Below are 72,089 nucleotides of genomic sequence, written 5' to 3'. Positions count from 1 at the left end.
ATATTCTTGTTATACTACACATTAGTATACCATGATTATTGTTGAATTATGGTTTTCTCAGCATTCTTGGTATACTATGTATTGATATATCATGATTAGTATAGTCTACCAAATTCTACTATTCACTGATTTAACTAGAAAGAACTGAGAAAAGATGAAAAAGAGTGACAATTTTTTATTTTAAAAAGCCTAAAATTTCTTAGAAAATTATATTAGAAAAATCATCAACAAATATAAAATAACACAAATCAAATACTTTCCATAATTATAATCAATTAGTGATTGTGCAGAAAGTATACCAATATAAATGTTAGGACTCGGCTATTTAGCTAGAAAGAACAAAAATAAAACAAAAGTGAAAGAAAGTGATAAAAGTTTTGGAATGTTTTTTTACTAAAAAAGTAAGAAAAAAACAAGGTGAAAAAGCTATATATCTATACTATATTAAAAGCACGAAGGCTCATAGCGAAATATTGTTCGCCTTTTTTGCCATTTAAAAGTAAAATTTGTATTGGACAAAATAGTAATTATATTAATTTCCTAATATTTAATACTTCAAAAATAATTAAAATATTTTATTATTAAATCTTTCCTGGTTTAAACTATGTAAGAATTCCTAATATTTAGCACTTTAATTTTCACTATAACTTTACCTTGTATAAATCATTTTCTTAACTGAATACTGAACAATAACATGACCATAATACTTTTTCATGATAAATTTTCTAATATTTAGGATTTTGAAATATGAAATGTTACTTACGTCTTCAATAGTAAAAAGAAAATCAAATTTTGGCTCTTTTTCAATAGTTGTTTAATGAAACGTCTTTTCTTTTTAGACTCTTATTATGGTTTTGAAAATTGAAATGCAAGAATTATGCATCTTACATCTCTAATAGTTTAAACAAAAACCATCCTATATTTAGCAGTTAGGTTAGCCAAAGTTTATTGGCAATTAAATATTTCCAATTATTTTATTTAGGTAAAAATTCTTATTATTTAAAAATTTAAAATTTAAAATTGTTGGCTTAATATTTAAAATTTTAAAATTATCTAAGATTTGGACAATTTTACAAAGGCATGTAATTGTAGATTCCGTGTTTGCAAAGGTAACGAAGTGTGCTAATATTGTCATCTACTATTAATTAATACTCTTTAACTTTACATCGAATTTTAGAAATACTTTTGAAATGACATTTAACAATTGCACGTGTATACATAGCTTAAAAATATTTATATAGTTTTATAAATTTTATACTTATTGATATAGGATACATGGCAAAGTGTGTATCCTAAAACTAGCACTATATTAAAAATATAAAGTCTCTTAGCGAAATATCATTTGCGTTTTTTACCCTTTTAATAAGTTTAACTCTAAACAAAATAGTCATTTAATCATTTTTCTAAGAATATTTAATTATTTTCCTAATTATTTGTAATGACCCGACCGGTCGTTCTGAGCTCTAGTGCGTCGTTCGGCAGTTTGAGGCCATGAACAGTTTCACTTAAGGTATTATGACTTGTACGCGTGGTTAGGATTGAATTTCGGGAAGTTCGGAGTTGAATTGGAAAGGAAACCCTAATTTCGAAAGCTTTAAGTTGGAAGATTTGACTAAGATTGGATTTTAGAGTAAACGGCCTCGGAATCGGGATTTGAAGGTTCCAGTATGTTCGTATGATAATTTCGGACTTGGGCATATGTTCGGATCGGGTTTTGGATGCCCCGGAAGTATCTCGGCACCTATTGTGGAAGCTAGCATTTTGGAAGAATTCCATAAATTTGGGTTGAAGTGCATTTCAATGTTATCGATGTCCATTTGGAATTCCGAGTCTGAGAATAGCTCTGCATGGTAATTTCGATTTTGGAAGCGCGTCCGGAAGTGGATTTGGAGGTCCATAGGTCATTTTTGAGTCGTTTGGCGAAAGTTGGGAAATTGAAGGTTTTTGAGAAGTTTAACCGGAAGTGGACTTTTTTAGATTGGGGTCGGATTCCGATTCCGAAAGTTGGAGTGTGTCCGTAATGTCAATTATGACTTGTGTGTAAAATTTGAGGTCAATCGGGCGTGATTTGATAGGTTTCGACATCGAATGTAGAAGTTGAAATTGCTAAATTTTATTAAGCTTGGAATGTGGTGCGATTCATGAATTCGACATTGTTTGGTGTGATTTGAAGGCTCGACTAAGTTCGTAACGTATTTTGGGACGTGTTGGTATATTTGGTTGAGATCCCGAGGGCCTCGGGTAGATTCCGGAAGGTTAACGGATCAATTTTTGGACTTAAGAAATTCTGAAGCTTAATGCTTCTGGTGTAATCGCACCTGCACGACTTTGGCCGTAGGTGCGAGATCGTGGGTGAGGCAGATTTGCTCGCAGAAGCGAGAAAGGACTGGAGCTGGGGGAGCCGCAGAAGCTAACTCGAGAAGCACACATATGAGTGCGCAAGCGCGAGGCAGCTACCGCTGGTGCGTAAATTTGCGCAGATGCACATAGCAGGTCGCACCTACGATGCTCACAGAAGCGAAGAAACTTCCGCAGGTGCGAGGTCTTGTCTAGGTAGTGAGGACCGCACCTGCGGAGTCGCAGGAGCGGCTATTGGACCGCATATGCGAAGGTCGGGCTGGGCAGAATGCTTTTAAGCGGGGTATTGGCCATTTTTCTCCCATTTTCATTTGGTTTGGGCAATTGTGAAGAGCTTCAAGGAGAGAGTTTCAGTAAGTAACTCAGGGTAAGTGATCCCCCTTATTATAAGTTAAATACATTTTATGTATAAGGATTTAAACATGAAAATTAATATAATTTGTAGGGTTTTTGGTTGAAGATCTAGAATTTGGTATTTTTAGATTTTAACTACGAAATTGGGCATGGAATTGAGAATAAACTATATATTTGAGTTCGTGTGGTTATGGGTAAAGTTTATCTTTAAAAAATTTTGGAATCCGGGCACGTGGGCCCAAGGGTGATTTTTATCGACTTTTCGACCGGGGTTAGAAATTGTTATAAATTTGATTATATTGAGTATTTGAGTATATATTAATGGGTTTGCATAATTATTGGCTAGCTTTGGAGTGTTGTGCATCAATTCAAGTTGTTTGAAGGGCTCGGAAGCCGGTTATGGAACTTCAGAGTGAGGTAAGTCTCCTTTCTAACCTTGTAAGAGGGAATTAACCCCATAGGTGAACTAAATTATTGTGTGCTTCTAAATTGTGGGGGCTACGTACGCACGAAGTAACGAGAGTCCGTACGTAGCTACTAGTTATGCCTATGTTCGAGTAGTTTTAGGCTCACATCATGCCTTGTTGATATTGTTATTGATTTATGTTTATTGAAGAACTTAAGATTTAAAAGGTTTCATTTGAACTTCAGAATTTCGAAAAGGATTGAGTAATGCTATAATAGCTTAAGAAATCTATGTGTAACCGCGTAGCACGTATGTTTCGCGAGCGGGCTATTTCCTTAAATGTATATTTGACCGCGTCGCATGTATGATTCGCGAGCGGGGACCGCGTCGCATGTATGATTCACGAGGGAGAAATTTATAGATGCATCTATGGTTCGCGTCGTTCCACCCTCGGCAGTGCACAGTTTATTTTATTGTTGGATCGGGCCGTACGACCTCGGCATGACTTGCGCATGATTGTATTAATTGCTTCGGAAATTATAATAATTGATATTGCCTCATTGGCCTGAGATATAAACTGTTAAAATGATGAAAATGAATTTGGAAAATTTCTTGTTAACAAAAGAATTGTTTACTTATTTCATGATATCGGGATTACAGCCGTTCTACGTGATCCATGCTTAATCATATCATTGGTATAATAATTATAGCCCGTAGTAAGTATCCGAGTCGACCTTCGTCACTACTTCTTCGAGGTTAGGCGGGATACTTACTAGGTATGCGTTGATTTACGTACTCATGTTACACTTGCTGCACATTTTTTGTATGCAGGTACACATATATTTAGCGGCCTTGTGGGCGCAGAGGCGCGATTATGGCGGAGACTTAGGTGAGTTGCATTCTATACGGCGTTCCGCATCCAACAGAGTCTCCCTCATAGTACTTAGGTGAGCTGCATTCTATGATTTTGAAGAAAACTATGCCTGTCATGCTACTGAAAAACTTAAATATGCCGAATAGCTTATGTAATAGCACACGGATGGTATATAGAAGTTTTGACAATAATGCCATACATGCAAAAAATATGATAATGATCAATGTACTTCTAAGTATATTCTTATCCCTGAATTCAACTTTCGTCTTATGAAACTAAGGAATATCCTTTTAAATTTGTGTGAAGATAATTTTTAGTATGTTTATGTTTTGCAAATATATCACGACCCAAAATCTCATCATAAACGTTGTGATGGCACTTAGTCTCTAAGACTAGGTAAGCCGATTACAATTACAATTCAAGCATTTTTTTAAACATATAATTTTATGCACGTGTTGAAACCAACAACGGAAATAATTATAACAACCTCCCAAGACTGGTAGTACAGAGTCACGAATTCTAACTGAATACATGTAATAATCTCAAGGATCGAATATACAATATTGTTCGAATAAGAGATGATAGTACAATATAATGTAAAGACTTCAAGGGACTGCGACGACCAAGCAGTCCTACCTTGAATCCTTGCGATCACACTCTAATCTATGTCTGGATCCGATATCTCCAACACCTGGCTCTGTACAAAAATGTGCAGAAGTATAATATGAGTACACCACAGTCAGTACCTAGTAAGTATCAAAACTAACCTCGGTAGAGTAGTAACGAGGTATAGTTGAGACACTCACTAGTCATACAACTTGTGTAATATAACAGTATACAATAGTACTGGAAAAATAACTAGCAATGATAGCAACAATAATCAACTAGTGATATAAACAGCAAGGCAACAAGAACACCATAAAATTGCCCAAACGAATAATGAACACAACACAATCAATTAATCAAGTCCTTCAAAATATACATATTTTATCTATAAGTCTTTCGAATATAATTCCCTCAAATAAAACCTTTCGAATATAATTCTTTCAAATAAATATCTCTGAATATAGTTCTTCAAATAAAATCTTTCGAACATAATTCTTTCAAATAAATATCTCCGAATATAATTCTTCAAATAAAATCTTTCGAACATAATTCTTTCAAATAAATATCTCCGAATATAGTTCTTCAAATAAAACCTTTCGAACATAATTCTTTCAAATAAATATCTCTGAATATAATTCTTCAAATAAAATCTTTCGAATATAATTCTTTCAAATAAATATCTCTGAATATAATTCTTCAAAAAAAAAAATCGAATATAATTCTTTCAAATAAATATCTCCAAATATGATTCTTCAAATAAAATCTTTCGAATATAATTCTTTCAAATAAATATCTCAGAATATAATTCTTTCAAATAAATATCTCAGAATATAATTATCCAAATAAAATATTTCGAATATAATTCTTTCAAATAAATCTCCCTGAATATAATTCTTCAAATAAAATCTTTCGAATATAATTCTTTCAAATGAATAACCTTCGAATAAAATTCTTCAAATAAAAATCTTTCGAATATAATTCTTTCAAATAAATAACCTTCGAATAAAATTCTTCAGATAAAATCTTTCGAATATAATTCTTTCAAATGAATAACTTTCGAATAAAATTCATTTCAAGTAAAAGTCATCACGCGACACCTCATTTCATAATCATAAAAATTACGGGTCTTAATCCACTTTCATATTTTCACGGCACCTCGTGCCCAAACCTCTATCGCAACCGCACGAACAATTCACAAGGCAGAAGACAAAATGATATAATGAAATGACTGATAAGTGAACAAATGAGAATTTACAGAAAGACAACAACACAACAAATAGAGGTACCGCCTCATAGTCCCAAAAGTAAATACGCAACAGGGGATCTCCCGAGGAACCGTCTCATAGTGCCAAAAGTAAATATGCCAACAGGGGTTCTCACGAGGAACCGCCTTGTAGTCCCAAAAGTAAATATGCAAGACAGAAGATATCCCGAGGTAACGCCTCGTAGTCCCAAAGTAAATATACAAACAACAAAGACGGAAGAATAACTCAGCAAGAACAACCTCTTCTTAAATCCAAATTTCTGATAAATATATTAACGCCTCTTTTTAAACTTATTTAATTAATTATTTGCAGATGAAAAATCCATAATGTAATTATTTCCAGGAAATGTCAACTCAACAAGCACATGGAATTCACATAAAAAATTAAAATAGCAATCACACCAAATTATCATATAAAATAAATTCGACAACCAAAGAATGAGGCATGACAAATAAGGATTAATAAGTGCCATCAATTTCCAATGTAATACATAAAAATGCCTAAGACTTTAAAGCAATAAAATTTACACATATAAGTCTGAGTACGTACTCGTCACCTCATGTACACGGATTTCACATTACACAAATGGCACATACGACTCAATACCTAAGGGGTAATTCCCTCACTCAAGATTAGGCAAGATACTTGCCTTTTTGAAGTTAGACCGATACTCCAAAATTACCTTCTTGCTTGAATTGACCTCTGGACAGCTCAAAACTTTGTTTTAAATATGAACTTTTGAGTTTTACAACAACAGTTATTTGATGGTAACGGAGACCGGAATCGATGCTGGAACACTCGAAGACAACCTCGACTGTTTTTACGGTGGTTTAAAGTCTGATCCGCGTTGATTTTTGGACTGATTTACAGCTGAGTTTGAGCTGTTTTCAAGTGGAAAAGAATTGGCCGGAGATGGCAGAACTCTGGCGAAACGATCGGCGAGGCATGGAGCTAACATAGAATGGTTTGCATGGCTGATTTTTGCTGCGTTTTTCAGGGTGATTTCAGCTGTGATTTTGGGGTTGTTACGGGTAGTTTTATGGCGATTTTCAGCTTGATTTTGAGGTGTTTTGGACCTGGTTTTTAGCTGAATTTTGCTGCAAAAATAGTGTTGTTTCGTTGATGTTTGTGGCTGGATTTTGGACGTGTTTGGGACTGTTTTTAGCTCGTTTTTAAGCTGTTTTGAGGGAGTTTTGGGGTAAAATTGGAGCTGGATTTGCAGCAACTTTAGGATGTGTTTTTTTTAGGAAGATCAGGTGGTTTAGGGTGGATCTAGGGAGGAAGAAAGGGTTGTCAAAGATTAATTATGAAGAAAACGACCTTGCAGATCTGTTTCGTCCTCCCCCCTGTTTCTCTCTCATTTTCTCTTTTTTTTCAGATCTCATTTTTCGTGTCCTCCTGTCTTTTTTATTTCTATGTGGGAATGGGAATGGGGTCCGTCCCAAAATATAATACGAATTTAGTCGAGGCTTCAAATCATGTCAAACAAAACTGAAATTGTGAATCGCGCATCGAATCGATTTATGAGTTTTTAAATCTTTCAACTTTTATATTTTGCACAGAAACATATCAAATCAATTCGGAATGACTTTAAATTTTGCACACAAGTCATAAATTACGTAATAGAGTTGTTCCAATTTCCGAAATTGAAATCCGACCTCGTTATCAACCAATCAACTTACGGTCAAATTTATGAATATTTCAAGAACTTTATTTTCCAACTTTTCACCGAAATGTGCCGAATTATTCTACGGACTTTCAAATCCAAATTCGGACATACGCCTAAATCCGAAATCACCCTATGAAGCTATTGATATCATCAAAACTCCATTCCAGAGTCGTTTGCTCAAAAGTCAAATTGCGATCAACTCTTTTCATTTAAGCTTCATAAATAAGAATTGTTCTTTCAATTAAATTCTGAATCTTCCGAAAACCAAACTCGACCACACACGCAGATCGTAATACATATTATGAAGTTGCTCGGGACCTTAAGTCGCTGAACAGAACGTAAATTCTTAAAACGACAAGTCGGGTCGTTACAAAGTATAATAAAATAAAGCACAAGGACAAACATGCTAAATATTGGAGTATATTTACTGCAATATATTTTCTTGCACGAAGAACTATATGTTGCACTTTCAAGAGGGATATCAAGATCGACAACAAGAGTTCTGGTTAAGGCAGAGCAACCAAAGCATTATGAAGAAATGTACACGAAAAAATATTGTCCACAAAGAAGTGTTCGTTAAGATACCATCACATTAAATACTTTTAAACTATAATACATAATTATCTAACTAATATGACAACATTGATCATTTGTGTAAGTTTTGATGATGTACTTATATTTTAAATTCATGTATTATGCTAATGTAATAATATTTTTCGGCATTTAGGTAATTATTGTATTATTATACATAATAAAATTCTTATTAATTAAATTTCATTGTTCCTCCATATAAATAAATGTTTAAATCATCACGTGTCATTATTAATGTGCAACGCACGTTCATAGATACTAGTACTATATTAAAAGCACGAAAGCCCTTAGCGAAATGTCATTCGCCTTTTTTACCCCTTTAAAATAGAGTTCATACTGGACAAAATAGTCATTTTATTATCTTCCTAATATTTAGGAATTCTAACTCAACTAAAATTTTGCTAATTAAATCTTTCCTTATTTGAACTATGTGAGAAATTCTAATATTTTTGGGCTTTATATTCCATTATTATTTTAGCTTATATAAAAATTAAAGAACATGGACAATCAAACACGATATAATATAAAAAGTTTGAATTATCACCAAAAAACTTTTATCTCCCTCATGGACTAGATTTTATAGGTAAAGACTTACTTTTTACCAAGAAAATTTCACAACATTAATATTAATATATTCACAATTTCAAGGACAAAATCAAATATGACCCCTCTACTTAACCGTAATAATATTTCTACTGTCAATTTAGTAGTAGGAAAAAAACTAACGTTTAACAATTATGATGACTATATAACATAATTATAACTTCTTTATGTTACTTTTCCTTATATTTGGTGTGCTTTAAATTAACTAAAGTTATTTATTAAATTTGCTATTATTTATAAGAGCTATAAATCCCACACGAAGTTAGAAAAAGCAACAAAATCGTGTCAATTTTGATACGAAGTACTCTTACAAAAGTGTACTTGTTTACAGTGGCGTACACACAACTTTTCGCAAGCGGTGTTATATTTAAATAAATGACCACATAAATAAATTATTATAATATTATATAAATAAAAAGGAATTTAAATGCATTGATGTCATTTTAATGTTCAAAAAAGTGAAAAAATATTTCAGAAAAAAGACTAAACAAAAAGTTACCTTTGTCTCAAATAAGTAAAGATGAACTTAGCACGATATGTTCATTTTCAGAAATATTCGACCATATATACTTGATAGTAAAAAACAATCAATTTATTGTTTTTACCGCATAAATATTAAAAAGATATTTATTAGAAGGCAAAGATACAATATATTATGAACATTAATATTATTTTAGTGATCACGAAGTATGGCTACATGACTGATTGGCCCCCCTCGATAATGAAAATTTCTATACCTAAAAATCATTATGAAGTTGAAAGCTATCAAAATGACCTCGTATTCTTTCAGGTAAAATAATAAACTTATTGTAGTCTAATTAAACAACCAAAAAAGAGATTCATTCACACATAAGAGAATCGTTTAAACTTTTTATATGAGTCATGCAGCGTTCATTATTTTCATTAACGAGCCATCAAATTCTTTGGCTTCAGAATTGAATTGAGATAGTGAAAATAAAAGAGGTGTACTCCAATATTATGTTATGTTGTTATTAAAAAATTTATTCTTATTAATATTAGGTACACGCGCAACGCACGTACACTGGTACTAGTATAAGAGAAACGGCCAATGAAAACTTAAAAAACGAGTACAAAAGCTCTTTGTGGCTATATTAGCAAGTTTTCACAGACCTTACCCCTACCATGTGGTAGAGAGACTGTTTCCGATATATCCTCGGCTCCCTCCCTCCGAGAACTCCCACCTTGCTCTTGGGGTGACTCGAACTTACAACCTCTTGGTTGGAAGTGGAGGGTGTTCACCACTAAAGCAACTCACTCTTGTCAATTAGCAAGTTTTTTAAGCGTTTTGTTTAAATCGCTTTTGTTGTTTTTTCTTTCTCTTTCTATCATGTAATTTTTCTGCACTCCTCTTATGTTGTGTATTAATAACAGAATTTTATGACTCAATTTATTAATAATCTCATCCAGTATTATCTGAATCAGTTTTTTCATGTGTTAACGACTTTAAAATTATATCCCATATCAGTTAAAATCTGTGGAAAATCAAATATGACCCCCCAAAAAAAAAAAAAAACATAGGGAAAACATGTGTAAATTTTGAAGAATTAAGAATCATTATTTACCAGAAATAAATTTTAAAATTCAAGTGTCCTTTTAGAAACCAATCATTCTTTGCAGTGAGGAAACCTACTTTTATTCAGCTAGATTCATCCTTGCTTCGATAAGTTGAAAGTTTTAGTTCACTTATCTTATCAGAATTTTATTAAATGCGGCTAACAAAATATATTACGAAATTTTATTTTTTGAATTAGCAAGTTCACACAAAACACAAAGTTTTGAATTTAGTATTAGATCACTAAAATAACAATTATATTTCATAAGATATTTTAAAGAATATGCTCTTTAAATTCACATGAAGTAGATGTGCAACGTATATTTACTATATGTATCTATCTATATATATATATATATATATATAAGATCATCAAGAATTCGATCATAAACGTAAATCAATAAGGCACTTGAGAACTTTTGTGAGATAGAATTTTTTCTTTTATTGAGCTAGCTAATGTGATCAAACACATTTCTTCGTGCTCTTATTTCATATTGTTATCAAATAAACTAAATAGGTTGGCTTTACATAATTTAGTTATTGTATCATTGATATCAGTGTTGATATATTTTAATGTCCAAGCGAACATTATCGGACAAAGCATCCTTTTTTTATATAAGGACCTTTTGATTTCTATTATATCTCTCTTAATTTTTTTTATCTATAATAACTAAAATATAATATTTATATAATTTTTTAAAATACTTTTTACTCTTTTAGATTAGATACACGCACAATGTGCGTACTCTAATCTAATAATAATAAAAGGGGGTAAAAATGACAAATATTTTGGACGAATAGATTTTACTGAAAAGATAAAAATTAATAAAAATAAAGACAAGAAAAAGAAAGTGCTAGAGTAAGGGAATGTTACTATAGAGAACAAAAAATAATTAAAAAACTACAAAAAATAAAATAAAATAAAAAACTAAAAAAGGGTGCAAATTTATTAAAAAGAAAAAATAAAGTAAAAAAATAACAATAAAACAGGAAAAGGATAAAAAAAAGTAAAAAAGAGTGACAATTATTTTGGATGAAAGAGATTTTACTGTAAAGAACAAAGTTTAAAAAATTAAAAAAATATAGTAAAAATTAAGACAACAAAGTAAAGTAACAAAAAGTAGGGGTGTTCGCCGGTCCGTACGATAATGTATTTAGATATTTCAGTTCGGTATTTTTGATATTCGGTTTCTTAAAATATTATACCTATATCATACCTAATTTGGTATGGTTCGGCTTTTCTCCTTTCGGTTTATTCGGTTTGGTAACTTCAGTTCGTTTGGCTCGAATATTAACTAGTACATAAAGTCGTAGACTGTAATATTCTTAAGCAAGGTATTCAGAAATACGAAAATAAAAATATTATAATATAATGAAAAAAAATATGAAAACTAAAATGTTAAACCAAGACGGGAGAAAGGTTTAAACGTAAGTAGGCATACCAAAGAAAAGGGGGAAAGGCAAGTATAGTGGGGAAAAGGTGGTAAAGACAAAAGAAAACTATAAAATAACGGAAAGTAAATTTAGATCTTTAATATTTTTGTTATACTAGATCATATGTATATTGTGTAACTTAATATATGTTTCGGTACAGTGTCAATATTTCAGTATTTTATTCTTAAATACTGAATACCATACCTAATACTAATTTCTCTTAAAAACTTAAACCGAATACCAAATACTAAATTTTTTTATTTCGGTACGGTAATTCGATATTTACCAAATTATGCACAATCCTAACAAAAAGTGAGGGATTGTTACTAGAAAGAATAAAAAAGAAAATAAAAGAAGAAAAAATAACTACAAAAAAAAAAAAAAATCACCACCACAATACACTAGTATAATCCCACAAGTTGGGTCTGGGGAGGGTAGTGTGTACGCCGATATTACCCTTATCTTGTGCAGTTACAAAGTCTATTTTCGAAGACCCTCGGCTAAAGGACAAATGAAAACAAATAGCAACAACAAACAGTAACAACACCGATATAATAAGATAACCGAAACAAAAGAAATAATAAATAGAAATATAACTCTATGAACAAAAATACAAGACTAATACTAATACAATTGGTATGGCAAAGCAATACACTAAACTTTCCACTAACCTTCTACCTTAATCCTCGACCTCTACACCCTCCTATCAAGGGTCATGTCCTGCCTAATCACCTCATCTAGTACTTTGTAGGCCTACCTCAACCTCTCTTCATGCCACCAAGGCCAATTTCTCACACCTTGTTACCATCTACGCCTCTCCTCTTCACATGCCTATACCATCTTAACCTCACTTCTCGTATCTTGTCCTCCACTGGAACCACTCCCGCCTTGTCCCGAATAACTTTATTCTTAATCTTATCTCTCCTTATATGGCCGCACATCTATCTCATAATTCTCATTTCTACTACGTTCATCTTATGGACATGGGAGTTCTTAACTAGCAAATACTCTGTCCCACATAACATAATCTGCCCAACCACCACTTTGTACAACTTACTTTTAAGTCTAAGCAACACATTCTTATCACACAGAACACTAGATGCGAGCCTCCATTTCATCCACCTCGCTCCACGATATGTGACATTCTCGTCAATCTCCTCATTATATTGAACTACTGATCTGAGATATTTGAAACTTCCTTTCTTGGGGAGGACTTGAGTGTCAAGCGTCTCTAACACGTCTGCATCATGATTCTCGTTGCTGAACTTGCACTCAAAGTATTCTATTTTGGTCTTACTCAACTTGAAACCTTTTGACTCCAATGCTTGTCTCCAAACCACCAACATCCAGTTAACACCGTCTCGCGTCTCGTCAATCAAAACAAAAATAAATAAATTAACAAAATAAAAATAAAAATATGTGCAAAATTATACTAGAAATAAAAAAAGCGTGAAAACAACAATAAAATAGATAAAAATAAAAGGAAGTGAACAAGACAAAAAATGAAAAAAAAGGAGAAGGACTTAGATGGAGCTTAGGCATAAGAAGGGGGATAAAATCTTCAAAATGAGCATATTCTGTCATTTGTCAAAAAAAAAAATATTTTGGACATAATGCCTTTTAAAATCTTAGTGCCTTTTTTCCATTTAACTTTTGGTATAAGTTTGGAGATCTAAATTTTATTATTAAAAAATAAAATGTACATATTCTGCAGTTACATAACAAGGAATAATCATAATTATTTTATTTAATATATATAAGTAAATTATATTTAATGAAAAATATTTGACTTGCAAAATGCTCCTTTTGGTGTGTAGCGAAAACAAGTATCTTGAATTTAACTATTATCTATTTCTGTAAGTTATTTTATTTTTGTTAATAATTTTTAAATAATTTATATTAATTACACTATTTGTGTGAATTAACTTGTATACAATCTGTATGTCCCAAGCTACAAAATCCACTGATTAAGAGTAGTTACTTTTAATTACGTTTAAAGTGAGTGTACAGTCTTGTTTACATAATTTGTGTTTAGAAGTTAGATTTTAAAAGTAAATTATAGTAGTTGAATATATATTCTTTTGACGGTCAAGAATATTCTATACTCGAAGAAGAGAAAATTATTACGTAAAATTTGTAATTTAACAAGATATTAGTGGTAAGACTAAACTAGACGTCTAGACGATAACGTTTGATTTGTCATTTATAGAACATAAGATTATTTTGCTCATGGAAAAAATATATATTCCTGGACTTCTTCACTATATATATATATATAATATTGCACGAAAATCCTTAGCGAAATGTCGTTCTCCTTTTTTACCCTTTAAAAACAGATTTCATATTGGACAAGATTGTAATTTAAATTATTTTCCTAATATTTAGGACCTCAAAATCGATTAAAATCTTAGTTATTAATTTTTTTCTTTTTTGAAACATTTATAGAATCCTAATATTTAGGACTTTAAAATCAATTAAGATTTACCTTACATAATTTCTTTTCCTAATTAAAGTGTGTAACACATTTATAATTAGTAGTACCAAAATTAGAATTTTTTTAAGGCTAAACATTAACTACCACTACTTGTCAAGAAGACACGTAGAAGGAGTTCTTGAGCATAAAGTTTTTGAAAATTAAGTATAATTTGCTTATGTTGTTTTCCTAATATTTAGTATCTTGAGATCAACTAAAATTTTGTTTATTAAATTTATCCTTTTTATTTGAACTAAGTCCTTATATTTAGGATTTTAATATCAATTAAAATTTAATCAAAATTAATTAATTTTTTTAATATAAATTATCTATATCTATATCTGTTTATATATTATATACTACATTAAAAGCACGAAACCCCTTAGAATGTCGTTCGCATTTTTTACTCTTTAAAAAATAATTTCACATTAGATAAAAGTGTAGATTAATATTTTTTCGAATATTTAAGTGAAATATATTAAAATTTTGGTATTAAATCTTTTCTTATTTGAACTATGTAGAAACTCCTAATATTTCAGCTATATAAATTTATTTCTTAAATTTCTAAACATTAAAGTTTACTATTGTAAACTACACATAAGCACATTAGGACGAGTAAGAAAATATCTTTAAATAAACGACATGATTACATTTAAAATTAATAATAATTCATAGTAATAATATATAACATACTTTAATTTTTTATTTATATATTGTAATATATGGCCATATTAAATCACATACCCAATTACAATATTTGACAAGATAAACATACATAAGATACTTAAATTTATATATTGAAATTAGCAGTAAACTATACTCTAATTTAAAAGAAATGTAAGATCGTTTAAATTATAACTTTCTACATATTTTGTTTTTAAAATTATGCTTATTTAAGTAATATAGTAAGTCAAATAATATTATTGATATGATTTTTAAAATTTATTCACTATAAGACTAGTTTAAGTAATAGGAAACGCATATTTATACTTTTTCTTCCACGGATTTTATAACAAGAATTGAGCCTAAATGTCAATAAAACATTTATTTAACACAGATAATAAATTTATCCGTTTTAACTTTTTTTTTTGGGTATAATTAAAACCCTAAGAACTCATTCTTTTCTCTCAACGAATTGAAACCCACTTCAGCCGTTAATACTTTTCACATACTTTGTGGGAAAGAAAAAACAGAGCATTTCAGAAGCTGATGGCCGGAAAAACAGGGTCTACGCCAGCGACATATTCGCCGTCTCCGGCAACGCGGAAGAAGAAGAGAACTCCCATTGGTGATGCTGATTGGGTTCGCCCCGATAATCGTAGCTTCTACCAGTGCCGTCCTGCTTGTACTCCTCTTTCTCTCTCTCTCTCTCTTTCACACACACGCTCTTATCTCTGTGAATATTTTTTTTCGTGGGTCTCCTTTTTTGGATGATCTGTTAGTAGAATGTTAAATGAGTTTTAAGTTTTAGAGGAAATATCTAATGACGAAATATGCACTTTCTATGTGTAACTTGTAATTTCTACATTATGAATTATATTCCATAGAGCATTCAAGGGTGTGGACTAGTGGTCAATAGAGTGGGTGGAGAACTATGACTCAAGTTCAAACCTCGCTTGAGGCAAAAAAAAAAGCACCGGGTTATTTCTTCTCACCTACCTACGGCTTGGTGGGTAGAGTTGGTGGGTACCTCTACTGTACTGTTGGGTGGTAGCAGGTACCTGGTGGAATAGTCGAGATGCATTTAAGATGGCCTGGACACCACCGTCCTAAAGAAAATGCTCCATGATTATCCAAAAAATACTCCATGGTTATAGGGAGAGTTTTGCTGGGTTTCTGTTTATTTTGGGGGTTTGGGGGGGGGGGATTGGGCAGATGTGCACAGGTGTAAAATCATAGGAAGAGGAGTGATGAATAAGGCTGTCCATACCAGTCTAAGTCCATTGGTGCTAATTCTAGTATTTTGACATGATCACAATCTTCTGCTTTATTTTAATTTATTGCTTGCATTTTTTCCATTTGTGTTGGGGCTGCATTACACACATCTCAGCTAGTTCACTCCATAGTCTGTCCAGCCTACAAACATAGGTTGCCAAGGTAATCCTGCCCATCAAGACTTGAGCAGACGGGCTCAACCAAGTGTTATCGAACTTGTGATCTCCTGGTTGTTACTCCTCCTACGAGCTATCCCCTTTCGACACATTTTCTTGTATTATATGTTTTTGTTAGTTTTTTTGCGTGAAATGCTGTGATGAACACTTCGCTAGTTGGCATTTTGAAAAGGTGTTATGTATTAATGCTTTCAATGTGCTCTGAGCTAACTCTCTTGTTTTGCACTGCCTGCCATTTCTATGGACTCTAAGTTCTTTCTCATATCCATTTTCATTTACATATTCCATCCTATTTCTACTCCTATTCCTGAGTTTTTGTGGCACGACATGATCGATTTTTAGGCCACTCATTAGATGCAATTTTGATATAACTTTGCAGATCTGAGGACTGGTGCTGTGAGTACAGCTGCAGGATCAGCATATGCAGAGTTTGGAAACACCAAGGTCATCGTATCTGTGTGAGTGTGTGATCTATCTACAGTTTTTTTTTGAAACTTGAGAGCAGGTGAACGAATCAATCTCTGGTGGAAATTCTGCAGGAGAAGTGCTTTTTATTTTTTTCCTCACTTTTGTAGCAAATACCTTTATTCTGTCCCTAGTTGGGCAGAACAACTTAAGGGAAAATGAGAAAAGATGAAACATTCTCTCTTCTCTCTTACCAGTGAAGGGCCAAGAAAGATTTGGTATAGAAGCACAATTTGGAGAAATTGTAATTATGTATTATCCTTTTCCCTCTTTATTTGCTTCCCGTCTATTAATTCGTAGCACCTAATTTCGTTACTGCCTCGGTGCCTCCAACCTTCCACTTTCTCTTCATTGTTTGTCACCTTTTTCCCTTTATTTCTCATCCCCTTTTTTGTTCAAAGTTTTCATTGCTTTGTAGATATATATATATATATATATATATATATATATCAGATTGTGCGTGCAGTACATGTGGTGTATTTTCTGATCTGTTTTGCATTTTCTAAATAAAGTTCCACCGTGCATTTATCAGCAAATTGATCTCTAGACTGGTTTTCAAGGTGTGAACGTGAGTATTTGTGAGGTGTAGGAATGTATGAATGCCAATGAGCAGGGTAGCTTCAACTACATAGATGTTGAGAAAACAAATACTTGCATATAAAACTAGAATAAAATATGCATATTTATGCTTGTTATCAGATGGACATACAAATACAACTGAAGACACTCTAGCACATGTATTATCTTGGTTTCACGAGCCATATGCACATGAACAACCAAGTTTTCTTCTATCCTTTGATAGAATATTCATATAGCGTCTTTAAATCCTTTTGAGGAAATTTGAATTGTTATCATTCAGAGAGCGAGAGGTGTATAACATACATGAGTTGGATAATGTAGATTGTAGAGTGGTGGATCTAATAACAAAATGCTTGAACTAGCTTTTGGAGGAACTAAGGATGATGATCTTTGGCAGCTTGATACAAAAGTTTGAGAGAAGATTGAAGGGATGGAAAGAGCTACATTTTTCAGGAGAGAATTACTTTGATATAATCAACAATGTCAGCCATTCCTATTCTCTTGCTGTCCATGTTCCCTATCCCTACTTAAGTTAGCAAAAAGAAAGTTGTTCATTGGTCGGCAGCGAGACTCAAATATAAGACCTTTATCTGCTCTATTACCTTGTTGGATTGTGTATACCAGCTCATTTACAAGTTAAACTGTTAAAAATGGGGATTCAATTTTTATTTTGCGTCATAAGTTAAAGTCCCGGCATGTATAGATGGTTAGATTTCTGGCTGGCTGATGCACACTTGTATTTGTAAGAATAAAACTGCTGATTTATCCCCCAAAAAATAAAATTTCCTGCTTTTTGTGTATGTAAAAAGTCAGCGGAAGCAAACAGTGTAGACTTTTATCTTCCAGTATGGAGGGAGAGAAAAAGAACTAAACATAAATGTGAGAGTTTGCTGTCAACATTAATCAACAATTTGCTGTTAATGTTGTCCTATTGTATGGCAATTCATCCAGGAAGGGTGTTATTTGCACTGCTGTATATGGTTTACACAATTTTGTTAGGTGGAAAATCTCTAACCATCTAATTGTCTTCTTTTTTAGGTTTGGGCCAAGGGAAAGTAAGAAGGCAATGATGTACAGTGATACAGGACGCTTAAATTGTAACATTAGTTACACAACTTTTGCCACCCCTGATCATGGACAGGTATATCAAGGATGGAACAGAGTTCCCCTTTTATCATTCCATCTCCTTGTCATTGATGCTCTGTGATTAACTTCCATGTTTTTAACTGAAGTTTCACTTATGTTAGGGATCAGACAACACGGAGCTTTCCTCAATGCTACATAAAGCTTTAGAGGGTGCTATAGTTCTGGAATCCTTCCCAAAGACTACTGTGGATGTTTTTGCTTTGGTATTGGAATCTGGTGGAAGTAAGTTTTGAATCCTAGCTTTATCTTTACCTTTGTGGTTTATTTGCAATCCTCTATAGTACAGGTATTTGACTTGAAACTGGGAGAAGATTATTCTTGAATATCTCAAGAAATGGAAAAAAGGATCTTGTATAATAAAAGATTAGAGGAATGAGCACGGAAAATTGTCAACTTTGTTTTTGTTCATTCATCAAAGAAGTACTTGTAGGGTTGCAAAGGGGTATAACTTTTATCCTAATCAACTAGCTTGTTTCAGAATCAGTACTTCTTTCTTAATGAAGAATGGGTACCTTTTTCAGAATTAGTACCTTTACTTAGGCCAAGAGGTTTGAGCAAGATCCTGAATTTACCGGTTTTATGATATGTGTCAATATTTAGGATAGATAAAAGAATTCAATTAGTTGAATTAGATTGTGATCTCAGTTTGCTATACTGTATATTTTGCCTTCTGGTAAGTATACTTGCATTTGGCTTCCAATTTTGTGCATTTTCCATAAATAGGTTATTGGTATTAGATTGGCGTTGTGAGATTACTTCTGAGTACTGATGACTTTTGAACTAACTTAATAAATGTTTTGCCATTACAAACTCTTTGTTTTGCTTGCAGGTGATCTCCCTGTGGTCATATCATGTGCTAGTCTAGCTTTAGCAGATGCAGGAATTTTGCTGTATGACTTGGTTGCCTCAGTTTCTGTGGTATGTATCAGACTATTGCTTGTTAATTCTTTATTATCTGAGTTTACTTAGGAGGAATAGAAGCCCAGACAGTTGCTGTTGTTTTCATTTAATTGCAGTAGAAACTCCACTTTTGATATGATAAAAAAAAATACATTACCTCGCCTTAAGCTACAAGCTCATCCTTACTTGGTATGCTCCCAAAAAGATTTTGACTAATCCTTTGAAATATGTATTTGTGCAGCCTTAGGAAACTTGTTGTTGAGGAATAGTTCAAAGTGTGAAAGTTTTGGTGTATACTATACTGTGTGAATTTGATAACTCTTTCAGATGTGTTTCCTTTTAACTGGCCCTGAGCATATAGAGGAGATAGGCAGTGCATTCAAAGAAAACATGAGAAATAATCAGTTACCTGCCCAATAACTCTGTTTTGAGCTCTTCTGGTCCTTAAACTTCTACTGATATGGTGACAGGTTCTGACCAGGTTGAGGCTGATGACTAGTGTTGTGCTTCCATAACACATTCATCAGTTGAAATTGAGCATGTAGTTGTATTAGAAGCTCAGCATATGCATTTTTCATCTGTCCAAGTGTGTTTTCACTCAAATGTAATCTATTGCAGTTGGGGGTGGTAAACTGAATTGCAAGGAGAGCATGATCCAAACACACTTGTTTTTTAACTGATTCCTGCTTTTTTTAGTAGTTGGTTGAATCAGGGTAAATGCGCACTAAAACAATGTCTAGGCAACTGCCACACTATGGCGATTGAAGTACTTCAGTTATATAATCATCTTTTGGGCTGACAGCTCAAAATGCATCCTCTGAAGTGTCTGCAAAATTTCATTATCTATACAAGAGTTTCCTATGTTAAAGGGTGAAGAGAATGAAAGAGATGGAAGAACTTGTGAGTCAGGATTTGGATAAAGATGAACACAACTTTCTAAAGTAGTGTAGTACCAGCAACTGGGAAAGTGAATGCACCTTCTAAGAAATGCCGTAGCAGTTTCACTTCCAGAATATGAGTCAACTTAGATCCAGCTGTTAGCTTTTCCTGTATCTCATTGGAAATGCACTCTTAACTCGTGTCTTTGCCTTGTGACCATAAGTCGGCAATAATGGCAATGATTTCATGTTGTTCTTAGTCGAAGTTTACCTAGAAGTATAAGTATATTTGTATAGGAATTTGGTAATAAGTGTTTGTCAGCTAATCATCATCGAGGCTGGAAGAAACATTGTTATCGGCAGGTCAAGCTAGTTTTAAAGCACTTGAAGAATTGGTTATTGAAGCCTGAATTAGACTCGGTTATGGTTCACTAATGGAACTAAGGTTTAGAAGCCTTTATGGATGTGTACTCTTAAGGCATAATATCATGCCATCTTTATTACAAATAGCATGGCAACTTTCAAATGTTGGGACATGTATTCATATGATTTTTTTTTTGATAAGGTAAAATTGTATTAATCAAAAGGGAGAGAACTCCCGTGTACACAAAGTATACCAAAGACGTAGAGAATTTATATCAGAACATGATTCTCTACAAAAGACGCCCAATCTTCTATACAAGTAGGGGCTAAGTGAGTGCACCAAAAAGCGATCAAAGATAAAAGGCTATTCTTAAGATGTGAAAAAGGAGACTCAATCTCCTCAAAAGCTCTCCTATTTCTCTCCCCCCATACTACCCACATGAGAGCTAACGGAGCGAATTTCCACGCCTTTTGCTTTCTTCTTCTACGGAAACCGCCCCAGCTATATAACATTTCCTTTACAGTGCTTGGCATCACCCATTGAACACCAAAGAGATTCAGGATTGCCCTCCACAAAGCTGAGGACACAGGGCAATGCAACATAAGGTGATCAACTTCTTCTCCTGAGCTTTTACACATGTAGCACCAACTAACAAGTGTAATTCCCCTCTTTCGGAGATTTTCAGCAGTCAAAATCACTCCCCTTGCAGCTAGCCATGCAAAAAAGCACACCTTCGTGGGCGCCCTAGGAATCCAGATCGAGGAGTATGGAAAAGTGGTCTCCTCTCTCACCAACATACTCTGGTAAAATGACTTTACGGTGAACAAACCATCGCCACGCAAGCCCCATCTCCAAGAGTCGCAGGATGGCTGGAGCATGTCTTGCCCGTATAGCAGTGCCAACAAAACTTGAAGCTCCGCAATCTCCCAATCTTGCATGTTCCTCCTGAATGAGAGGTCCCATACTACCCCTCCTTCATGCTCCTTGCGAATCTGTTGGACCATCAGTTCCTTCTGGTTTGAAACTCTGAAGACGTGGGGGAAGGAGACCCTCAAAGGATCCTCTCCACACCACCTATGATTCCAAAAGCTGATTCTCCTTCCGTCCCCCACCCTGTAAGTGATGTTGCCACTGAATGCTTCCCAATTCTTCATGATACTCCTCCACATGCCACATCCGAAAGGTGTTGTGATCGCCCTGGTCCTCCAACCCCCTCCCGTTGAATCATACTTTTCTACTATGACCTCCCTCCATAGAGCATGCTCTTCTACCCCGAATCTCCATAGCCACTTTCCCATTAAAGCTATGTTAAATACCCTTAGATCTTTCACTCCAAGTCCACCCCACTTCTTTGGGGAAGTGACTGTTTGCCAATTCACTAGATGAAACTTTCTAGTTCCATCCGCCGCATCCCATAGAAAGTTCCTTTGGAGTCGCTCCAGTTTTTCTGTGATGCTCACCGGTGCTTGCAACAGGGATAAGTAATAGGTTGGCATACTCGATAAAGTGCTTTTGATAAGCACTTCCTTACCTCCTTTTGACAAATACCGTTTCTGCCACCCTGCTAATCTTTTTTCAACCCGCTCGATCACTGGATTCCAAACCGTAGTATCCTTATATGAAGCTCCCAAAGGGAGGCCCAGGTAAGTAGTGGGAAGGGAGCCCACCTTGCATATGAGAACACCAGACAAGGCATCAAAATTAGTAACCTCACCTACCGGGAAAATCTCACACTTGCCGATGTTGATTTTGCGTCCTGATACTAACTGGAACCACTGTAGGACCTGCTTCAGGTAGGTCAACTGATCCATATCGGCATCACAGAAAACCAGTGTGTCATCCACAAAAAGCAAGTGTGAGACTCTTCGGGCACTGAGCACCCCAATCGGAGCTGAGAATCCTCTCAAGAAGCCTCCGCCAGCCGCACGATCCATCATTTTGCTCAGAGCGTCCATCACTAGAATGAATAACATGGGGGATAAGGGGTCACCTTGCCTGAGACCCCTGGAGCTGCCAAAGAAACCACACGGGCTACCATTAACCAGGACAGAGAATCTGACTGAGGAAATGCAAAACTTTATCCATCCACTCCATCTTTCCCCAAACCCCATCCGCATCATAATGAAGTCCAGGAACTCCCAATTGACATGGTCGAAAGCCTTCTCAAGATCTAACTTGCATAGTAAGCCAGGTTCTCTATTTTTCCTTCTGGAGTCTACAAGTTCATTTGCCACCAAGGCAGCATCCAGGATCTGCCTACCTTCCACAAACGCATTCTGGGAGGACGAAGTTAAGCATGTTAGGCTAAACCTATTATACTGTCTTTAGGGTTCGTCGAAATCCTGTTATCATGTTATAACTCTTAGATATTTTTATACTGTTCATTTCTGCATAGGTTTACTGTTCATCTTCTTTAAAGCTTCTGATCTTGCTAGGTTACTGTTCTATGTTCATAGTGTGAGGGATCCTTGTAGGATGTCGATTAAACCTTATTAAACTGCCGTCAGTTGCCGTCGTCCATAGGCTAGGGTCTGCCGCGAGAGACAGGACACAACAGGACACAGTTAACACGTTTAAGCCCCAACCCCCAAGATAACTTAGAACTAAGAACATAACCAAGAAAGATCTGTAGTTAAAAGAAGATAAGCAGTAAACACTATACGGTTAAGAACACTATAGAATTATTTAAAAGACTATTACTTGAGTAGATAACAGAGATAGTAGACTTACGCCTTAAAGATAATATACCTCTTTAATACTGATAATTTTGAAAAACCTTTTTCAAATGAAACGCCATCCTATTTTTCATAAAATAAGAATTTTAAATGAAGGTAGATGGATAGGCCGAAAAAGATTAAGAAAAATTAATAAGAAAATCTTTCGGGCTGAAAACAATATTGAAAAATATAAAGAACTTGTTTTTGTTGAACCAAGAAAACAAAGTTTAGAACAAATTTCCGAAGTTTTAAAAACTTTAGTACAAAAATTGTATGTTTATAAAAATAGAAGATTTTATATTCTTCTGAATTTAAAAGCAATAAATACTTGCATTAGTAGAACTACTTTATTATGAACAATTCAGATAAAAACAAAATCTTGAATGATATAAACCAATCCCTGGCAGTAACAAATATTGCCAAAATAGAAAATGATTTACAAAATTGGAGTATTCCTAGAGAATCTTACAGTACTATTTATCATACTGGTAAGTTTGATTTTATAAAAAATTATAACATCAAAACTTGTGAATCTACTATTGCCATCAATAACTCGATAGAAACAATCAAGTTATTAGCTGCACAAGACATTCAACATTACAGAAAGAAATTCAATTTCCTTCACATCGGATTAGTACAAGTGGCTGTCAAACCTTTATACAGATTAGGTTTAGACACCCCTCTCTGTCTCTTACTAAGAGATGACAGGCTTCTTAACTTTGATGATTCTTTGTTAGGAGTTTTACAAAGTAACTTAGCCCAAGGCCCAGTATACTTTAATTGTTATCCAAACTTCTCTGTTGACATAAATGATCAGAATATTTTGGATACATTAACTCTTAATATAAAAACAAAAAATATGAACATCAAAGTTAATACAAGAGAAATAGCTGTAATATATAGAGTTTATTACAGACTAATGAAAACAACTTTAGCCCCAAAGGCTAAGATCGAAAGTAACAAAGGAGTTACTATGCTCATGGAAGCAAACCAAGAACACAGTAATACCTTCGTTCCTAGAATGATTCAATGGGATGAAATTCTTTCGAAAGACGAATGGAGTTTTAACTCCATTACCCAACTAATTTATGAACCTGAGAGTTCATACATTGAACAAGTCATTCAACATCCTTCTGGAGCAATAGACTTAAAGTTCTTAAGTCTAAATTCGACTAGTGAAGCTTCTTCCAGTAGAAGAATGACCTTTACTAAATCTGCTTCTAAGGATAGCAAGAGTGATGAAGAACTTATCGAAGAAATCGATACAAAACTTAAAGGGGTAGATTTTAATAAAACTGTTCCAAAAGTTATATATCAAAACAGACCCTTTATTGCTACTCCAAAAAGTCCAACTGCTGAAACGGTTGATCAATTGAGAGTAATCCGAGCCGATGACTTTGAAATAAATTGGAAAAGTCTAGATGCTCAGTGGTTACAATCCAACAATATTATCAATCGAAAATGGTACGTAGATACTTATTCTTTAGAACAAAGATTATCTTTTAAAGATAAATGGATTAAAGACTTAAAAAGAATCAAATGTGATATTGAATTCTTTAAATGGTTCGAAATAACTGGACAGATTCCAAATCAAAAGGAGTCTTTAAAAATGATTGTTAATAAATGGTATACCAAAAATAAAGGTATAATTGAAGACATTAATCCACCCTTAGAAGAAATTCTATTACCAGTCCAAAGCGAAGTAATCGCAGCTTCCCCTTTTAAAAGAGAAAGTGTTCATATTGATAGTGGACCAACCAACAAAGACATTAATAAAATTATTGTGCAAAATAATTACACAAATAATCTATTACATGTTGTCTCTAATCAGATAAAGGATACTAATAAATTAGGAATCCCTACAAGATCTATAACAACTTCTAAAATTGAAACACATCCTTTAATTAAACTTCCTAAATATTCTAAAGAGAAGTTTCCAGAATTAGAAGAAAAATTTGATTTTACAGATAAACTTCTAGAACAAATCGAAGAGAAACTTAAAACAAAATTAGTAATCTCTAAGCCTGATACTACCTTAAAAGCCAGTACCAGTATTAATAATAAATCCATAGAACTTCAAAATTTAATTAAGAAATTAAGTTCTATCGAAAAGGATTATAATGAATTAAGAATAAAAGAAGATTTTCTTGGCAAAAACGAAAAACTCGAGTTTCTAATACAATGCTCAAAAAATACTTCTGAAGAAATTAGTAAATTAGAAACAGTCTCTACAATCAAATCCATTGATTCTGAAATCAACAGAATTACTAACGATCCAAGACATTCTAATAAAAAGAATTACTATGGAAGGGCTTCATTCCCTGATGTACAATTTGAAGAAGATATCTATTTAACTAGTTCTAGTCACGAAGGAACTGGTATCACAGAATGGAACATAGATGGGTTGGCTGAAAGCCAAATCTACAAAAAACTACATGAAGTCGGGATTGCAGTAACTACCTATAAAATGAAAAGAGCTTCGGATAAATATGCCGCAACATTAATAATTTCAGGATTCACTGGAATGTTAAAAAATTGGTGGGATAATTATCTTACAGAATTTAATAGAAATCAAATCCTAGGAGCTACTACAATAGCAACCGTAATAAAAACTGAATCAGGAATGCAAGTTGCAGAGCAAGAAGCTAGAGAAGATGCTTCTGCAACTTTAATCTACTGTATTGCTAAACACTTCATCGGAGAACCAAAACTTTTCCAAGACAGGAGTCTAGAACTTCTTAACAATCTTAACTGTCCAAAATTAACAGATTTTAGATGGTATAAAGATATGTTTATAGAAAAAGTTATGATTAGAGAAGACTGCGGTAGTGCTTTCTGGAAAGAAAGATTTATCAGTGGTTTACCAAGATTATTTGCCGAAAAGGTAAGAACTAAAATCAAAGATAGATTTAACAGTCAAGTCCCTTATGACAATCTCACATATGGGGATTTAATCAGTTTTATTAATGTAACAGGCCTTGACTTATGTACAGACCTAAAACTTAAAAGTCTTATTAAAAAAGACAGACTCCAATCCAAAACAGAATTAGGAAGTTTCTGTCAAGACTTCGATTTTAAAACAATTGCTGCTCCTTCTAAAAGAGCAAAACAACATAAGAAATCTTCTGAATAAATAAAAAGACGCCATAAGCGTAAAGAGAAAAAGGAACTCCTAAGAAAAGAAGATTTAAAAGACGTTCTAAAAAGGAACATGGTGATAAATGTTGGTCATGTGGTAAGACATGGCATAGAGCTAATAAATGCCCAGTCACCAACAAGAAAAAGAAGAAGGTCAATACCTTAGAAATTGATGAAAACATTAAAGAAAAGCTATTTGCTATTCTTGAACAAAATGAAAACAGCACATCATCGTCGTCATCAGATGAAAGCTATTCTGACAGCGACAATGAAATGATAAACATGGCATATAGCTCAGACAGTAGCAGTAGTTCTCAAGAAGACAATTGTAACTGCACTGGTGCAATATGTGTGTGCGGACAAAACTCTATCAAAGTCCTTACTAATGACTCTAAAGAAGTATTATTTGATATTATCAATCACATAGATGATGAAGATATTAAAACAAAATACTTAAAAGAATTAAAAAACATAATTATTAATCAAAAAGGAAATCACCATAAAATAGAACCCTTTAATATGAAAGAGGTTATGAATAGATTTTCAGTCAAAGACGATAAACCAACTATCCAACATCTCCAAACAGAATTAAAATCTGTAAAAGATGAAATAAAAATGGTTAAGCTTAGACTTGACAAAATTGAAATGGAAAATCTTACTAATGAAGTATTACAAGTAGCTAATAAAAAGGAAACTATTGGCGAATACTTCACAGATGATGATTCAAAAATTGATAAAGAATCAACTAGCGGTACAGCTGTGGCAAAAATTACTAAAGTAAAAGCCCACAGTTATCATATTCCTATTACCCTAAAGGTAAAAGATATTACGATTCATAAATTAGCATTATTAGACTCTGGTGCAGATAGAAACTGCATTATGGAAGGAATAATACCAACCAAATACTTTGAAAAAAGTACAACAAAGTTATATTCCGCCACAGGAGAAAAATTAAAGATAGATTATAAACTATCAAAAGCCCACATTTGCAATGATGGAATCTGTTTTATAAATGATTTTGCGGTAACTAGAGATATTAATGAAGAAATTATCCTAGGTATACCTTTTATAACTCAGATTAAACCATTTCATGATAATTTAGAAGCTATCTGTACTACAATATTAGGAAAGGAAATAAAATTCCCTTATCTTAATTCTATCTCCAAAGAGGAAAGTGACTTCCTCAAATCAAAAACTATATTTAAAATAAACCTGCTTTCTAATCAGGTAAATTATTTAAAAAATGATATAAAAGTTCACAAAATTGAACAAACTTTAAAAACCCCGGGAATGGAAGAAAGGATAAAATCTTTTCAGGAAAAACTCGAATTAGAAGTTTGTTCAGAATTACCTAATGCCTTCTGGGAAAGAAGAAGGCATGAAGTCGAACTTCCTTATATCAATGAATTTACTGAACAAGCCATACCCACAAAGGCTAGGCCTATTCAGATGAATCATGAACTCATGGAAGTTTGTAAAAATGAAATAAACGATCTCCTTAAAAAGAAGATTATTAGACCCTCTAAATCACCTTGGAGTTGTGCAGCTTTTTATGTTAATAAAAGTGCAGAAAAGGAAAGAGGAGCTCCCAGATTAGTTATTAATTACAAACCATTAAACAAGGTTTTACAATGGATTAGGTACCCGATACCTAATAAAAGAGACTTATTAAAAAGAACTTATAAAGCAAATATTTATAGCAAATTTGATATGAAATCAGGATTTTGGCAAATTCAAATTAGCGAGAAAGATAAATATAAAACTGCCTTCAATGTCCCCTTTGGACAATATGAATGGAACGTAATGCCTTTCGGGTTAAAAAATGCCCCATCAGAATTTCAAAACATTATGAATAACATATTCAATCCATACAGTAATATGTCGATTGTTTACATTGACGATGTTTTAATATTTTCTGAAGATATAGAATCTCACTTTAAACATTTAAATACATTCTTTAAAGTTGTAAAACATAATGGACTTGTAATAAGTGCTAAAAAGATGAAGTTGTATCAAACGACTATTAGATTTTTAGGACATGATCTTTACCAAGGCACTTACAAACCAATCTGTAGAGCCATTGAGTTCTCCTCAAAATTTCCTGATGAAATCTTAGACAAAACACAATTACAAAGGTTCTTAGGAAGCCTTAACTATGTAGCAGACTTCATCCCTGATATTAGGAAAATCTGTGAACCACTATACAAACGTCTCAGAAAGAATCCAGTTCCATGGAGTCAAGAACAAACCGACACTGTCAAAAGAGTCAAATCTATTGTCCAAAAACTTCCTTGTCTAGGCATTCCTAATCCTGAGGCATTCATGATAGTCGAAACTGATGCTTCTGATGAAGGGTACGGTGGTATTCTTAAACAAAGAGTCTCCTTAAACTCTTCAGAACAATTGGTTCGTTTCACTTCCGGAATTTGGAATTCGGCTCAGAAAAACTATAGTACAGTCAAAAAAGAGATTTTGTCTATAGTACTATGTATTACAAAGTTTCAAGATGACTTAATTAATAAAGAAATTTTATTAAGAGTTGATTGTAAATCAGCTAAAGAAATTTTGCAAAAAGATGTTAAAAACCTCATTTCAAAACAGATTTTTGCCAGATGGCAAGCACTATTATCTAGTTTTGATTTTCAAATTGAATTTATTAAAGGTGAGGAAAATTCTTTACCCGACTTTCTAATCAGAGAATTCCTACAGGGAAAAAATGAGACCAAACCAGAAGGGTCCTTTCAGGGCCTCGCCAAAGAGAGAAAATAGATATTCTGCACTAGCAGATTACTATCCCCCTTTACCCGTAAGACCACCTCTAAATATAATGGTAACCCCTCCGAGAGTTCCCACTATAAATAAGCCAGCTACAATGAAAGTCCTTGGTACTATTCCAAATATAGAAGGACCATTCCAACAAGCTTCTTCGAAAGCTTCCACAAGCCAAACTGGTAAAACACTTACCAGTTCAGATTATGAAATGAAGACCCCAGAGTCTTTCCTACAAGCAGTCAAGCCAGAGACACCATCCAAAAAGGAAGGTAAAAAATCAGTTTCTCAAGAAAAGGAAACATTTGAAATAATCTCCAAAGCACCGATCAAAGTGATAGCATTGGACAAAGGATACGAAAACTTCGACAAACAAGATTTGATTAGACCCTGTTATACAAACAGGAATTATGTTGAAACAAGTGATCCTCTCAAATCAAGAAGGTATTATGAATTTATCCTTACAGACACAGGATCAGTCAGTTTTGAACATACCCTCAGGGATGACAAAGACCCTGACAACATTAAATATTCCCGATTTACCATTCATAAAATCACGAGTCCCTTCGAATGGGGAATGGATCATTTGCACACCCCGATTGTGCTCTCTGTACAATTCAGACCCCAAACATATAATTTTAAAGATTATATGGACGCATGGTATAACTTTATGTACCTACGCCCGGGTTCCCATACATGGTTCGTAAAATATAGCGAACAAGCAGCTAAGTCAGTCATACCAAGATGGTTCTATGACTGGTGGAAAGCATTTGGAGGAACAGAGCTATCAATGCCCCGAAGTTTCCATATACATTATGAGAGATTCCAGAAAGAACAGGAAATCTCTACCCTACCAGATCATATCAAGATTTGCAAATATTACTTTGCAAAAAGGATTTCTTTTGTTATTAGTTGGACGTTCGAAATAGAACAAATCGAACGAATTCAATATTTAGTTAATGTACCAAAAATCAAAGGATGGGTTCCTGAATCAAAAGAAATCAAGAAACCCAAGCCAGCCAGCAGGAGTGGATCTACCAGTTCACAAGCAGAATTAAAGAAGAGACTCCTAGAAGTCTTAGCAAATATTGAAACAGCAAGTCCAGTAGAAGTACAGGCTATGCTAGACACAGTATCAGCATCTTCCTCAACGGAAAACCAGGACAATGGGGACATGGAGGACCCACACGGAATAGCCCAAGCCTACCGGGCCTACGCAGAAGAAGAATAATGACTGAAGAAAATGATTCTCCAGACAAAAACAAACGACTCTTCAAAAAGAAAGAGTCATCTGATAAAGACAAACACAAGAAGACAAAAACAGTACTTGCCTCTTCAGAAAAGCAACAGACGACCCTTCAGTAAAGCAATAGACAACAAATTAGGATCGTCCATTTAAACGGTTAAGATTAACTTAACAAAATCTGAAGTCTATATAAGACTCCAATCTTTGTAAATAGAGGGCATCCGAAAATCTCCCAAGTTTTTCCCTATCTTTTCTTTCCCTCACTGTAATATGTTTGATTATGTTTGAATAAAAGCTTTTACAAGTAAGTGTTTTTCCTCTTTACTATTTAATTCCGCATTTATTTTATATCTTTTAAAATAAAACTTAAGATCCTCTTAATGGTATCCCTTATGACAATCTCACATATGGGGATTTAATCAGTTTTATTAATGTAACAGGCCTCGACTTATGTAAGCTTAACCATTTTTATTTCATCTTTTACAGATTTTAATTCTGTTTGGAGATGTTGGATAGTTGGTTTATCGTCTTTAGACTTGACAAAATTGAAATGGAAAATCTTACTAATGAAGTATTACAAGCAGCTAATAAAAAGGAAACTATTGGCGAATACTTCACAGATGATGATTCAAAAATTGATAAAGAATCAACTAGCGGTACAGCTGTGGCAAAAATTACTAAAGTAAAAGCCCACAGTTATCATATTCCTATTACCCTAAAGGTAAAAGATATTACGATTCATAAATTAGCATTATTAGACTCTGGTGCAGATAGAAACTGCATTATGGAAGGAATAATACCAACCAAATACTTTGAAAAAAGTACAACAAAGTTATATTCCGCCACAGGAGAAAAATTAAAGATAGATTATAAACTATCAAAAGCCCATAGGCTTTTCCAGATTCTCAAATATTCAGGGTCTCCACTGAATTTTCAGACATCTAATTCACTGTTTTTTCTGGTATTCTAGTCTTGTCTTGGAAAGAACCTCGTCATTGATCCCGTTTCTGAGGAAGAAAGCTACCAAGATGGAAGCTTAATGATTACTTGTATGCCTTCACGTAATGAGGTCACTCAACTGTTTATAACTGGAGAATGGTCAACACCAAAGACTAATGAGGTATGCTATTTGCTGGGCAGTTTCATCTAGATTACTAAATTACGTCCTGCTATGTCTCTCGTTTTGTTTAATATTTTCATATACAGACTAGAGATTGCACTTCACATTTGTCTCTTAGCTATCTGTTCTCCTTCTTAACTGTAAATTTCCCAGCGAGCTACTTAAACTATTTTCAAAAGGTTCACCGGTATGATCCTGACACATTTTTGGAGCTAGGCATAACTATTATTTTGATCTTTTAAATGCAGGCAATGGAGCTTTGCCTTGGTGCTTGTTCTAAACTGTGTGAGGTTATGAGATCATGTTTGAAAGATGCTGTTACTGATTCAAAAGAATAAACCATGGTACGTGTGTAGGTCAAAATTACAGAATTAGATATTAGTTTGCTCCTATCAGGCCGGTAAATTTGCAATTCCCGATTAAAGTTTTCCACACTGCCTGATTTTTCCCTGTGAATTCTGTCAATCAAAGGTTTTGGTTCGCTAATTAGGTTCTCCGTTAGAATGTTTGATGGCAATGAAGCATTGTTTAGATATATTGGCAAGAATATTGAAATGAAGCATTTGTTTAAATATTTAGTCAAGGTCCAGTATAGCAGTAGTACTTATTGAAAAACAAAGCAGATGTCACACTAACTGCCACAGTATCACCAGAAATACCAAACAGATAGTTATTGTTGTTACGGTCACATTGCCTTGTAATATTGCTGGAATTGAACCAGGCATTTCTTTGTGGATCCTTTACTCTCTGGCAGTCAAAATATCCATAATCACAAGACGGCTTCTCAAGACTGCACGCATATCTCCAGCACGCTTCTTGCCTCAATTGATAGAAGATACCAGCAAGCTCCCAGTACCTTCATTTGCGAAAAGCAAAATAGCTGCTTATATGTTAATTTTTTTTTGGACGGAGGATTTCAGTTTCATAAACAAACCAATTTTCATAAGACATGAAAGGTTGTGACGCCTATGATGCCAGGACAGCTGGTGAGGGCGGGTCAAGGTGAATGACTGGTAAGACTTATAGGCTGGGAAGTTTTTGAAAATGGGGTGCATATAATACCATAGGCAAATCCCATGTTGGAAAGGGAGGAGAAAGTGAAATACTATATAAGACAGCACAATTTCACATGGTGTGCATACTTTTGGCTTGATGTGGCATAGCCAAAAATTTGTGAGGTTTGTTGGCCAAAACAGACATTATGTACCATGGTCTTGGACTGTGAGGAAGATAAATATCAAGTGAACAGAAGCTCAGAATTCACTTACATGGCTTGCTAACATGTAGAGCATCAGGTTGTAAGCAGCTCCAGCCCATGCTTTTCTGTCACAACACCATTTGATGATTTGGGATGACAATGGAAATATGAGATAAAGTCTAGGGAGGTAGTAAAAAATGACACTGAATCGTCCCTTCAATTAGGGATAACAGCCCGAATTAATGCCTGGAAACGTGACAAAGCAATAGATTACTTTCAAACAAGTTCGATTTCATTCTACTAAGGGTAATAGCAAGTACACATGTTTCTAGTGATATCAATCAAGGAACCGTTTCTCAAGTATATCAATAAAGGAACCGTTTCTCAAGTATCTTAGTGCTACCTTTGAAGTATCTATAACAAGCTCTCCTCTCCCAAATACTCGAGAAGATTGAGCAACATAAGCAGTTCTAAATCGAAAAAGATATCAGCTATTGTTCCATCTATGAATTATAGGTCCTCAGGAATTTTCTACACCTGTTATCCTTCTTATCACTCTTTCTACTGGCTGGCTCTGGTTGTCGTATTCCAACAATCTTATACTTCACCTTAATCACATTATCTCCATTAGTTGTTGCATACTTTGTTGCTTCAAGATCATGTTGAAATCTCAAGTTACGTGAGAACGGAAATTTAGTAAAATAACTTATGACCATGTCAATATATAGTTTGATCAATTTCCTAATACGAAATGAACATAAGAGCTAGACATGTTTTGGTGTACGATGGAAAATATTTTATCAGAATTTTTTTCCAGAAAATAAGACATTAAGTCATTTTCTGGTGTTTATTGAAGAAAATATTTTTAGGAACAACATTTTCTACCAACAGAGGAAAAATGACTTCCTTCACTTTTTGAACGGAAGTCAATTTTCGTCACAATTTTCTCAACTCTGTACTTCATATGTGCTTTAACCAATATTAGACATTATTTTCAATCTTTAATACTAAAAAATTTCATCAAAACACTATCTGGGTTTGTTAATATTATTATAAATCCTCTATAAATGTTTTTTTCTAAAAAGCATTATGCACTTTCCAACCGCACACAAGAAAACGTTTTATTTTCTTCAATCATGTCAAACCATAGATATTAAGTTTCATACGAAATAAAATGATGAAAGAACTCAAAGGAGTCTGACCTGGAATTACCATAAGCCATGACACAGATTAAAAAAAATCTCATGTAGGCTTCAGATACTATAGTTTGTCATCTGTAGAACATAGGAAAAGATAAGTCTGTCACTATCACGAAATAATCACTTGAAAATTAATTGTAAGCCACCAAGAAAAAAGAAGAAGAAAGAGAACTAGCTTGTTTTCTTTTAGCAAATATGATCACGCCTAACTTCGCCTTATAAAAAGGACTAAGCGGTCGTCGCAAATATATTCCGGTTAACAAGTCCGGAGTCGAATCCCACAGAGAATTAACCTATTAAACACAACTACTAGACTCGCACAAATTCACGTAATCAATATTCAGAAATATTAAAATAACAAATTGGATGTTTACTAACTAAATATCACGTAATGAAAATGCAGTAATTAAGAACTAACTACGAATAGGTTGTAGACAAGAATTGGAATGATCTAAGGTTGTGATTTTCCCTATTGTCGGAATCCTTTCCTCTACGTTTCCTATAAATTTGCCTAAGTTTTCTCTACCGATCATGAGCACTCTGAGTGTTGTAATTCTCTCCCGAGTAACTACCACAATTTACTAGACATATTCTTTCGAATTACGCTAGCTGGCACTAAGTACGCCTCATTCGGATCGCACCAAGGTTTCGTTATTCCTAATTACACATTTAAACCCTCCGTATTGATCCCTCATATACGTTAGGAGTGATGTTATTCAACAACTACCTAAATATGCACTCTCTTCCAAGTAATACACACTAAATAGGCACAGTCGATTGAGAGCTCTTCAACCAACCACAATAATAACGTAGTTGAACAAATAGAGAAAATACTACGGCAAATCTATATTAACATAACAAGAAAATCATCCTCCAATAGGTTCCATCAAAACCCTAGATTAGGAGTTTAGCCACTCATACTCAGAGTAACAATATCCCAAATATTTTGCATAACTAAATTACAAAGTAAAGATGAAATGATGTAGAAATCGATGATTCTATCTCCCAACTGGTGTTTCACGAGCTATTCTTGCCTCATGTCCAACAACCCCTTCAAAAGTAGTGTTTAATGTCTATTTATATGTGTAAGAAAAGACCTAAACGGCATAGCCCAAGTCCTAGTCAAACAAGGAGACGAAATAAGCCTTCAAAATCCGGATCAGGCTCACCTCAGACCGTGCCTCGCGAAGTAAAACGCGAGATGAACCTCTCCCCAGACCATGTAGCATTTATAGTTTTGGTCAAAACACTCTTGATTTCTCTGTTTGACACCTCGACTTTCCCACTTGTTTGTGGGTGATACGGAGTAGCAACTTTATTGCGAACACCATATTTCTCCAACAACTTTACAAAGGCTCGGCTGTAGAAGTGGGTGCCCCCATCACTGATGATAGCTCTTGGAGTGCCAAATTTGGTGAAGATGTTCTTTCTGAGAAAACCAATAACTGCCTTCGCGTCATTTGTTGGAAGTGCCACGGCTTCTACCCATTTCGAGACATAGTCCACCGCTACTAGTATGTACTTGTTATTATATGAGCTGACAAATGGTCCCATAAAGTCGATTCCCCATACATCGAATACTTTCACCTCTTGAATTGGGTTCATGGGCATCTCATGTTGACATGAAATATTCCCCGTCCGTTGGCACACATCACTTTAGCCGTTGTCCTTACACCTCCAAAATGTCCTCCATACGGTGAAGTATGACATGCCTGAAAAACAAAATATTGATCTATCTCGGGAATGCATCTCCGGATCATGTTATCAAGATAAATCCTGAACAAATATGGTTCATCCCAGAAATATATGCAACAATCTCGGAAAAACCTTTTCTTTTGCATACAAGACAAGTCATAGGGAACAATACCGCTTGCCAGGTAATTTTTAATATCTGCATACCATGGTGTATCCTCGAGGCTCATTACTAAGAGTTGTTCATCTGGGAAAGTCTCCATGATCTCCTGCACCTCAACCTTCTTTTCCGCTCTTTCAAGCCTGGACAAATGATCAGCAACTTGGTTTTCTGTTCCCTTTCGGTCCCGTATTTCCAAGTCGAACTCTTATAGCAGTAGCACCCATTGAATTAGGTGCGGCTTTGACTCATTTTTCTCAATTAGGTACCTGAGGGCAGCATGGTCAGTGTAAACAATTACCTTTGAGCCTATCAGGTATGACTTGAACTTATCACACGCGAACACCACAACTAGCATCTCTTTCTCTGTCACTGTGTAGTTCAGTTGGGCACCACTCAATGTTCTACTTGCAAGTAGATCGGATGCATGACTCTATATTTTTGCTACCCAAGAACTGCTCCCATAACATAGTCGCTTACATTGCACATCAACTCGAAAGGTTTCCCCTAGTCGGGGGCCACTATGATTGGTGCAATCACCAGTTTCTTCTTCAGCTCCTCAAATGCTACCCTGCAGTCATCAGAAAACACAAAAGGGTGATATTTTTCAAGCATTTACACAAGGGGTTAGCAATTTTGGAGAATCTCTTATAAACTGTCTGTAGAAACCGGTATGGCCAAGGAAACTTCTTATTGCTTTGACGAAAGTGGGTGGTGGTAGCTTTTCTATCACATCAACCTTTGCACGATCCACCTCAATGTCCTTATTTGACACTAAGTGCCCCAAGACTATACCTTCATATACCATGAAGTGGCATTTTTCCCAATTGAGCACCATATTAGTCTCCACACATCTTTTCAGCACTCATTTCAGATTCTTTAGGCAATCATCGAATGAGTCTCCCACCACTGAGAAATCATCCATGAAGACCTCTATTATGTCTTCTACCATATTTGTGAAGATGGCCATCATGCACCTTTGAAATGTGGCGAGTGCGTTGCATATGCCGAACGACATTCTCCGGAAAGCGTAGACGCCATATGGACAGGTGAATGAAGTTTTCTCTCTATCTTCCAGGGCGATAGAGATCTGATTATACCCAGAGTATCCCTACAGAAAGTAGAAGTGGGACCTCCCATCCAATTTATCTAGCATCTGATCAATGAACGACAAAGGAAAGTGGTCTTTTCGGGTGGCCTTGTTCAATCTTCTGTAGTCCATACAAATTCGCCATCCCGTGAATGTTCTTGTTGATATCAACTCATTGTTCTCATTTTGCACTACGGTCATTCCACCTTTCTTTGGCACATATTGAACTGGGCTGATCTAGTTGCTGTCTGATATGGGGAAAATGATCCCCGCATCTAACCACTTTATCACCTCCTTTTTCACAACTTCTTTCATGTTGGGGTTCAGCCTTCTTTGATGTTTTCTGGAAGGTTTGTTGCCATCTTCCAGTAAAATCTTATGCATACAGAAGGCTGGGCTGATACCCTTAATGTCTGCAATGGTCCAACCAATTGCAGTTTTGCACTCCATCAATACCTGCAAAAGTTGTTCTTCCTGCACATCTAACAAACTAGATGAGATAATAACAGGTAAAGTTGAGTTATGTCCCAATAAAGAATACCTAAGATGAGGTGGTAGTGGTGGCTCTTCGATCGATGGCTTAGCTGGAGGAGTCTTTCTTTCTTCTAAGTGCAAAGACTCAATTTCGAGCTCACTTTTCTAGAACCCTTGGCCTTCAAGAGCCAGCACCCACTCCGCCAAGTCCTCTCCATTTACTTCTTCTAAGTTCATGAGACAGGTTGCTAGAGGGTCTTTAGCGTTCAGAGTCTCATCTTCCTCCTCCAAAATTACATCCATAGCTTCTATGAGAGAGCAGTTAGCAAATTCACTTGGTCGCCGCATATGGATGCCGCATAGACTTCTGCACATTGAATGTTATTTCTTCATCATTCAGTCTCATTTTTAGCTCTCCAGTTTCACAATCAATTAGTGCTCTCCCAGTGGCCAAGAATGGTCTTCCCAAAATTATGGGAATCTCCTCGTCAACCCGGTAGCCCAGAATACCAAAATCTGCTGGAAACACAAACTTTCCAACCTGCACTTATACATCATCAAGGATACCTGATGGACTCTTCACTGTCCGGTCGGCTAGCTATAGTAACATGAATATGGGTCTTGCTTTTCCAATTCCTAACCTTTTGTAGATAGCCAGGGGCATCAAGTTTATACTTACCCCAAAATCACACAATGCTTTAGCAAAAGCATAACTGCCTATTGTGCATGGGATTGTGAAACTCCCTGGGTCTGACAACTTCTCAGCTACGGGTCTCGTCACTACTGCACTACAGGTTTGGGTTAGTATAACAGTGGCCAGGTCTTGGAAGTTGAATTTGCGAGACATTAAATCCTTCATCATTTTGGCATACCCAGGTATCTCCCTCAAAGCATCAATAAGTGGAATGTTCACCTGGATTTGTTTCAACATCTCCATGAATTTCTTATATTGCTCATCCTTATGATATTTGGCCAATCTCTGTAGGAATGGTGCTGGAGGTCGCTTTCTTCCTATGATTTGAGTTTTATCTTACTCAGGCACTACTTCTACTGTCGTTTCTTGTGCTACCTAAGTCTCCTTTGCAACCTCTTTTTCTTTGCTTGTATCCTCTTGTGCATGTTGGACTGTCACCTAAGTTAACCCTATTGAATCATCTACCTCAATAGGTACTGGTACAAGTGTTTCAGTTGGTCTGCTTTCGCGAGCAATTTCTTGCTCAAGATCTAGGTCTCTACCATTTCTTAGACTCACTGCCATAAGCTGTTTTAGGCCCTGCTCTTTTGGATTGACTTGTGTGTCGGCCGATAACGTCCCTTGGGGACGATTATTTAGAGCCATCAAAATCTGTCCTAATTGAATGTCAATGCCTTTTATTGCTGATTCATGTGAGTCCACTCTCTCTGGCATTTTTCCATTGGCCCTAATCAGTTATTGCAACATTCCTTTAATTTCAGACAACCCATCTTCTTGTCTCACTAATTGCTCTTGTTGAGGTTGTTGATAAGCTAGCTGCTGATTGTGCTGGTTGTATCCCTGTTACCTTTGGTACGACACAACTTGACCCTGTGGTCGCATAGCTCCAGAATTGTTGCTATTATTGTACTGCAGTTGTGCTGGTCTATATTGCTGATTCTGTTGCCCCCAATTCTGACCACCTTGTCTCTGTCCTCCATAATTGTCCACGTAGTTCATATCTTCCTGATAGTGTTGGTTGTCATTTTCAGCACTCCAGGAGCATGAATATGGTTGGTTAATGCATGGTGTACATAAGCCCCCATTAGTCATGCCAACTATGTGTACCTGCTGCTTCTGGCCTAATTCATCGATCTTTTTGGCGAGGATACTCATTTGTGTCATCAGAGTGGCCATATTTTTGGCTATGGAGTTATTTGGGTCCAAAGCCACAGAATGAACTACAGGAGTGATCGTAGAGTTTCTTGTCATCCATCCTGAGTTTTGAGCCATTTTATCAAGTAGGATCTTGCATTCTCTGAATGATTTGCTCAAAAATGCTCCACCCGCTGAAGCATCAACATTAGCCTTTAAACTGTCTGCCAATCCCATGTAGAACCTCTGCCCCAACATTTGCTCTGGAATGCCATGATGTGGACACTTAACTAGCATACCCTTGAACATTTTCCACGTTTCTTGTAGTATTTCTGTTGGTCTCTGTCTGTAGCTCAATATCTCATCAATTTGTTTGGCAGTCTTATTGGGTGGGTACAACTTGTTCACAAATTGCTTAACTAATTCCTCCCAAGTAGTGATGGAGTTTATAGGGAGTGAATTAAGCCAAATCTGAGCTTCACCCGTCACCGAGAATGGAAACAATAACAACTTTATTGCTTCTGGTGTCATATTAGGTTGCCTTTACGTGACACATATCGACAGAAAATTTTTCAGATGCTGCTGAGGATCTTCAACGTAAGACCCTGAGAACAGTCCCCTGTTTTGTAACAAATGTAGCGTGTTGTTTATGATTTGAAAAGATTCCGCTTGTATCTGAGGGACTGCAATTGAGGTTTCCAGATTTTCGGCGGTAGGTTATGCCCAATCATACAATGCTGCTTCTGGCACAAGAGGTGCCACACCCTGATTGTTCGGGTCATTCACATTATTTCTATTGTTTGGATTTTCTATTACGTAATCCATGTCTGGTTCAATTCATTCTGTTGAGTTCTGTTGCTGTTTGTCCTTCTTGTTTACACGATTCAGTGCTTTGAAAACTTTCTCAATATTTGATAATGCTTCAAACAATTCACTAGTTCTTGAGGAGTTTCTAGGCATGCACATGTAACACCCAAGACTACAAACGTTAGAATTTTAATGTATTTAGTTTAAAATGAAGAAAATTGACTACACTAAGAATTCTAGCACTTCTTTTAGCTGCAATTAATAACACCGTTAGTACCCCGACAACAACGCCAAAATTTGATCACGCCCAACTTTGCGTTATAAAAAGGACTAAGCGGTCGTCACAAATATATTCCGGTTAACAAGTCCGGAGTCGAATCCCACAGGAAATTAACCTATTAAACACAGCTACTAGACTCGCACAAATTCACGTAATCAATATTCAGAAATATTAAAATAACAAATTGGATGTTTACTAGCTAAATATCATGTAATGAAGATTTAGTAATTAATAACTAACTACGAATAGGTTGTAGACAAGAATTGAAATGATCTAAAGTTATGATTTCCCCTATTGTCGGAATCCTTTCCTCTACGTTTCCTATAAATGTGCTTAAGTTTTCTCTACCAATCATGAGCACTCTAAGTGTTGTAATTCTCTCCCGAGTAACTACCACAATTTACTAGACATATTCTTTCGAATTACGCTAGTTGGCACTAAGTACGGCTCACTCGGATCACACCAAGGTTTCGTTATTCCTAATCCCACCTTTAAACCCCCCGTATTGATCCCTCATATACGTCAGGAGTGATGTTGTTCAAAAACTACATAAATATGTACTCTCTTCTGAGTAATACATACTAAATAGGCACAGTCGATTGAGAGCTCTTCAACCAACCATAATAATAACGTAGTTGAACAAATAGAGAAAATACTACAACAAATCTATATTAACGTAACAGGAAAATCATCCTCCAATAGGTTCCATCAAAACCCTAGATTAGGATTTTAGCTACTCATACTCATAGTAACAATATCCCAAATATGTTGCATAACTAAATTACAAAGTAAAGATGAAAGGATGTAGAAATCGATGATTCTATCTCCCAACTGGTGTTCCACAAACTATTCTTGCCTCCTGTCCCACAACCCCTTTAAAAGTGGTGTTTAATGTCTATTTATATGTGTAGGAAAAGACCTAAATGACATAGCCCAAGTCCAAGTCAAACAAGGAGACGAAATAAGCCTTCAAAATCCGGATCAGGCTCGCCTCAGACCGTGCCTCGTGAAGTAAAACGCGAGATGAAACTCGCCTCAAACCACGCGATACCTGTCTCCACGCGAGCTCACCCTCGCCTTATCCCTCGCATCGCCTGCTCCCACGCAAACTCAAAGGCTCGCCTCGCCAGCTCTAACGCGAGCTCAATAGTTCGCTTCGCCAGCTTCCTCATTTTTCCGCTGCTCACTTCTTTCTCTCTTCTTTTCAACTATTTTCGAGCATGCTTTAGACTTTAAATATTCCTTTTTCTCTACTTTCATCTCCGATGTACCTACACATAAAATAGACTCCATTACGCGCAAATAAAGTGTAGTTTAACATTAAAGCACATAAAATGTCAGGTAGATAATGTACTAAAATATGGAATTATAGCCGCACATCAAGATATCATGTGAAAAAAGTAAAATACATATAGAATATAAAGTAGTAACGACTCCATAGTATATATTTTAGACCAAAAATTTCAGGTCTAACATGTGACAGGTTGGCACCCAGTGTCGTACTGGTCCGAGCAAACCACTATGTAACTCATGATTGTTCGACGTAAACTAGAACATACATAGTCCGAATTGGCTAAACTCATTCTTTTTATAAACTATCATGGGCCAACGTGGCCATAATGCGTTATACTCAAAACATATCTATATGTACGGGCCGAGGAGGCTACTATGAGTATCGACACTGAACAACCCAGAAGGAAACATAAAAGAGGGCCGACCAGGCCACTGGCATACTATACATAATGAACATGTGTCTACAAAGCCTCTATGAGTATCTGACACCAAAACATGGACGGAACATGGTCCCAGTCTACCCATAAGTCTTTAGCAAAACTCTGACACCGTGACTTAGAGACTCGGTTGCACTTCGAATGAAGTGAAGCCTTACCAATCATTCGTTAAATTCTAACCACTATGTCTGCTATGAGGGCCCGTCAAACTGATTACCTACACTTGCAAGCATAAGTGCAAAGTCCACAACAAAAAAGACATCAGTACGAATAATGTACCGAGTATCTAAGGCAGAACTGAAACATAACAATAAAACAACATCAATGACAGTTATAAAAATCAACTTGAATCTCAAAAGTGCCATTGAGGGCCATGATACGCATACTAATTATATTTATATATTTAATGCCTCTCTTTGGGACTATTATCCATATCGTAACATGACTGCCCAACTGATCAGTGCTAACTGTACGATCGATCGTAGCTGCCCAACCGGCCGTAGCTCGGTGATAAATGCATGACTGCCTAAAAATTTCACTTGTAAAAAAATCTCATGTAGGCTTCAGATACTATAGTTTATCATCTGTAGAACATAGGAAATGATAAGTCTGTCACTATCAAGAAATAATCACTTGAAAATGACTTGTAAGCCACCAAGAAAAAAAAAAGAACTAGCTTGTTTTCTTTCCGCAGAAATCACGTGGAAAAAAGTAAAATACATATAGTAGATAAAGTAATAACGACTCCATAGTATATATTTTAGACAAAAATTTTCAGGTCAAACATGTGATAGGTTGGCACCCGGTGCCGTACTGGCCCGAGCAAACCACTTTGTAACTCATGATCGTTCGACATAAACTAGAACATACATAGGCCGACTTGGCTAAACTCATTGGTTATGTAAATTATTATGGCCCAACCGGCCATAGCTTGGTGGTCATGTAGGAATACTGTAACGACCCGACCGGTCATTATGATCTATAGTGAGTCATTCGTCGGTTTGAGGCCTTGAGTAGCTTCACTTCATGTATCATGACTTGTACGTGTGGTCAGAATTGATTTTCGGGAAGTTCAGAGTTGTTTCGGAAGGAAAAATTCTCAATTCGTAAGCTTTAGGTTGGAAGAGTTGACCAAGGTTTGACTTTTGAGTAAACAACCTCGGAATTGGGATTTGAAGGTTACAATATATTTGTATGATAATTTTGTACTTGGGCGTATGTTCGGGTTGAATATCGGGTGGTCCGGGAGCATTTCGACGCTTATTATGGAAAGTTGGCATTTTGAAACTTTAAGAATTTTTGAAGTTTGATTTGAAGTGAATTTTGGTGTTATCGATGTCCGTATGGGGTTCCGAGCCTTGGAATAGGTTTGTATTGTGATTTATGACTTGTGCGTAAAATTTGGCGTCACTCCGGGATGTTTAAGAATAATTCGGATGCGTTCGATAAAGTTTTAAAGTTTGAAAGTTTAAAGAAAGGTTTCGATCGTTGATTCATAGTTTTGATGTTATTTGGTATAATTTAAGGCTTGGAATAAGTATGTATCATGCTTTAGGATGTATTGGTATGGTTGGTTGGGGTCCCGGGGCCCCCCGGGTGCGAATCACATTGGAATCGGATCGAATTTTGGACTTAAATAAATTATGAAGCTTAAGGCTTCTGGTGTAATCGCACCTGCGAGATATTTGACCGTAGGTGCGAAACTTTGGTCGCAGAAGCGACATTTAGACTGGAGCTAGGATAGCCGTAGATGCAACGATATTTCCGCATCTGCGAGTCCACAGATGCGGAGAATTTTCCGTAGAAGCAGAATCGAGCTGGGCAAGCTGGAGTCGCATAAGCGGAAGGGCTCCGCATGTGCTAGTGTGCAGGAGTGAGGGTTGACCGCAGAAGCGGTCACACATGAATGAAAGTTGTTCGCAGAAGCGGATTTGCCTGGGTTTAGAGGGAACCATACCTGCGATGGATATTTCTGCAGGCGCGGAGCCGCAGAAGTGGCTATGTGTCCGCAGATGCAAAATATCGCTAGGCAGATGGGTGTATTAAATCGAGACTTAACACTCATTTCTCTCATTCTTTCACTTGGATGGCCGAATTTGGGGAGCTATTTTGAGACGATTTTTATCGAGCAACATGAGGTAAGTTACTCCCACCTATTGTAAGTTAAATGCATGGATTCCATACAGATTTAAACATGGAAATGGGTGGAAATTGTGGGATTTTGGTAGGAAACCTAAAATTGATAATTTTAGATTTTGACCACGATTTTGGAAATGGAATTAGGAATAAATTATATATTTGAGTTCGTAATGTTATGGGTAATGTTTATCTTGGAAAATTTCGGAATTCGGGCATGTGAGTGCGAGGGTTTACTTTATTCACTTTTCGAGCGGAGTTGGGGATCATTATAAATTGTTAAATTATATGCATTGGGGTATATTTTGATTGATTTGCATATTGTTTGACTAGTTTTGGATTGACATGCATCGGTTGGAGGTGTTAGAGAGGCGTTAAAGCCGGTTGTGGAACTTCGAAGCAAAGTAAGCCTCATGTCTAACCATGTGAGGGAGAAATTACCCCGTAGATGTTATTCTTGTTATATGCTACATGTTGTGGGAGTTGCGCACGTATAAGGTGACGAGTGTCCGTGCGCATGCTAGAATCCCTGATTATGTCCGGGTAGACTAGGATTCACACCATGCTTTATTTGTACTAGTTGAGCTACTCTTGCCTGCTTAGTTACTTGATTTCGCGTTACGCCCTGAAACTAGGATTACGTAGAGTGATAGACTCATTATTGTAAAGATTTGACAAGCTACTTAATTAGCCGTGGAATAATTGTGCTTCCCTTACGAATTTCTCTCGCATTGTGCGTTTTCATTGAAAAGTTTCTTTAAATTTCATAACTCACATGTATATTCGTGACTGGGGCCAAGAAACCGTTAACGCTTCTTATTCTAATGGGATCGGGTTGTTCGCCTCGGCAGGATTATGTGACACATTCTTATGGGTTCAAGCCGTTCGCCTCGGCAGGATATTGTACCACATTCTTATGGGATCAAGCCATTTGCCTCTGTATTTCTACAAAATACTCTTATGGGATCGGGCCGTTCACATCGACATTTCTATAAAATACTCTTATAGGATCAGGTCGTTCGCCTCGACAGTCTCATACTCTTATGGGATCGGGCCGTTCGCCTAAAAAATTTCATGAAACACTATTATGGGATCAGTTCGTTCGCCTTGGCAGAATAATGCGTAATATATGACAAGAAGCCAGCGTATCCGTGAGTTTTTCCTGATTTGAGTTGTAACGATATATATATATATATATACACACACACTCCGATTGAGGAGGTAGCCTATAATTGAGAGCTTGCGTTTACTGCTCAGAGGAGGATCGTACCACGTACCTATATTTGTTTACACTGTTTGTTTACCATACCTCATACTTGTTTGCTTTCTACTATAATTGATTTACTGGACCACAAGTAAGTATCGATGTCGATCCCTCGTCACTACTTCTCCGGGGTTAGGCTAAATACTTACTGGGTACGCGTTGATTTACGTACTCATGCTACACTTCTGCACTTATTGTGCGAGTATATATATTTTTGGTGGAATTTTGGGCGCAAAGGCACGACTATTGTGTGGACTTTACGGTAAGCTGCATCCCATGTTACGATCCGCATCATACAAAATCTCCATCAGAATTATTTACATTTTCCTGCCTAACTTGTGTTCCAGACAGATGTTGTATTGTTATTGTACCTTGAGCAAGATCTTAACTCTGAAGTGGGCAGATTTGCGGTTAGGATAGGAATATACCTAATCGCCTTGCTTGGTTACTATACAGGAATTATTAATGCGTTCTTGTTAATTCTAATTCCATAGGAATATATACGTTAGATTAGCTTGAATAGGCGAGCAGTACTTCGGGAGAAGACTACGAGCAATATTAACCATGTCAACCAATAAATCAGATAAATTAATTAGACAATTTAAGTGGAAAATTCAACGGGATTATTAGCTAACCCATAGTTCTAGAATATTCACTCACATTGAATTCGTCTTTAAGCTTGTCGTTATTTTCTTTAATCTCTTAATTTGTTACTCTAGATTAATTTTAGTTAAATATTTATACGTTAGGATTTGCTTGAATAGGTTAATTGTCTTAGTTTAATTTAGTGAATAGTTAATCACAAGTCCTTGTGGGTACGATATCTGGACTTACAATCCTATATTACTTGTCGACCACGTATACTTGCGTGTGCGTTTGGGAGCTACAATGAATCATCGGAGCATGCCGTTGACATTCATCACATTTTCGTATAAACTCCTTCGCGTCCTTTTCCATGTCGATCCAGTAGTAGCCGACTCTGATTACCTTTCGAACTAATGATTCGACGCCTGAATGATTTTTGTAGGTGCCTTTGTGAATTTCCCTCAGAACGTACTCAGTATCTCCTGGTTCTAGACATATTGCGAATGGGCCATCGAATGTTCTTCTGAACAGGGTCCCGTCTTTGGACAAGCTAAACTAGGCTGCCTTCGTACGTAGGGCCCTCGATTCTTTTGGATCTGAGGGAAGTTTTCCGGTCTTCATATATTCTATATATTTGTTTATCCATTCCCAAATCAGGCTAGTTGAGTTTATCGGCGGGGACTTCTTCCACCACCGATCTCATGAGTTGTACGACCACCCCCAAGTTGAACTCATCGTCCTCGATTGCCGACACTAGGTTAGCAAGGGCATCGACCTCACTTTTTTTATCCCGAGGTACGTGTTGTAGATTCCACTCCTTGAATCGATGTAATATTACCTGCAATTTATCCAGGTACATTTGCATTCGTTCCTCTCTTACCTCGAACGTTCCATGAAATTGGTTCACCACAAGGAGGGAGTCGCACTTAGCTTCGATTACCTCCACCCCCAAGCTTTTGGCTAGTTCAAGACTTGCAATCATGGTCTCATACCTCGTTGTTAGTCAATTTTACAGTCCTAATAGATTATTTAACTACATTGCCTGTTGGTGGCTTCAATACAATGCCAAGTCCGGACACTTGTGCATTCGAGGCATCGTCCGTAAAGAGGGTCCAGATCCACGAAGAAGTCCCCGAGTCACAAACAACTCTCTTTCGACCTCGGGTATTAGGGCCGGCGTAAAGTCATCCACGAAGTCTGCCAAAATTTGAGATTTAATGGCGGTCCAGGGTCGATATTCAATATCGTACCCACTGATTTTCATGGCCCATTTGGCCAATCGTCGTGAGAGCTCAGGTTTATGAATTATATTTCTCAATGGAAAAGTAGTCACGACACATATAAGATGACATTGAAAATATGGTTTTAGCTTCCTAGAGGCGCTTAGCAAAGCGGGCGCCAATATTTCTAGGTGGGGGTACCTAGTTTCGTCCTCACCTAGAATCCTGCTAACATAGTAAATAGGAAATTATGTACCTTGCTCTTCTTGGACCAGGATTCCACTTGCTGCTATCTCTGATACAGCCAAGTACAGGTATAGTTGTTCATTTGTCTTCGGCGTGTGAAGCGGTGATGAGCTTGATAGATACCACTTGAGTTCCTCTAAGGCTCGTTGGCACTCCAGGGTCCATGATAAGTTATTCTTCTTCTTTAATAGTGATAAAAATCGGTGGCTCTTATCGAAAGACCTCAAGATGAATCGCCACAGGGTGGCTATGCATCCGATTAATCTTGCACGACCTTCACGTTGTCCACAACTGTGATATATTTGATGGCTTTGATCTTGTCGGGATTGATCTCGATTCCCCGATTGGATACCATGAATTCGAGGAATTTACCTGATCCAACTCCGAATGCACACTTCTCTGGGCTCAACTTCATATTGTATTTCTTCAGTATGCTGAAGGTTTCCTGCAAATGTTTTAAATGGTCCTCTGCTCGTAGGGACTTTACCAACATATCGTCAATGTAAACCTCCATTGATTTTCCTATTTGTTCCTCGAACATTCGGTTTACTAGGCGTTGGTAAGTGGCACCGGTATTTTTTAATTCGAACGACATCACGTTATAGCAGTACGTGCCATACTTAGTGATGAATGAGGTTTTTTCCTGATCACCCGGGTTCATCCATATTTGGTTGTACCTGGAGTAGGAATCGAAAAAACTGAGGATCTTGTGGCTGGCCGTGGCATCGATCATACGATCGATGTTGGGCAAAGGGAAGGAGTCCTTGGGACATACCTTATTCAAATCCTTATAGTCCACACATTCTTAATTTATCCCCGTTTGCTAACCAATCCGGGTATTTAACCTCCCGAATGGACCCTATTTTAAGGAGTTTAGATACCCCGTCCTTGATGAAAGCATGTGTGACCTAAGACTGGGGTCTCCCCTTCTGCTTGACCGGGTGGTACTTTGGGTCCACGCTTAGCTTGTGAGTGGTTAACTCCGGTGGGATCCCTGTCATATCAAGGTGGGACCAAGCGAAACAATCTTTGTTAGCTATAAGAAATTGAATGAGGTTTTTCTTGAACTAAGGGCTTAACCTCGTGCCCGGGTATACCTTTCGATCAGGCAAGTGTTCGGTTAGTATGACTTGTTCCATTTCCTCGACCGTTGATTTTGTGTCATCGAAATCGTCGAGAACTATGAAAGATCTGGGGACTCCGTAGTCGTTGTCCTCATCTACCCATCATTCCTTCGATCCGGGTTAGGTTGGTATAGGTGATTTCTATTTGGCACCATATTTGATCCTCCGTTGTTGAGAGTGTGGATGCCGGGATCACCTCATCAACCGCGAACATCGCCTTGGCGGTCGGTTGTTCCCCATAAACCATTTTGGCTCCTCTGGGTGTTGGGAATTTCAGCACCTGGTGCAGTGTCGAGGGTATTGCCCTCATGTTGTGAATCCATGGTCTCCTGTACGGTTCCGACGATGTTCACCGGTAATATTATCTCCCCTTTAGTGGTCTCGCATTCCATGTTGAACCCGTTCAGGACTTGGAGTGCTGGTACGTTCTGATCTTGTAGGCCGAGTTGTTCCACGATCCTTGATCTGATGATTTGGCTGAGCTACCTGGATCAACTAACACACACTTAATTCGAGATTTATTTATGAGTACCGATATTACCAGTTCATCGTTGTGGGGCTGCATGATCCATTCAATGTCTTCGTCGTTGAAAGACAAGGTTCCTTTTGATACGTAATCCCGGGTTCATTTTTTTTCTTATGATGGATATTTTGGTGCGCTTCAGCATCGGACCCTGGGAAATGTCGACTCCACTAATGATCATGTTAATGACGTGATGAGGCTCTTCCTACTCGGTTTGATTATTAGAATCCCTGTTCCTGAAGTGGTTCTTGGCTCGATCACTTAGGAATTCTCGGAGATGCCCGTTGTTGAACAGTCGGGCCACCTCTTTACTGAATTGTAGGCAATCTTCTATTCTGTGTCCATGAGTGCCGTGATATTTTTATATTAGGTTGGGATCCCTTTGGGATGGGTCAGACTATAAAGGTCTAGGCCACTTGGTATCTTTGATACGTCCGGTGGCAGATATGATAGCAGTGACATCGACGTTAAAGTTGTACTCCGATAATCTTGGCGCTTCTTTAGGCCCAACGGGCCTGTCGAAGCTATTATTGCTCATGAGTCCCAGTTGATCTAACCTCGATCACTTCTCCTTTCGTTTCTCATAAAGTTCCGTCTGGACTCACTGCTTCTTCGGTCCCCATTGTACGGCTGATACCGAACCCTGTTTGATCTCGGTTCACGATCGATGTCTCTCTTGACTCTGTTGATGGTTCTGACGGGATACACGGACCCGGAAGAGGCTCCAAGCTGATTATCTTCGACCCTGATTTTTGATTGATACCAGTTATGGACATTGGCCCAAGTGACAACCGGATATTCTATCAAATTTTGTTTCAATTAATGTGAAGCCAACGACCTCCGAATGTTGAGTCCTTGGGTGAAAGCCTGAACGGACCAATCATCAGCGACCGGTGGCAGGTCCATCCGTTCTATTTGAAATCGAGAAACGAACTCTGTGAGCATCTCATTATCCTTCTATTTTACTTTGAAAATGTCCGACTTCCTGGTTTCTACCTTGATAGCCCCGACGTGTGCTTTCATGAAAGAATTTGTAAGCATAGTAAATGAGTCGATAGAATTAAAAGGTAAGTTATGATACCATATAATAGCTCCTTTAAACAGGGTCTCTCCGAATGTTTTCAACAAGACAGACACGATCTCATCATCCTCCAAGTCATTCCTTTTGATGGCACATGTGTAGGAGGTAACATACTTATTTGGGTCGGTCGTTCTATTGTACTTAGGAATCTTGGGCATGCAGAAATTCTTAGGGATTGGCTTTGGATCCACGCTCGGAGGAAAAGGTTTTTGCACGAACTTCTTGGAATCCAAGCCTTTCAATATCGGCGATGCGCCTGGGATTTGGTCGACCTTGGAATTGTAGTTTTCCACCTTTTTGTCATTAGCTTCGATTTTCTTCTCCCTTGATTCTACCCATTTTGTCAGTTCCTCGAGCATCTTTATGATCTCGGGGTTAGTCCCCGATTCGTTTTCATTCGACCTCTCTGCGACCAGTTCATCCTTGCGGGTGACTTCCCGTGATGGATCAGGTTCAATTCTGCTTAGTGCGTGGTTTTGGTTCTATAACTGAGTTATCGCCGCCTGTTGAGCCTGTAACATTTCAGAGATCATTCGTAAATTGATCCTGTCTCCTCCAATGTTTTGTGTATTTTGAGCAGCCGATCGGGTTCCATCACGAACGCTATTATCGGGACTGGTAGGTAGGTTTTCATTGATAGCCACATGTGAATTAGCGTCAATCGGGTTCGCGACCGCATTCTGATGGGATCAACGGGCGGTACCTCGTCACTGGGCACTATGTTGTTATTTTCACCGCGATGGCCAGGTTCATTGTCAAGATGTAGGGGTGCTGATTGAGAGTTTAACATTTTGAGATTTAACACTTCAAAGAATAAATGTAAAGTAGTATGTGTTTGGAAAATTTGTATCAAATAACCACTATTATCCTTAGCCCCACGGCGGGCGCCAAACTATTTACCTTCAAAATCGTATAACAATTGAATTTGTATGTGGTTTTAAAGATACGCGGATTAACTTGATACAAAGTGATAAATTAAGTTGCAATTGAAATAAACAATGATAAAGTAAATTCAAACCACACAAATTGGCAAGTTTCAATCTCGGAAGGTTAGCCACCCTTGAGCCAGATGCACTTTGATCGGTATCACGATACAGAAGAACAAGAGCTTAAAGAGAAAAATAATAATGTATTGCTTTGGAATGTATGTTACAATGTGCTAAATAAATTATTAGATCCCCTTTATATAAAAGAGTAGTCCTACTTTAGGTACAATTCCATAAAATTTAAAAAATCTCTTGATTTGCCGATTGCCAGTTCCTCATTGATACGTGTCGAGATTCCCGCCGCAATATCTGACCGATTACGGATATTTAGGTCTTCTGTTATGCTAACAATATTTCTTCGAGCTAGTTTGGGATTATGATCGATTCCGGGATCACGACCTCGATATTCTCGAAGGCGGGAGTTCTAACCCCGGGTTCTAGCCCGGTGAAACTTAGGATCGATTTTCAGTCCTTATTGTCATGTTTCGAACCTGACCTATCATACGTAAGCGAGCTCGATTTTGACAGTATACACCAAGTACTTGAAATTGTTGAGAATATATTCTTTGGCTAGTACTGAGTGATCTTGGGAACGGAAAATGGCTTGACAAAGTTTGGAAGACCACTTACATGCAATTTACTATCCACGTGTAAAAGGATTCCTAGAGTCGCGATTAGTGCCCCCCTGATAATTCTGTATACTAGATTAATAACTCATTATGCTAATAGCATATCATAATTTTGCGTGGCATACTCTGACAGCAAAAATAGCACCCGAGTGTACTATTTGGTCGCCCCTATTTATTCACTTTTTAAATTTTCTTTAATTAGTACCCAAAGTTTAGATATCTTCTCACCTTTTTCTCCTCCTCTTTTTTTTTCTTTATCTTCTTCTTCTCCTTCCTCCTCCTCCTCCTCCTCCTCCTCATCATCATCATCATCATCTTCTTCTTCTTCTTCTTCTTCTTCTTCTTCTTCTTCTTCTTCTTCTCTTTTGTTGTGAAAATAAAGGTGACAATGAATTCATATGGTATTTGTGAGCATATTTTAAAGTAGTTTATGATATTTTACAGTGGTGAGCTGCTGTGGTGCTTTATTTTTTTACTACTGCGTAGAGTTTCTTCTTTTCTTCTTCTTAATTATAAAATAGATTTATTAGATTTATTATTATTTTGACAAATTAATGATTGGGGTTTGTTTTTGATGATATTCTGAGGTTATGTTTCAAATTTGAGCTCATTTGGAGTAGATTTAGGTGTTAAATCGTATATCGGATTGTTGAAATTAGGAAAACAAATTTCTATTTTTGGGCAATTTACACTTCAGACCTACGTGGCCTTAGGTGCATGAAAATATTAGTTGCACTTCGCACCTATTTGGCTTTAAGTGTATATGAAGTGCAGTGTTTTCACTTCAGACCTATTTGGCCTTAAGTGCATGAAAACATTGGTTGCACTTTAGACTTATTTGGTCTTAAGTGCATCTGAAGTGAAATTTTTTCACTTTAGACCTATTTGGCCTTAAATGCATGAAAAACATTAGTTGCACTTCAGACATATTTGGCCTTAAGTGCATCTAAAGTACAATTTTTTTCACTTCAGACCTATTTGACCTTAAGTGCATAAAAATATTTATTACACTTCACACCTATTTGATCTTATGTGCATCTCTAAGTGCATTTTTTTCCACTTTAGACTTAATTAGTTTTAAGTGCATTGCACTTTAAATTAATTTTTTTATAATTTCAGACCCGATAAGTCTGGAGTTGAGGCTAAAGTGAGTAGACTTGTAAAGTTTTGTGCAAAATGGGTATAAGTTTAATTATGACTCCAAAACTGGGTATAGATGAAAATGCTCCTGCTTGAGACTCTAAGAGTCTAAGAATGTGTTCACTTTACTATATTACTCTCTCAAGTCTATATTATCTTTCTTTTAAGGCTTTAAATAATCTTAAAATTTTAAAAACCTCAACTATAAGGGTATTTGTCTAAATTATTTTTATCTTTCCTTAAACGTTTTACTTAATTAGCACATCAATTAATTGAAAAAGTAAGTGCAGATTAAAAAAAGAGGTAAAGCAATAAATTACCCTTCATTTTAAAATCCAGCTTACTTTTGCCTCTTTTTTCAATGGGGATCCTTTCTATTTGTATTCAATCTTTTATTAGCATTCCGGGGAACGCGCTAAAGACAGTTTTATATACAGAACTCTTTAGCGCCTCATGACTTAGCATAGTATTAGTATGCATGCATTCTATAGTTAGTATGATTCTTAGTACATCTTAATCCAGGATTTGCTGGACGGGTAGCTAGTTCCGATCCGGTGCCAATCAAGTTCCATCTCAGTTTTGGGGGTATGACATGACACTAATATTCTGATTTCTGAGTATCAAAAGAGTATTTCTTAAGTTTAGTGAGGTCTTTCATGACGGTTCAAAGTGGAGATAAAATTACTAGTTTTATATAATTAAACCAAATATCTATATCTATAAGTAATAGTAGAGGATGCAGCATATAGTCAATGAGTTCAACTGATCATAAAATTTTCGAATATATATATATATATATATATATATATATATATATATATATATATATATATATATATATATATATATATATATATATATAGTGTAAAAATTAATAATAAAATAGTATATTGAACCTATAGTTTTAAAAATGTGATTGGTTCAATTGTAAGAACCCCGTCAAATTTAAATGATGAATATCTTCGCTATAGTACATGTATCTTTTTGAAATCCTAGATCTACTCCGACTATATTCTACTAATAAATCTCTATATTTGCAAGTGATTATGGACACCTATTCATTAATTTGTAAGTGATTATGGACGCGTATGGTCGTGATTAGTGACAACAAAATGGATAAATAATAATTATCCATCCATATTATCTACTAAAAGATGAGTTGGATAATTAATTTTTTAAAAATGGGTGAAATATGGATAAGATCCATATTATCTACTTTAAAAATGGATACTTAAAGGATAACTAATGGATTTAACTTTTACATTTGCAAAGACTTAAAATTGGGGTTCCTCAAATTTGGGAGAGTAGAAATTCTCAAAAGTGATCATGTTCAAGAAGCCATGCATAGTGTTTGCAATAAATTTATGTAGAAAAATAAAACTGCAATCACAAACAATTATAAAGAAAAAAGGATTTTATTGATAAACATTGCGGGTTACAACTCTGTTTATCCCTTTATTCTTCCCTCCCATTTGTTATTCGTAATTCGAGGGTCTTAACGGCGTATTTCTCGAACGTAGGATGATATGCATCTCCTTGATGTATTTGATGATCAAGAAGCATGGAGCAACACTCCATTTGGATCTTGAGTGTTGCTAGAACTTTAAGCAAGACATATTTGACATGCCTTTAATCTCTTAATGAATATTCCAAGATTTTAATGGAATTTCGGAGATTGTATATTTGATCTCATTGTGTATATTTCGGGAGTTTATAAAATTTCTGAGATTGTCTTTGAAGGACATATGTAGCCTTATTTATAGGCATGAATTAAGATTTGTGTGGAGTAGCCACCAAGTAACCTTAATAGACTCCTAATATTTCAAGAGTCTTCTTGAATTTAGGATTTATATTGATCTGCTAAAATTTCAGTGTCTACACATAGTATGAGCTAGTATCCATATTATTTGCCGATTAACCAATTTTCTATTCATATTAAATATGGGCATGTCAGATATTTTATATGTTCTTGCATAATCTGTTTTTGACCCGCCCGTGTCTTACCCGACCTGCCAGTTTGCCAATGCTAGCCTTGATATTTTTATTTAGTACTAATTTATTGCACAGATATACTTAAACTAATTTGGGTGAGCTGTGTGAGTAGGGAATTGAAATCTAGTGGCCAAATTCGTACTTCCGATGAAATCTATTGGCCAGTTTGCCAATGCTAGCCTTGATATTTTTATTTAGTACTAATTTATTGCACAGATATACTTAAACTAATTTGGGTGAGCTGTGTGAGTAGGGAATTGAAATCTAGTGGCCAAATTCGTACTTCCGATGAAATCTATTGGCCAAATTGTTTAAGTATTATTCTAGTCACAAAATTTAGTTCAAGTATTTCTATTCATAAAATCATTCTATGTGACAAGGCGGGTTGCTACGATGGTAAGCACCCTCCACTTCTAACCAAGAAGCTTGTGAGTTCGAGTCACCCAAACAGCAAGGTGGAGAGTTCTAAGAATGCCAAGTTTCTATTGGAAACAACCTCTCTACCCCAGGGTATGGGGTAATGTGGAGAGTTCTTGGAAAAAAGAATGCCAAGTTTCTATTGGAAACAGCCTCTTTATCCCAGCGTAGGCGGTAAGGTCTGCGTACACACTATCCTCCTCAGACCCCACTAGTGGGATTATACAGGATTGTTGTTGTATTCTATCGGGTATCACACAGGAAAAGTTTCTCTTAGTTTTCCACCATTTTAATGTAGTAAATATATCTGTCACGATAAAAATTTACACTAATGTTACTAACCAATATATTTGTTCTTGGTCAGAATTACCTTGAATATTTCAGTGTAAATTAATATATCTTACACCAATATACTGAGTAGTATTTATGTGGCATGGAGTTCCATAATGGCAAGAAATTTACGTACTTTCAGTTTCAAAGTTTTAACATTTCAAAAAAGCCAAACGTCTATACCGATCTCTAAGGAAAGATCCCTTCTCTCACCTGAAAAATTCGGTAAATTCATGAAAACTCTGATCTTTCTTCACTACTGTTGAAAATGACGATTCTTTCTCTACCGAGTTTTCTATGCATTCTCAACAGTTCAATTTCTGTTATATTTTTCCTAGTTTTTACATGGCCAATTGCACAAATGATATTGAATCCAAATAGGGCTTGTTCGGTTAGTGAACAAGTTATAATGTGGGGATTATAAGTCGTTTTGGCAAATGAATTTGTTCCAATTTTTTTACAGATTTCGAAAGCATATGTTACTTTTTTCTAAATTCACCATTATTGCCCCAGTTAGTGGCGTGTCAATCAGTGAGGATAAAAGGTAGTTTAGACAAATAAATACTCTTATAATTAATCCTAATAAATGTTCTTCTTAAGGGTGTGCAAAAACTTTAAAAGACAAATAATTAATATCCGTTTACCTGTTTGTCCAGAAATTAGGAAAATCCTAGCTTGAATTGCATTATGTCTGATATTCAATAGCAGTCTTATTGGATGAGTGTTTAGGGAGCTCTAGTTTCTTAAAGAAAACTGATATTGGGATGAAATGAGCTCAAATATAGAGTGAAACGAGTCAGATGATTCATACAGCCGACCTCAATTAGTTTTGGACTGAGAAGCAGGTGTAGCTGATTGAATGATCTATTGCACTCCTTTTGGATCCATTTCACCGCAATACTCAATAATTTGGGGTTCTTTAACACTAGAAGTTTTCTATATTTCCTACCGGGCATACAAATCTCAAAACAGATCAGACTTAAAAAACTCCTAGCAAAACCTGGACCTAATGTAAGTATAAATCTCAATCACTTGGTATCGCTTGTATGGATCTATTTGCCTCCATTATGTTTTATTCATTAAACTGCGAGGTTAAAGATGTGAACACTCTCACATTGACGCCATGATTAATAGGATTCATCTTTCAGGAATGTCAAGATTACTTTCTTAGAAAGTGGAGGATGCTGAGGTTGCTCAAAGAATTGGTTTTTGGTTATTACTGCTAACCTTTGTGTTGAGCAACTTTTATCACAATGGGAACCTTATATCGCAGGTTTGTGGACAATATTTATACTTGAATCAATTTCACCAAATATTTTGTTTGGAACTGAAGCTTATGTCGATGCATATACCTTAGAATTACCTTCTTTGTCTTCTTTCTTCTAATTCAGTGGGGCTTTCAGAAGATCGAACGATAGAGGCAGACTTGTTATAACTACAATCATGGGAATGGTTTTTGGATATTTTATTGGCATTTCATCTCCATATGTTTCTCTAACAAAGGTAATTAGCCCAATCTTTCCATATTTGCTCTGATGTTAATTAAGAAACTTTTATCATTCCTCGTAATTTTTGGTGTCTTTTGCAGATTACTTTACCTTCAAGTCTTATGTCATCTATTGATGTAGCCTTTGGTGATGACCATCGTAGACCTTCAATTGAACGCTTTTTTCCAGAGAATCTTGTAAATCCAAAGGTATGTATTTCACTTGGATCCTTTACATTATTCTCACCTTCAACTTCCCTATGTTGATTCACTTGTATAATCATGTGATGGAATCTCATTACGACTTATCTAGCAAAACAAAATTTTGGTATTCCAGTAAGAAACAACTGGTGTTAATTTGGCCAGCAAAATCCACGGATAACTCTTTGAATCGACATCTTTATGCCTTATGCTGTTGAATATTGAACACTTGTGAATTTCCATAGCAACAAATTCAGACAGCCAAATGGATCGATTATGCTAATACTACTTCTTAAATGTGTATCTATCATTATGTCGATAAAAATCTACTTTCATTATTTCCTGCATGTTCTGAATGTCCCTTTCTGGTGTCTAGAAAAAATGTTGTATTTTGTGCTTTTTTCATGCCAGTCCTGGACCTGGTATCTAGTTATCTACATAGTCTTTTTTAAAACAACTCTTTGAAGTAAACCTGGCTCAACAAGATGCACATATTTGTGTTATTGGGCCACTACAAAGTTTTATGAGTTTTTTGGCAAATTGCTGATTTCATTTAGGCCATTCTGCTCCTGTTTTGCAATTGAAGTTTGCGGTAGTGAATGTTGGGTTCCCTGTCTGTAATCAAAGCTGGTTAGTTTTGAGCCAAATCTTGGTAAAATTGAATGCAAAGGTAGGTGCATCGAACCTTTCTTGATTAATTATTCTAAGGAAAAGATGTGATGTTAGGGTTGGTGCCAACTGCAAAGATTTATTATAAAACTTATCCTGTAACAATATATAGAGTAACAAAATTATCATACATGGAGTAATTTGTATGCTTACCACTAAGGCCTTAGCATAGCAGTTAAATTACATCCAGTCTGGTTTAATCTTTTTCTTGAAAGTGCCTGAGAGAACCATCGGTTTCACATAGCCCATTTATTTTGAACATGATTAGTTTGGAGGTTGAAAATAATTAGCATCATATAAAAGTTGCAGACGAGAAACTGTTTCCCAGAGAAGGCGTTCCTCGCCTATCTGCCTAGCTTGAGTAGTGCCCTAGTGGGAAAATAAAAAGTGATAAACATTACCATTATCAGAGCCCAATCAATTTTGTAGTCTAATTTTTGGATAGGATTTGATAAAATTTGCTTTTAGCTTGTGCTCGACTGCCGCGTGAAGAACCGTGCTAATAGCTTAGATGTTCTCGTCTATTGTAACTTTATTTACTGGAATAGTTTCAATGTCCACAGACATAAATGCATGAGAATTCTTTATTTGAAAATGAAAAAATTTGCAAGAGAACAAGTTGTGAGTATTGTAAATGGTTAAAGCCTGCTTTTATGGCGGTTGTTGGATCTCAACAGTAGAGTTTCTTATAGTTATTCAGTCTCCATTTTCCTCTGTCCAGATGATATCCCTGTAGAGGTTTAAAAGTGCTTTAGAGACTTCGGCGTAGTATGATAAACAATCATTTCAATGTTATATTAAGGAGTGGAAATATGTCAATTGAGTGGAGAAGCAAATATCTTGGTTCCCACATATAAGAACGAAGGAGATATTAAAAATGGAGGGAGCTTTCATGGTATTAATATGACGAGCCATATGATGAAACTTTTGGAAGACTGATAGAGTATAGTGGTGATAGAGAATCAAATTGAATTTATGCATGTTATACACTCAACTAGATAAATCATATCATAGCATGCCAATAATTTTTTTTGTTCTGGATGCTTGAGAAGAAACCAATGCATCACAAATATATAAATTCCATAGAAGATATGAATGAAGAAGCGATCATGGGGGAAATACATACGAGTTCCCCCATAATAGTGGGTTTACTCCATAGAGCTGCCTCACGCTCGTACTAGTTTTTCAGTAGTTATATATGAGCGAATCAATAATATACAGAATGTGGTAAGAAGTTCAATGGTGCATGCTATTTGCAACTGATATTATGTTAATTAATAATATCAGTCAGTGAGTCAGATAAGAGTCGGAATTATTGAGAAACACTCGAGAGAGTAAAAAATTTAGAAAAATAGAGGTAGACAAATTAATGCATTGTAAGTAAGCCTCATCAAACAATAAAGTTGATATGAGATTAGATGGATTATGTTGGATAGATACAGACAATTCAAATACCTAGATTAGTTTTTTAAGAGAATGGCAATGACAGATAAAGATTTAACATAAAGTTAGAAAAAAGATGTGAAGGAGTTCTATGCTAAGAAGATACAAGCAAAGTCAAGTTCAATATAACGATTGTAAAACCATCAAGTTATGTGGACATAAATCCGAACACACTTACAAGGTGTATTTGGTAGAAATGAAAATAGTCAGATGCATACGCGGTCATACAAGATGGGATAATATTAAAAATTGTCACTGATAGTGCAAATACTTCCATTTGAGATGGTTTGACTACATTCTGTGTAGATTCCCCATATGCACCAGATCTAGTTGCTATAATATGATGATTGAATGTGATAAAAGGGAACAAGTTAAGTCTCAAAAAGGAAATTTTCGCAAAAACCTTACAATGATGCAAACTCAGCTTAGAATAGAACATTATGGAATTTAAGGGTCCATAGGAACGATATCAACTAGTTGGTATTAAGACATTCTTCTTACATCTCGTTAGATCAGGTACTCCGTTGAGAGTCTCTTTATTCTGGAATTAGAGACTTGAACATCCATGTATGGACAACTGGATATAGTAACATCATAAAATTCAAAAGCACCATGTGGTGATTGAGACGTTCTTACGGTTATACGCAGAGCTCATAGTCTGAAGTATCCTAACTTTTTCTAGTTACTGGTTCAATAACAAGCTTGGTAGTTGCTTGGAGACATATGAGAAACTTGATTATATACTTGCTGGTTACGTGATTATTTTGCATATGTAAAGGAGTTAAAATATATGTTTCAGCTGTCTTGATAATTATATAGTTGAATCAGAGCATCTCTAAATTATTAATGCTTTTGATTTTCTAGATATATGTTCCAACAAATCCCCGTGGTGCAGAGTCATTGCCACCAAGGATTGTGGTCTCTGAATCAGATTTTTACTTGAGAAGGTTGTGGGGTGAACCAAGTAAGGTATGATGCAGACATATCAAATAATCATTGGTTAACTCCGATTTTGAAAAAATAAAGAAAAAATGAAAAGGAATGTCCGCTCATTATAGTGTATGATACCTGCATTTGTCACTTCTGGAAAAAAAATGGATACTTCAACGTCCTGCCTTTATAAGATTCCGTTGCATGTCTATGTTATGAATTTTTGGATTAAACATCAGCGACATTGATTTCTGGGTAAGTTTTGGTTTCATTTTCTTGTTTATTATATATTTAGCAGTGTGAGGCTGAAGGCAAGGACTTTAGCTGCAACCCTAGGCTGTCATTCAAGTTTTTACTTCTCTAATGAACGACATGTGCTTCCAGCTTTGCAGTAGTTTAAGAGACAATAACCTATTCTATATGTAATGCTTTCGAAGAGTTATGGAATGCATCATTAGGACTTCTGTATTTACAGAAAGGAAAAGCCTGAAGGTTGTCATAAAGTTTGTCACTTATACTTTATGTTTTGCTTCCTGGTGCTTTATTTAGGTGCAGTTATCTTACAAATTTTAATTATCAGGATCTAACAAATAAGCCAAAGTACTTGGTGACATTTACTGTTGGTTTGAGTCAAATGAACAACATTGATGCAGCTGTTACAAAGGTAATAAAAATGAAGTGATTCCATTAAAAGGATATCTTTACAACTTTAGCTCTTTTACTTAACATTGCATCCCATGTACTAGTCTTATTTTCTATGCTTTATTTAGTTTTCAGAGGATTTTCAAATTTTGCTTTTCCATTATGATGGTCGAACGAGTGAATGGGATCAATTTGAGTGGTCCAAGCGAGCAATTCACATCAGCGTGAGGAAACAGACCAAATGGTAAGACTTTGATTTTAGGTATTAGCTTTGGGAATCTAAGTCTTATCTATCTGATGCAACAATCAAAGAGTAATGTGATGCGAGAACTTTGTTCTATTTAGGCAGTAGCCTCTTTTAACTAGCATATTTGGATCCATTGATTTTGTCCTACTAAGATGATAAATTGAACGGAAATTGAGGAAGTTGTTGGATATAATAACTTGTGTTCTTTTATTTTTTCCATCTAATATTGGTCTTTCTCTTTCCTTTATCAGGTGGTATGCAAAGAGATTTTTACATCCTGATGTAGTAGCTTCCTATGATTACATATTTATATGGGATGAAGACCTTGGAGTTGAGCACTTCAATGCAGAAAAGTACGCGCTATTCCCTGGATGTTTTAGTTGGTTCGTCATTTTCAAAAGTGAAAGCATCTGTGTTTTCTCTTTATATATGTTGTTTCGGACTAATCTTGGCCGCCTGAATATGCCAGGTATATTAGACTAGTTAAAAAACATGGCCTCGAGATTTCTCAGCCTGCTCTTGAACCCAACAGTGGATTGACATGGCAGATGACTAAGAGGAGGGATGATAGAGAAGTTCACAAGTACATTCTGCTGAATCCTTCCTCTGATTCAAATTTTAATCTATTTTCAATTAATTTGGATGGAATGCCTGTATAAACTAGTTTATGTTCATCGACATGTAAAATTTTTGTGTGGATTGATCAACAGGAGTACAGATGAGAAACCAGGCTGGTGCAGCAATCAACGTTTGCCTCCTTGTGCAGCGTACTCTCTCTCTCTCTCACTCGAGTAGTAGTCTCAAAATATTCTATTTTTGGAAAATCATACACGTTCTAAAACAGATCATTGTTTAGCAATTATGGCTCCAAATGAGAAACTGGGTGTCTTGATCAAACTCAAGCAATAGCCTCTGAGTCCTAGTATATTCCTTAAAGGATTTATCTTATTTTATTGGTCTGATTTCTTGTTCAGTTTTGTGGAAATAATGGCTCCTGTGTTCTCTCGAGAAGCATGGCGATGTGTTTGGCATATGATTCAGGTAGTTCTTACTCTTGGGATCAGATGTGTCAACTAGCGATGTGTTTTTTACTCACTATAATCCTTTCAAGATGCAATTGCCCTGATCACTAGTGTCTTCTATTATTTCATATGCTATTTATACTGATTATTTTACTCGATTTGATTATAGAATGATTTGGTGCATGGATGGGGATTGGATTTCGCATTGAGAAGATGTGTAGAGGTTATTACTTCTTAGTTCCTCCAGATAAATTCTTGAATTGTAGTAGAATAGTGGTAAAAGGAGAGCTGCACACTGAAAAATTTGATACAACTGAGAATTATCTTCTCAGCTTAGACTTATTTGAGATATGATGGACTCTTTGGCAAAACTTTAATTTGTTTTAAACATGGTTTGTGCAGCCTGCTCATGAAAAAATTGGTGTTGTTGATTCACAGTGGATTGTGCATCAATTTGTTCCTTCTCTAGGGAATCAGGTCAGTCAATGTTCATTTCCAGAAAGCTACATTTTATTGATATAAGTAATAATTTTTTTATATATGCGGAAATCCCTGATTATGAAGTTCTTGATTCCTGCCCATCTTATGAGAACTCAAATCCATGAACAACGACCCATTAGCTACTTTCCCAACCTAGTTCATATTGTGATTGTGAATTCTTCAGTCAGCCACCCAATCCTCGAATATGTAAAAGTTGAACTCAATCGCCTGGAAATTTCCAAGTGCTTGAGATAATAAAGATCAAGCTTTTTGTTGGTGATTGTAGCAGTTGAGCTCATGTGGACTAGTGTTATGGCAAGTCTGTGTAATACCACCAAAGCTTAATGGATGTTTCTGATCGAGAAAAAGGAAAAGAAGACCATGCGAAAGCAACAAAAAAGGAGAGAAGAGGAACGGAAGGAAAGGGAAAACGGAGAATATTATTATTGTTTGGAATCATTAGGAATAAAGACAAAGAAATGAGTATGCTTAACTGGGGCGGAGAGAGAGTAGAAGCTATGGGTTCGGCCAGTAGCTTTGGTCCAAACTATGTGTTTGCCTTAAAATATTCATTGAATATGTACAAATTATTAATTTAGAACCCAATAACTTAAAAGATTAGAATTCCGAGCCCATAAGTTTCAAATCACGGCTCCGCATTTGAATTGCTTAATATGAATTATTTGTTCACAATCCCCAGGCCTGTTTATGGTTACAAAAAGTTTCATCAAATGGAGTCTCCTACCCTCTGATTCCACTCGCTTTTGGACGGAAAAAGCATGTGTTCTTTCATCCTAATCCTTGACTGCCTAAAAACTCGTCCACTATTTAAAAATATAAAGCCTTATCTCTTAAATTCCTCTCCTTTCATTTATCTTCATTCCTTTCAATCTGAAGCATCTGTAAAATAATCTAATCCTGTGATTTTTTCTTGTTATGTATGCGATAATTTGTAAAACTCGTGAGTAATCGCTTGAAGCATTATCTAAGAGGCTAGCTCAGAGACGATGGCGGATGCAACCTTTGTATTGCAGGTTCAACCGAACCCAATATTTTCACCAAAGAGTTTAAATATATATATGAAAAATCATTAAAATTTCAACAAATATAAAAACTAAACCAATAATATCAAAAGTATAGTGAATGCAGTGCTAAAACCTTTGCAAACTAAATCCATCAAATTCATATCTTGGATACACCTCTCTTTAGACAAGGACCTAATTATTTCTTCCGTTTCGTTACACTGGGATAGGAAGATCTCCTTTATGTCTATCCTGGATGAGGAAGAGAAATTATTAGCTAGAAGAGAGAAACTAGTGCTTCTTTGGATATAATTATATGAACATTTAGAGAGTTATTTGGACTAAGACAGAATACGTGGAGTGTAAGTTCAGTTGCGAGACTCAAGGAGGGGAAGGTGAGGTGAGGCTGGACTCGCAGGTCATCCCTAGGAGAGGGAGTTTTAAGTACATTGGGTCGATTATTCAGGGGATGGGGAGATTGATGAAGATGTCACACATCGTATCGGGGCGAGATGGATGAGATGGAGACTCGCTTCCGGTGTTTTGTGTGACAAGAAGGTGCCACTGAAATTTAAGGGTAAGTTCTACATAGTGGTGGTCAGACTAACGATGTTGTATGGGGTTGAGTGTTAGCCAGTCAAGATCGCTCATGTCCAGAAGATGAATGCAGCACAAATGAGAATATTGAGATAGATGTGCGGGCACACCGGGTTAGATAAGATCAGAAATGGGGTTATTCGCGACAAGGTGGGCGCGACCCCCTATTGAGGACAAGATGCGGAAAACGTGACTTAGGTGGTTTGGTCATGTGAGGAGGAGAAGGAGCACATGCGCTCTGGTGAGGAGGTGTGAGAGGTTGACATTGGATGGCCTACGGAGACGTAGAGGTAGGCCAAAGAAGAGGTGGTGAGAGGTGATTAGGCAAGACATGACGCAACTTTAGCTGACCGAGGACATGACCCTTGATAGGGATATATGGAGGTCGATGATTAGGGTAGTAGAGTAGGTAGTCTTGAGTGTTCATAACAGTAGTATTGGCTCGCAGTCTAGCTTTCTGTTGGTAGTAGGTTTGTGTTGTTTTCTTTCATTGTTGATCACCTTACTATCTTGTTTTTTTTCTGATTTTATATGGCTTTTTGGTACTGTCCCTTCTTGTCTATATTTTCATTAATGTGCTGCTTATGCTTTCCTGAGCCGAGGGTCTATTGGAAATAACCTCCCTATCCTCACAAGGTAAGAGTAAAGTCTGCATACACATTACCCTCCCCAAATCCCACGGTGTGGGATAATACTGGGTATGTTGTTGTTGTTGCTGTGCTTCTCTATATGTGACTATATATCCTAGTGCATGAAACTGTTCTCACCTTTCTTTCTTAAAAGTAGTTATTACTGTTTCTTTTTGAGCTTTTGGGTGTCAAAGGAGGGGGGAGCTAGTATTTCCTGGACTAAATTTGTGTTACTATAACCATATCATCATTCTTTCTATGGGATACAAAACTGGCGATAATTGGGATCTTTACAAGCACCACGTATAATTGCTGGTAAAACCTTTACTGACCCCCCAATACAATGGCAAACAACTTAATGCCAGTAAAGGTTTTTGCAGCAAGTTTTATTCCAGCTAAATTAATTGGTATATTCATGGCCGCCATAAGTCTTTTGTTGTAGAATCATAAAGTACTTGATTACTTATCCTACTTAAGTTGCTCTTTTAATCATTCTTTGGCATGTTCCTACTTCTTTTGTATTATTTTTTCTTTTGGATTACAGGGTGAGTCTGAAAATGGTAAAGCTCCTTGGGAAGGGGTAAGCATATCTTTTGTCACCTGAAATTTATATTGATAACTTCTGTAGGTTCTTTAACTTGATTAATGCCGACCCCAATTTGTTTAATTTGGGACTGAGGCATACTTATTGTTGTTGTTGTTGTACTGGAGGTTAAAATGGATGAATATCTGTATTGTAGGTAAGAGAGAGGTGTACAAATGAGTGGGCTATGTTCCAAGATCGTTTAGCCAACGCAGATGAATCTTATTTTGTCCAGCATGGAAAGAGTAGAGTATAACACTTCTGCAACTGTTTTTGTTTCTTTTTTCTCTATTTTTTGCTTTTTTGGAGGGATGTCTAATTCTTTTTACCATTATCTCATTTTTTGTTTTAATTCTTATTACTAGTACTAGTAGAATAGCCATATGATCTGCAGCTGATGGACATCAGTTTGATACTGAAGGTGTCTTGTCTTTTGCATAGATACTACACGAGACTTTTCAAGAAATTTTGCGCATTTTGTTATCCGTTTCCGCTATATATCATTTTGGAGGGGCTGCCAAACCATTTCGGAAGATGGCGTTTCAACAGTTAAGAGATATAGAGGCGGATCTAGTTTGTAAGTTATGGGTTCACTTGACCCAGTATCTTTTATTCAAATCCTATATAATAATAATAAAAAAAAAAAAATTGATTAAATATCTATAATACTTGACTATAAATTCGATTATTGTTGTATACTAACTTTAGATCGCGATAAGAATTCATAAAATTTAAATTCTGATTTACGCCTCTTGCATTGTCCCGTGGGACTTAGTTTGAGTGTAAGCTAGTGATAGTTTCAGTTAAGTTGGTAATTCTTTTGGCTACTGGACTTTTGTCATCTAAGGTACAAGATTTGTGATGTATGACTCCAACAATTCTGTTTTCACAATTTAGTGGGATATTAGACCATTTTGCCTAACTAATAAATAGACGAAAAACTTTTCGTTTTTTATGCTCTAATTTAGTTGCTCTCCCTTTTTTTTTTATTCCTTCTTTTTTATTCTCTTACAAATTCTGGGAGGGGGCAATATTAATATACCGAGTACACTTGAAAATTGGTGGACGAATTAATATTTTCGATAATAAGACACAAGTTAGTCATATAGTGTGATGACCCAAAATGTTATCTTTAAATTTAAAAAATTAATTCTGTGTTCTATGACCTCGAAAAGCACTATTTATCACTCCTCGACTTGCGTGCGCAATCCGTAAAATTTTTCGGAAAGTTTTTATGTGAAAAATGGATTAAAATGTGAAATAGAGCTTTAAAACTCAACTGAGTTGACTTTGGTCAACATTTTGAGTAAACAGACTCGGATAAGTGTTTTGACAGTTCCAGTAGGACCGTATTGTGATTTGGGACTTGGGCGTATGCCCGGAATCGAATTCCGATATCTCTAGCCCGAGATATGGAATTTTGATGAAAAATTAAAAGTTTGAAAGCTTAATGATTTTTAAGAAGTTACCGATGTTGGATTTATTGACATCGGGTCCGTATTTTGGTTTCGGAGCCCGATAAAGGTCCACTATAATATTTATGACTTGTCTGCTGAATTTGGCAAAAAAAGGAGTTGATTTGACGTGATTCGGACGTCCGGTTGTGAAAATATAAGTTTTAAAGTTTTCTTGAAAATTTTATTCGATTTGAGGTTCAATTCGTAGTTCTAGGTGTTATTTTGACTATTGAATCGCACGAACAAGTTCGTATGGGGTTTTAGGACTTGGGTACATGTTTGGTTTGGAGCACCGAGGGCTCGGGTGAGTTTCGGATAGGCTACAGGATGATTTCGGACATAGAAAATCTGGTTTTCTGCAGACTTTAGGCTTCTGGTGTGTTTTTCTTCGCGTTCGCGAAGGTACTCTCGCGAACGCGTAGAGTAAATTGGACTGGCACGTTTTGTGCTTCGCGTTCGAGACAAGCAGAACGCGTTCGTGAAGGGTTGAGGTGCGAAGCTTCGCGTTCGCGATCGAAACCTCTCTTTCGCGAAGGAAAAAAGGCTGGCAAGGTAATTTGCCTTTGCGTTTGCGAAGGACAAGCCAGGCAAGCTTCGCGTTCTCGAGATAGCCCTCGCGTTCGCTAAGGGTAAAATTAGACAACCCAAATTTGTGCTTCGCGAACGCGAGGCACTGACCGCGTTCGCGAAGGGTAAAAATTCCAGAAACACAACTTAAGTTTTGAAAAATGGAATTCGTCTCATTTTCAACCCTTTTCCATTTTTGAGCTCGGGTAAGGTGATTTTTGGGCGATTTGCACGTAGAAACATTGGGATAAGTGTTCCTTATCCTATATTGATTATATTTCATGATTCCATACTCATTTACATCATGAATCCGTAAATTTATGGAAGAAAAATTAGATTTTTATAAAATCTTCCAAAAACGAAAATTTAAGATTTTGAAGGTCCATTTGACATCGGAATTGGATAATTTTTATATGGTTGAACTCGTAGCGGAACGGGTATTCGGATTTAGCGAGTTTTTTCGGGATTTAAAACGTGGGTCTCACTATCAAATATTTAAATGAATTTCAAATTTTTATCGAATTAATTCCTATGATTCGTATTGAGTATATCGAATTGTTTGTGAATAGATTTGACACTTTTGGAGACAAATTCAAAAGGAAAAGCTGTGGTCGAATAATTTATTGGAATTTGCAAAGCGAGGTAAGTGTCGTGGTTAACGTTGACTTGAGGAAATAGAACCCTTAAATTATTTGTTATGTGAAATGCATGTGAACGACGTATAGGTGAGGTGACGAGTGTCTATACGTCGTCAAATTAATTATTTGCCTAATTATTTGAAAATCATAAATTGTTCTAAGATACTAATTAATTGTTATAATAATTGTTTCTCTCCTATTCTTTGTCAAATATTAATTCTTGAATTCCTGCAATAATTGTTACATGCTATTTGATTTATGTGTCTTAATTGTTATTTGACATTTAGCATACTAAATATTAAACTGCCTATTTTCTCCATGATTTTCATAATTAATTGCTAATTGCCATTGTTTGTTCATAAATAAATCATAATTATTATATGCTTGTTGTCTTAAAGATTTTATATTAATTGTTGCATTTATTAGGGCAATTTCTTCTATAAGAATTGGTAATGGATATATTGGAGGAGCGGGTTGCACGCCGCAACATAATTGAACATATTGGGGGATCGGGTTATACGCCGCAACAGACTTATTAAAAGTCCATATTGGGAGATCGGGTTTCACGCCGCAACAGACTTATTAAAAAGTCTATATTGGGGGATCGGATTGCACGCCACAACAGACTTATTTAAAAGTCTATATATACTTGATTAAAATAAATATATGAGAGGATTGAAAATGAATATATTATGGGAGCGGTTTGCACGCTGGAACGGAAATTGGTTGAAATAATAATGGGTTATGACTGCTGAGTTGGCTTTAATTATTATAAATGAGTTACCTGATTTATTTCTATTATTTGTTGTTGTTACTAATATTGCGTACAGGTTAATGTAAGTCACCCGCCTTAGCCTCGTCACTACTTCGTCGAGGTTCATCACTTACCAGTACATGGGATCGGTTGTTCTGATACTACACTCTGCACTTCTTGTACAGATTTCAGAGTTGGTCCCAGCGGCGTACCATAGACTTGCTCGGATATCAGCTACCAGAGGAGACTTGAGGTATAACTACACGGCGTACGCAATTTTGAAGTCCCCGTCTACTTTACTTTAGCCGTGTCTTTGTTTTCAGACAACTTTATTTTATTCAAACCTTTATTTGTATTATACTAGAAGCTCGTGCACTTGTGACACCAATTCTGGGATGGTATTTAGACACCGTTGTTTTTATAGATTATTCACTACATTTCAGACTTTACTTCCGCATTGGTTTCTTTGTTATTAATAAATTTAAAAATTATTTTAAAATGGATAATATTATTCTAACGTTGGCTTGCCTAGCAAGTGAAATGTTAGGTACCATCACGACCCGAAGGTGGGAATTTCGGGCCGTGACAGTTGATATATTATTCTAACATTGGCTTGCCTAGAAAGTGAAATGTTAGGCGCTATCACGGTCCGAAGGTCAGAATGTTTGGGTCGTGACAGTTGGTATCAGAGCACTAGGTTACATAGGTCTCACGAGTCACGAGCAAGCTTAGTAGAGTCTGAAGGATCGGTATGGAGACGTCTGTACTTATCTATCAGAGGCTATGAAGTTTAGAAACAATATCACTTCTTTCTTATTCCGTCGTGCAAATTTATTCTATCATCGATGATTGAACCATTCTACTCTTATTCTCTCGCAGATGGTGAGAACACGTAATACATCTACCGATGGATAGGGACCAGAGCCCTTGGTGGCAACTATGGCCAGGGGTAGAGGTAGAGGCCGAGGTCGTGTTAGAGGCCGAGGCAGAGGTAGGGGCAGGGGCAGAGCTCAGCCAGAGCCCGAGCAGCAGCCCCAGTAGTGGAGCCTCGGATAGAGCTTGACAAGGAGGTTCCAGTTCAGAATGTACCAGTTGGACCAGTTCAGGTTCCGAAAGGATTCATAGCTACTCCAGTACTTCAGGATGCTCTAGTCCGTTTGGTGAGTCTTATGGAGGGCGTGGCCCAGAATGGTACATTTCCAGTGGCACCAGCCATCTCACAGGCTGGGGGAGGAGCACAAACTCCCACTACTCCCGCTCCGGAGCATATGGCTCCCGTAGCCCCGCCAGTTGGGGTAGTTCAGCCAGTTGTTGCGACACAGACCGGTGATAGGCCCGCTATGTCTTTTGAGACTAGATAAGTTTACTAAGCTCTTTCTAGTTCACTTCAGTGGTACACCTCCTGAGGAACCACATGATTATCTTGACCGCTGCCATGAGGTGTTGCAGAACATGGGTATAGTTGAGACCAATGGGGTTGATTTTGCTGTATTTCCGATGATGGGTTTCGTCAAGAGGTGGTTGAGAGATTATACCTTGACCAGACCAGTCGGAATGCCTGCACTTACCTGGGAGCAGTTCTCTCAACTATTTCTGGAGAAGTTCCTTCCTATCATACTGAGAGAGGATTTTCGCAAGCAATTTGAACGTCTACAGCAGGGCAGTATGACTGTTACTTAGTATGAGTCCCGTTTTGTGGATTTGGCCCGTCATGCTCTCCTTTTACTACCTACTGAGGGAGAGAGAGTGAGGAGGTTTATTGAAGGACTCACTCACCCTATTAGGCTTCAGATGGCCAAGGAGACCGGAAGTGAGATTTCTTTTCAGACGACTGCTAATGTCGCGAGGAGGGTCGAGATGGTTCTTGCACAGGAGAGAGGGCAGAGGTTCGATAAGAAGCCTCCTCAGTTCGGTGGTTTCAGTGGTTCCTCGTCTGGAGGCAGGGGTAATTTTGGTAGGGGTCATCCTTCCTGACCGTTTCATTTAGCACTTCATGAATCTCCCGGTGCTTCAGGGAGTCACAGTCCTATTATGCATTACTCTGGGCAGCCAACATTTAGTGCACATTCAGCTCCTATCAGTGCACCACCACTCCAGAGTTACTATAGCGGTTATCCGGCCCATTCGGGTCAGCTTCAGTTTCAGCAGCCACGCCATCAGGATGGCTGTTATGAGTATGGGAACATTGGTCACATCAGGAGGTATTGCCCTAGGTTGGCGAGTAACAAATCTCGACAGTATTCTTGTGTAATCATACCGGCACTGGTTGCTTCACCGCCTGCTCAGCCAGCTAGAGGTAGGGGTCAGGCAGCTAGAGGTGGAGGTCAGGCCATTAAAGAAGGAGGTTAGACCGTTAGAGGTAGAGGCCAGCCAGTTACAGGCCGTCCCAGAGATACAGTTCAAAGTGGTGGGGCCCAGCCTCAATTTTATGCTTTTCCAACTAGGCCTGAGGCCGAGTCATCTGATGTTGTGATCACAGGTATTATTCTAGTTTGCCATAGAGATGCTTCAGTTCTATTTGATCCAGGATCTACTTATTCCTATGTGTCATCCTATTTTGCTTCATATTTGGTTGTGCCTTGTGATTCTCTGAGTGCTTCTGTGTGTATATCTACACCAGTGGGAGACTCTGTTGTAGTGGATCATGTCTATCGTGTATGTGTGGTTACTATTGATAGTCTTGAGACTAGTGTGGATCTTCTACTTCTTGATATGGTAGATTTTGATGTCATCTTGGGTATGGATTGACTGTCACCTTATCATGCTATATTGGATTGTCATGCCAAGACAGTGACCCTAGCCATGCCGGGGTTACCTCGGTTAGAGTGGAAAGGAACTTCTGGCCATTCTGCCAGCATGGTTATTTCTTATATGAAAGCTCGGCGTATGGTCGAGAAAAGGGTAGCTAGCCTATTTGGCTTATATTCGCGATTCCAGCGTGGATGTTCCTTT

General features: G+C 36.4%; 2 protein-coding genes across 6 annotated transcripts; both read left to right on the top strand.

The window, feature by feature from the left end:
• Positions 1 to 15,320: 15,320 nt before the first annotated feature.
• On the top strand, positions 15,321 to 32,217 carry LOC107816340 (exosome complex component RRP41-like). Its single transcript, XM_075234099.1, has 7 exons — positions 15,321 to 15,551; positions 16,697 to 16,775; positions 18,400 to 18,502; positions 18,609 to 18,729; positions 19,337 to 19,425; positions 31,490 to 31,639; positions 31,888 to 32,217. The coding sequence occupies exons 1-7, from the start codon at positions 15,416 to 15,418 to the stop codon at positions 31,975 to 31,977; spliced, it is 768 nt and encodes a 255-aa protein (XP_075090200.1). The 5' UTR covers positions 15,321 to 15,415; the 3' UTR covers positions 31,978 to 32,217.
• Positions 31,907 to 66,533, top strand: LOC107816339 (uncharacterized). 5 transcript variants are annotated; one of them, XM_075234098.1, is made up of 16 exons: positions 31,907 to 31,983; positions 56,919 to 57,043; positions 57,162 to 57,273; positions 57,359 to 57,466; positions 60,434 to 60,538; positions 61,080 to 61,163; positions 61,270 to 61,385; positions 61,640 to 61,741; positions 61,858 to 61,971; positions 62,099 to 62,155; positions 62,363 to 62,429; positions 62,580 to 62,633; positions 62,813 to 62,887; positions 65,683 to 65,718; positions 65,879 to 65,971; positions 66,163 to 66,529. In XM_075234098.1, exons 2-16 carry the CDS (start codon positions 57,024 to 57,026, stop codon positions 66,385 to 66,387), a joined length of 1,368 nt encoding a protein of 455 aa, XP_075090199.1. In that variant the 5' UTR covers positions 31,907 to 31,983; positions 56,919 to 57,023; the 3' UTR covers positions 66,388 to 66,529. The 5 variants fall into 5 exon arrangements, with proteins under 5 accessions (XP_075090199.1, XP_016497521.2, XP_016497523.2 ...); XM_016642035.2 differs by lacking the exon at positions 31,907 to 31,983 and adding an exon at positions 55,800 to 55,995; XM_016642036.2 differs by lacking the exon at positions 31,907 to 31,983 and adding an exon at positions 56,015 to 56,781.
• Positions 66,534 to 72,089: the final 5,556 nt, after the last annotated feature.

This window comes from Nicotiana tabacum, chromosome 17 (assembly GCF_000715075.1).
Source record: "Nicotiana tabacum cultivar K326 chromosome 17, ASM71507v2, whole genome shotgun sequence".
Taxonomy (NCBI): Eukaryota; Viridiplantae; Streptophyta; class Magnoliopsida; order Solanales; family Solanaceae; genus Nicotiana; species Nicotiana tabacum.
Note: the sequence above shows the minus strand (reverse complement) of the source record. Positions and strands in the feature narration are given on the sequence as shown.

What these genes read in the sequence shown, in the direction of transcription:
- LOC107816340 (XM_075234099.1), top strand. Translation starts at nt 15,416, where the DNA reads ATGGCCGGAAAAACAGGGTCTACGCCAGCGACATATTCGCCGTCTCCG. An exon ending in CTACCAGTGCCGTCCTGCTT is followed by an intron (nt 15,552 to 16,696) that starts GTACTCCTCTTT and finishes ATAACTTTGCAG; the next exon opens with ATCTGAGGACTGGTGCTGTG. An exon ending in GGTATTGGAATCTGGTGGAA is followed by an intron (nt 18,730 to 19,336) that starts GTAAGTTTTGAA and finishes TTTTGCTTGCAG; the next exon opens with GTGATCTCCCTGTGGTCATA.
- LOC107816339 (XM_075234098.1), top strand. Translation starts at nt 57,024, where the DNA reads ATGGGAACCTTATATCGCAG. An exon ending in TTGATGCAGCTGTTACAAAG is followed by an intron (nt 61,164 to 61,269) that starts GTAATAAAAATG and finishes TGCTTTATTTAG; the next exon opens with TTTTCAGAGGATTTTCAAAT. An exon ending in GTAAAGCTCCTTGGGAAGGG is followed by an intron (nt 65,719 to 65,878) that starts GTAAGCATATCT and finishes TCTGTATTGTAG; the next exon opens with GTAAGAGAGAGGTGTACAAA.